At 42.7% G+C, this 60,948-nt stretch overlaps 1 protein-coding gene across 1 annotated transcript; it reads left to right on the plus strand.

The window, feature by feature from the left end:
* Nucleotides 1-3,818: 3,818 nt before the first annotated feature.
* On the plus strand, nt 3,819-50,260 carry SLC27A6 (solute carrier family 27 member 6). Its single transcript, XM_066603161.1, has 11 exons — nt 3,819-4,100; nt 4,190-4,826; nt 13,833-14,042; nt 16,454-16,612; nt 18,206-18,330; nt 29,251-29,445; nt 33,857-33,947; nt 35,585-35,783; nt 41,408-41,505; nt 44,106-44,236; nt 46,779-50,260. Exons 2-11 carry the CDS (start codon nt 4,346-4,348, stop codon nt 46,953-46,955), a joined length of 1,866 nt encoding a protein of 621 aa, XP_066459258.1. The 5' UTR covers nt 3,819-4,100; nt 4,190-4,345; the 3' UTR covers nt 46,956-50,260.
* The last annotated feature ends 10,688 nt before the right edge of the window (nt 50,261-60,948 follow it).

A 60,948-nucleotide genomic window follows, 5' to 3' on the forward strand; every position in this document is an offset into this window, starting at 1 on the left:
AAGAATGCCACATCTATATGTGCTGTCACATGGTTCGCTGGGTCTCCCGACACAGTCTCAAAAGCATGGCAGCAGATACAGGATGCGGGCCGTTAGATGATGAAAACTGGACAGGGCCATAGAAAAGTATCAAGTCAGCATCAGTAGACTGTAAATCAAATACATTATGGCTGTTTTCATAAGGTGTATTGCTACAGTAGTTTCCCAGAATGTCTTTTTTGGTCTTACCATCTGTGTCCCCACTTCTTCGATAAAACTACTTTTCCCTTTCTTTCTTATTTTGTTCATATATCCTAATATCAGATTGATATTCACTAAGGTGAAGTCTAATCATTCTGGAGGTCTGCCCTATGTACCTATGCACTGTACATGGCCAGCCTTACCTATGTGTAACCCACGTGGTTGCACAGGGTGCCTGCTGCCAGCCTGAAGGGGGGGTTCCAAACAGATGTAGGCTGCAGACAATCGGATCCCATAAGTCCACCTGGCTAAATTATCTTCTTCTTCTGTGCGGCAGTGACTCATGGAATCATTCTCCTCCTGACTGTCTCCACCATTCTGATGTTTTAAGGTGCCACTGTCATTCCATTGGTGTCCGTGCAACACTATTGCTTAAGTCTGCTACTGAATTTATGTTATGAGCTTGGTTGTGATATGTCATCTATGCACTAAGGTTGGTTTGTGCTGTATTTATGTGCTGAGCTTGGTTCTGGTGCTTTATTTGTGTATTGAGCTAGGTTCTGGTGCTGTACTTATGGCATTTTATTTAAACACACACACACACACAATACACGGCAGTCCTCCTCCTTTGCTATATAACCAATCTAGTTGATATTTTGCTGCATTTTCATTATGAATGTAGCAAAAATGCCCCGATTTTGCCAAAGCTTACATACAGGGTCATCAGAAACAATGCGATTTTGTGAAAATCATAAATTCACAATTATTGTAAAGTGTTTCTAAGGCCGGTTTCACATCTGCGCCAGAACCTTCGGCCGGAGGTTTCGTCACAGATCTGGCCAGAAATACCAGAAGAAAAACCACTGCATGCAGCGATTTTTCTTCCATTCAAAAGCACTGCAGCCGGGTTGAAGGCGGACGGACCCCATTATAGTCAGTGGAGTCCGTCCAATGATGTTTGGTTCCATCCAGAGACAGAACCGTTTGGCTGCAGGAGTTCCCCTTTCCTGCTTACCGTACGGAGCAGGAAAGGGGAATCCCCGCGTTCAGAGATGGCACTGAACAGCGCCGGACAAACCACATTGATTATTATAGGTCCGCCAGCTTTCCGTCCAGCTGCCCGGAATTTGGACGGAAGAGGAAGCACTGTATGCAGCACTTTTTCTTCCGGCATTTTCAGCCGGATCTGTGACAGAATGTCCGGCTGGAGGCTCCGACACAGATGTGAAACCAACCTTATCCATCTCCCACTGTATAAATCAAAACTCCCCCAAGATGCTCAATCAAATAAATGACTAAATGCAGATGATCTACACAATTGATCTTTGCCACGTGCATCATGCTGCTTGTTGCTTTGTAAGTTTTGTCATGTTTTTTCCATGTCAGGGCTAAAGCAGATGAGCACATGTATAAATATGCTGTCTGCTACAGAGCATATTTGCGCATGAAATAGTCACATTTTTTTAAAATTTCAAGCTATAGCGCAGTAAAAAAAAAAAAGCCAAAAGATAGGGCAAGTCCTAAATTTTCTAATATTGTCGTTGAGAATCTCGCTAGTGAAAACAAAACTATTGAAGTCAATGGTTTCGGTTTGTCACCTGACAAAATCACGTTTCTTTGTTTAAGCCCTAAGGCTGCGTTCACACGGGTGTTTTTTACACGTGAGTTCCATCCGATAGCCATGTGGACAGAACTTGCACTTGTAAGATACTTATTTATTTCAGTCAGTATATTCACATGTGTGTTTTCTCTCTTGAAACAATGGTCCGAGATAGAGAGATCTCTGCATACCCTGTTTTGGGGCGTTTCCTTGCTAAGAATCACCCAATATTTTCACTCAAGTAAGATTTTTACCATTGAAACTATTGAAAGTAATTTTTTCACATGCATGAAAAGCACCCGTGAAAATATCAAGTACATAAATGTAATGTATTTTTAAGAAATAACACATGGAGCTTGCATGCAAACTTGCAAATTTTAAAAGTGCAATATTGGTCCGAGAAATCACAGTTATCCGTGTGAATCCAGGCCTCATGTCCATGGACGGATGGGATTATGCATGCAGGAGCCCGCAGCAGAATCCGACCCTGCCCATGGCTGAGGACACTGCGGGTCTTTCACTTACCCGTCTGGGTCTTCATTTTCTTCACTGCGGATGTGTGCGGAAGCGCTATTCAACGTGCTACCGCCCATGCGCAGTGGAGTTTTTTTTTAACTCCTTCCTTCCCGCGGAATCCGTAGCCTGTCCGCAATTCAGTTCAATGAATAGCATGCGAGAAGCAGAAATCCACTTTCCACGTCTCTCTAAGGGTGGTCTCACATGAGCGGATTTGAATAGCAGATTCCACAATCGCTGTCTGCACATATGATATGCAGCAATACACAGGCATTGAAAGGCATGGACTTTCAAAATTTAGTTGACCATTGCGGGTAGGTATCGCAGATTCCGTGAGTGGAAGAAAAATCACAGTATGCTCTATTTTACCGCGGACTCTGCACGTATGAGATCCATTGATCTCTATGGATGCATTCAATCCGCAGTGCATACACAATTAACATTACGTATGGGCGCAAATTCGCAGAGAGAGATGGATAGAGGTTTCCAGGGGGTTGGGCTACTTTCTGATGTCATGCCCTGCTTGCGATCTTTCTTCTGTCTATATATGTACATCCACATGGAAAAGAGCGCGCATAAACAACAATACGCAATTAGTTTCCGCAATCATTCGCAGGTTTACCACTGCAGATATCCACATGTGCAATCCAATCTGCTCCTGTGAGCCCTGCCTAAGGCTACATTCACACTACTGTGAATCTCGTGTGAGTTTTGTGAGTTGCAAGATACACAAAACTTGCGCAAATATGAATTCCATTCTTCTGAATGCAGTCACGAGCAATGTTTTCCCTCCCAGCAATGCTGCGAGGTAAAAGAAATGCTGCATGTCCTATTTTTTCGCAATCCTCAGAACGCATTTCCCATTGTTTTCAATGAGACATTCAAATGCATTGTATGCCGTGTGATGTGAACGCGATGTGATGTTTTCCATTGAAAACAATCGGAAACACTCGTCGATCCTCCGACACGCGTGAAACAAGTGCCGGAGGATCGTAACTTCAGAGAAGTGATGCAAGGCGTTCTTGCATGAAAAACCGCAGATAAAACGCACGTTGACAAGTACGTGTAATATAGTCTTAGTCCCATGGGACTAAAGTAAGGAAAACTTATTCGAAGTGGCCTCCCCCTGCTACGATAGGGGCAGATCATACAGGGAGTCATCCACCATCCTCTGCAGGAGATTCAGATATCAATCCGTATTTGAGAGTTTCTGGAATGAACTCTGGTCCAACGACGACTTCATGCATGTATAGTAAAGGCATACTTAATCCTTTATCTGTAAGACCTGGTAAGTAACTAGATGTGATGGGAATAATCAGCTTATTTCCTCTTATGAGAGCCTCATCTGTCCTACACTGGGAAGCTGAGGAGCTACTTTGGCTTAGCAGGCTATTGTATGTCACATAGTAGCCTTCCTCTTTGTTGCAGCTCCTCCCCGTCAGGCTTTCTTACAAGCCTACATTGCACACAGAGAGGGGTGTTATCTAAGCTTTGACTTGTAAACAAGAAGGCGGTGGCTTGGGCAGATTTTATACTTCACCGTCCGTTTCCACTCCCTGTTTCGAAGAATTAAGCCCATAATGCTTTCCTCTCAGGCTGAGTGGGAGATTTTTCAGCCTTGCAAACTTGTAGAGCGAAGCATGGAATCAAGAACAAAGTGTGCTTCTTTGTATCAAGTTATGTAAGGAACTCTTTGTGGAGAAGACCTTCAAAGACAGTGAAAGGGAAGAAAGAACATAAGAAGAAGAAATTGCTCTACTATTCTCTTATGTCTGCAGTCCGATATGTGACACTTAGTCACAAGGTAGATGACATCCTGCTTAGAATTATTTCCTCTGGTTACTTTTACAGGAAAGTGAAGGGGTTACTGATGCTCTACTTTCTTTCTTTCAGGTTCCTGAAGGTATGGACAGTTACAATCCATAGTGATATATGGCACCTTCCAGACACAACTGCCTTCCTTTTCGTGCAGTTCTTCATTGATAAATTCTCGTTATTGTGCTCCCGCACTATATTTATATACAATCTGTTCTGCGCACTACTAGTTCTATGGCTCTAAGTTGGATAACAGGACTTGTCACCGGTTTGGCAGCTCTACATTTCTTGCAGAAGAAGTTTTTCCCATACTTCTGGCTTGATCTGAGATATCTGCTGAAAGTAATCCGATATGGCCTTCAGATTGAGATGTATAAAAGGACCGGTCATGTAGTGACTGTTGTTGATCACTTCGTGCAGCAAGCCCAGCGCATTCCTGATAAGGCTTTTATCATGTTCCATGGACAGGTCCACACGTATCGGGAGATGGACAGAAGAAGCAATAGAGTGGCCAATGTTTTTAAGAAACACACAACGCTAAAGAAGGGAGACACCGTGGCTATGCTTATGAACAATGAACCAGACTTTATTAATGTTTGGTTTGGTTTGGTTAAACTTGGATGTCTAGTCGCATTTCTTAACTACAATATCCGGTCCAGATCCTTATTGCATTGCTTTCATAGCTGTGGAGCCAAGATCCTTGTTGTGGGAGCAGGTAACACTGTCAACATGTCATTAGATATTATAGACTAAATTAATATGATATCCATAATATGAGTTTACTACTAAAATACATCACAAAAATACTGAATGCATAGATACTGGTGGAAATATTGTGTAATGGTTATAAAAGTATGTAGAATATATATAGACTTAGTATATAGACTATAGACTTAGTACTCGTGCCTTACTTTGGTGCAAATGAAGCTCACTTCGATTTTAAATTACTTTAAAGGGGTATTCCGGGCAAATACTGTTGATCAGCTATCCTCAGGATAGGTCATCAGCAGTTGATCGGCTGGGGTCTGCCGCTAGGGACCCTGGTCGATCAGCTGATCAGGCGCCCACTGTCAGCACCACAACGCACCGAGTACAGAATGCAAGCAGATCGTTTCAACCTATGTGTAATAGTTAGCGCTGGTGATTGAAGGTGCAACTACCATTGATTTTAATGGCTGCAGTTACAAGCACTGGCCACTATTCGGGGGTTGGAGTAAACTGCTTCTGCTCCGTACAAAATATTGTGGCGCTGACAGAAGGCGCCTGATCAGCTAATTGGACAGGGTCCTGAGTGGCGGATCCTAGCCAATCAACTATTGATGGCCTATCCTGATAGCTCATCAATAGTATTTGCCTGGAAAACCCCTTTAAGTGTGGAACTCTGTGTTCACGCATAGCTAATTTGCTGCGGATTTTCCACAGATAAAAAAAATGTGCAGGAAATCCGAGACATTTGTTATGGATTTTTTTGTGGTTTTGGCACACACATGATGTGGATGTTACCCCTTTAGGCTGCCTGTCCATGGGCCGCCGCCCGGGAGCAGGAGCTGGCAGATGGATCTCCGCTGTCAGCCTATCTGACAGGCTGACCGCGGAGAATCGCGGCAAATCGAAGCACAATGATTTTCTACTCGTGGTCAGGGTGGCTGCGCTCTCCATAGCAACGCTATGAAGAGCGGTCACTGTGTTCCCCGCGGCCGAATTACCACCGTGGGGAATGCAATTAAAACCCGCCCGTGGACAGGTAGCCTTAATTGAATAAAAATCTGCAGCAAATCTACACCAAAATCTGTACCATTTTGGTGAGAATATGCAGCAGATTTTACCTCTTCAGCTAAATTCAAATTAAAAGGGTAGAAATTTCTGTGGATCTGCGCTAAAATGTTCCCCAAATCGTGTGAATTTTTATATGGATTTTAGTGCGGATTTGTTATAGATTTTTTTAGCTGCAGAATATCCTCAGCATGGCTACATATGAACGCACCCTAAGGCCGCGATCAGATGAGTGATTTCTTTTTTTTGTTCGCCTATGTGCGCAAAAAAATTGCGCCTATTAGAACCATTAGTTTCCTATGCAGTGTTCACATGTCTGTTTTTTAGAGTCGCAAAATACTCCCACCTGCAAAAGATAGGAAATGCGTGCTTATAATACGCGCCGGTAAGATACGTGCTGCGTGTAAAGACATTATGTGATGTTCCGTTAATCACCTCAGGGAGTCTTTTCATCATTGAACACTAGGACAGCACTGTCACAGTGTTAAGTGATGATCGGACTCCCCATGGGGATGAAAGAATCCCCTGCCAAAGCTGTCAATGAATGGCGGAGCGCAGCTTCTAATTAGTCACAGCGCTCAACCAATCAGAGGCAGCGCTTTCTGGAGGCTTAGATTCCACCCCCCCCCCCCCCCCCCCCCGCCAAAGGGGTTCCCTTCATGCCATTGCTTTCAATGGAGTGGCAGCAGCGCCGGCCCTATTGAGAGCAATGGGATAGCATCGCAGTCCTCTGCCACAGCTGTCACAGTTGTGGCAAGGGATTCTTTCATCCCCTCCGGAAGTCCCTTCATCATTTCTACAAGCACAGCTGCTCCAGTAGCATGGAGCTTCAGTCGTGCGCATTTTGCACATCCGTGGAGCGCTATTTTTTGCGCACATGGGTGTGCAAAAAGAAATGCCTGTCTGACCAAGGCCTGAGAGGCTATATATTACTAATTAGTTTCCTGAATTGACATGATGAAGCAGGCAGTGAGAAACTGGAGGGAATTTCAAACTCCAGGGAAAGAAAGGATTCTGTGAGTCAATGGACAGAGATTCCTGCTAGGTCTAGGACTACTTGGCAACTTTGGCTGCGACACAAGCAGTGCGGCCAAAGATTGCAGTGTAGCCTTGCAAAATTGCAACATAATGAAAGTGAATGCAGTTACGTTGTGAGTCGCAAATTGCCACAACCTACAAATCACAGTTAGTTTTTGGATTTCTTGTGATCTGTGAGTTAAAGCAACTTGCCAGTCACAATGCTATGACATTCTATGTCCTTATGTTCCGATGTTGCAAGAGAACACTGTAATCTTTGATCCCGTGTATCTATGTTGCAACCAAAGTCACCACAAAGCCTTAACCTTTTCCATTCGCTTTTTCCTGATACTTCTCACTGGTGCCAACAAATTAAATACCAAAGCATTGGGAATGTAATAAAAGCCATATTTATCAATCCACTGGGATATAGATGTAGATATAGATGGTCAACATTTTAGTTTCATTGACACTCATTGGTTCTGCGGTGACCAGTTTGTGTTGAAAATATTATATGTTGAAGCCACAACTCCACGGGAAACTAATAATTGGTTCCAAAGCCACTAAATGTCAACCAAAAGTAATACAAAATGAAGATTAGAGAAAATTACACAAATGCGTAATACCGACAAAGCATGTAAAAGTCAGAAATACTTGATAGAAGCTGTAAATCATGTTCAATGATGAGGACAACAGCTTCTTCGGGGTTCAGCACAGTACATACAGTGTACCAGAAAAATGGCATAGAACGCCCCTCACCTGGTGCCAAAGGAGCGGCTCATCCTGGCACTGGTAAAGAACAGTACAGAACATGTAGTACTGCAATGTACTGTAGAGAGGCGCTACTAGACAGCCACTTCAGTAATACTGGAATTTAACCAGTGAAACGCCCATGCTGGTTGGCTGGATATAGATTTGTTAATCCATTTCTTATGCCTTGGAGCTTACAAGAGATATTGTCTCTGTGTTCTGCTGGAATCCTCAGCTATCGTAAGTTCACATGGACCTTGTCAAAATGACAGAGAGGTCTCTTTGCTATTTAGTTTCCTTAAACAAGGGTTGAGAACTCAGTAAGGAGTGCTAATTCAAATTGCGCTAATTTTCTTTCCAAATGTATCGATTTTGAAAAAAATGATGAACCAACAAGTGGTAAACACATTTAAAGCGCAGATTGTGCCAGCATTGGCCTGAGGTTGCTTAGGCCCATCCAGAGCAAATGATTCTGTGGGACCACCATGATTCACTTTAAGTCCCCAGTAAGTCCTGCTGTTATCATCGCACGCACAGAGCAACTGACAAATGAATTAGTGAAACTACCATAAAATTCAGATACAGTTGCTCATTGTCTAACCTAGTCGTTCTCTCATCACTAGTCCTCATTATATTGTCTGAGCCTGTGTGCACCGGAGGCCAGTTCAGGTTCTGCATGTAGTTTTATGTAACATTAATGGACACTTCAGAAAAAATACATAAATATAGAGGAAATATCAAACTCAATATAATAATTTAGGAGGATATTAGAGGCAAACTTATTATTGAAGAACATAGCAGGAGCTAAACCATATGTGCGACCTATGCTACTGCACAGGGGTCTGGTCGGTACGGTGGCCCATTGCTACTGTAAGTACAGCTTCCTACTATCTGTTAGTTTCATATGTGGTAGAATATTCAGCTGCAGAAAAAAACACCTGCAACAAAATTTGCATGTCTAACATGCAAATTTTAATGCAAATTTACTGTGGAATTGCTGCAAATCCACAGCTATTACACACAAATCTGTGTCAAAATCCACATATTACATATAAGGTTTTTAATGCAGATTTGTCTTCAGGCTAAATACTTTGCCATGTGCGAAAGCAACCTTAGATTGTAATTAACGCTTAATGAATTGTATAGCTTACAGGTATCAGTGGAGAGAGCATTAAAGGGGTTCAATCATTGGGGAAAAAAATCTGTACTCACCTATTCCTCCCCAGGCAGTCTTCTCCTCGACGATCTTCTTCTGCCTCCTCCAGTCTCCCGGGTTACATCACCTCCAGCCAGCCGGATCCTCTTCTTCCTGTGATATAGCATACATTCTCCTTCCTGCAGGTCAGTCTACATTACATCACTAGTAAAGTGGCCTTCACTGCCTAGCAGCGAATACCGAATCCTATTTCGGCCTATTGCTGAGACTGGGAATGCGCCTCTTATCGCAAATATTCATATACTATTGCTGCAAGACAGCGCAAATGCAAAGTTCTGGTAATAGCCCGGTATAGGATTTGGCATTCTCTGCTAGGCAGTGAATACTACGTCCCTAGTGACATAGCATACATTGACCTGCAGGAAGGAGACTGCCGAGAATGGACGCTGAATAACAGGAAGAAGAGGATCCGGCCCGAGGGACTTGAGGAGCCAGGAGGAGATGTGGTAAAAAGACTGCCAGGGGAGGAATAGGTAAGTAAATAATTACTTTTTTCTAATGACAGAACCCCTTTAAAAGTGGAGTGCTCTCTGATAAGCTATTGGAGGGAAGTGGCCCACATATTATGCTTGCAAAGGGCCCTTTTTGCCTATGTCTCTTCTTGCAAGAACAACTGTTGACCGCAGGTTCCTAAGGTCTGATCCACTTGGTACTACGGTAACTCTGTTTTCACACTTGCGTTTGGCATCGGTTTTTATCCTCCGTCATGGGAACAGGAAAACAGAAGGCCAGATCCATCCTACGATGGAAATGAATGGCACCTGACAGGCCTCATTCACGATAATGGGGTCAGTCTGGCTTCTGGCATGTCTTCCTGCATTTCCGTAGACAAAATAGTGCAGCATGCAATGATTTCACACACTATTCCATAAAGCCAATCAACAAGCATTTTTATAGTTACTGTAAATCAACGATCAGTCGAGGAACAATCATTCACTCATTTGTTGGCTGATTATTGTCCCTTCTCCATAGCTCGATGTTTGAACAAACGTTCTTGCTCGATAATTAGGCAGTGTAAAAGAGCCTTAAGACCTAAAACTCAGATCTTCTGTTCTCCTTCAGCTACTCCTTCTACTTTCTGGTCCAAGTTCAAAACTCCACAGCAAAGTACTACTGCATGTGAAAGGATTCATGAGGAGTTTGTATAACAGACAGTACTTGCTGATGTGGCGAATGTAACCCTGCGCCTGCATGTGACAATAGAGGACTATTAGTTAAAGCGACCCTCGGGTCCTGGACAAATAAAGATGGCCGTACTCCTTCTCTGACTTCCTGATGCACATGTACATTAGTATGCACCATTAGTCTAAGACACCCCACACAGCTTAGATTGCCAACATGAGCAGCACTGGCCAATCAGATCAGCATGTGATGTCTTATGCTCCTTTTACACGGAGCGATAAATCGTTCGCACAGAGCTCACTCGTGTAGCCTGTTTATACAGGCAGATAAATTGTTAAATGCATTTGCAAATGCGTTCGCATATGGTTCAGTCATTTAGATTCACTGTACCAGCGAGTGTGAACGACTAAACGATCCCTGTTTACATGCAACGACGTGTGAACGATTATTTTTATGCATTTATAAAATCAACGAGAAGTGAAAAAAATTCTCATTCATCATTCAATTATTGTCTATATTTACACTGAACGATTATCATTCGAATTCGCACAATCCAACAATTTTTTTTAATCATTCCGTGTAAAGGGACCCTTAGACTACCCATCCATACTACTGCACAATGTGCATCTGGTAGTCAACGAAGTGGGGCGGCCATCTTTGTTTCTCCAGGAGTCGAGATCGCTTTAATCGCTGCTGTCATTCCAAAAAGCACAACACAAATACAGGGTATAAATGGTGCAGTATGGAATTTAGATCTATCACATATATAATATATCAATGTAAATATATGAGACACCATTTAGATTCTTTATATATATATATATTTTATGTGGAATAGTTCTCAATTATATACAATTTCTAGCCCGTATTTGAGTTGTGGTATACTGTATGGAGCGCTGGTAATACATTTATTTCACTGGTCTGTATATTGATCCCTGTGGATATAGAATAATACCAGTGACACACAGCGGGGAGCTGCTGTTCCTAATGCTAATTATGCATTTACCTAATCCAGTGAGTGATTTGTGTTCAACTTCCAAAGTATAAAAGAGGATTACTTAAAAACAAAATCTAAAGATATCAATTATAAGGCCTTAGACCTCATTCACACGAGTGTTTTCAGGCAGCTAATATAGCCGCGATAAAAAAATCGCGACCATGTGAAGCTTTGGATTCTAATGCATTCTAGGCTTCAATGGGAGCTGCCGGCAAAGAGAGGGGGAGTTTAGCAGCGGCTAGCGCTGCTAAAACATGTCAGCTAGCTCTATTTAAATAATAGGAGCCATGCAGAGGATTTATTCCAGCTGAGGGAACTCCGGGCTGCGGTGTATATATGCCGCTCTCAGCCGTGTGAATGAATGAGAAAATGTGAATTTCAGGTCTCTTTCCCACAAGCGAACATACGACGACGGCGTTTTTACGTTTTCACGGCTGCTACATATAAGCGCCTAAGTGGGCGTTTTTCCACGATCATGGCCAGCGTTTTCTCGTCCATTCACACGACCGCGAGCGTCGTTTTTAGCCAAACAATACGCAGCACTCTAAAAAACCCTCGCTCTGCCAAAATCCTCAGGATGCCTTCCAGTGCCTATATAGAGGCACCTGTAAGCTTTTTGCAGTGTTGGACGCTGCAAAAATGCCTCCCCCTCCCTTCTTTTTCCCTGCACCCATAGAAGTCTATAGGACCCGCTGATGTATATTGGCCAAAACATAGTTCCAAAACTATGTTTTGGCTAAGCGTATATGCGCTGGCCGTGTATAGGTTCCTTTTTTCACGCTGCCAGCATATTTACGCGCCGTATATTCGCCCATGTGAACAAATGTATTGCGAACCAAAGCTTCACATCCGTAGCGTATATACGCCTGAGCGTGAAAACACGCCGTATATGCGCTCGTGGGAATAAAGCCTTAGGGCGCCTACCCACTGGCGTTGCCGATTTTCGTGCGTGAAAAATGCAGCGTTTTTTTGCGCGTTTTCCGCGCTTTTTTTGCGGCGTTTTCCCCCCCTTTTTGCTGCGTTTTTCGTTAATTTCCATTGACAATCATGGGTGCATTAAGAGAAAAATAAGGAGACATATGCAACTGACAGTTCCTATGTGAAAAATTGCAACGAAACGAAAAAAAAACCCCAAATGGACAAGAACACATTCTATGCTAATTGCTCTTCAGAAAAAACGCAAAACGCAATTTAGCATCGCAGGAAAAAAAATCGCCAGTGGGTAGGCACCCACTAGTTTTTTTTCACTGCAAAATTCGCTGCGTTTTTTTTCCTGCAGGGGTCTATGGGACTTGTAATGTTAAAATCGCGATCGCGCAAAATCGCAATTTACCGTGAAATTGTGATTTTGCGCAATTGCGATTTTAACATTACAAGTCCCATAACCCCTGCAGAAAAAAAAAACGCTGCAAATTTCGCTGTGAAAAAAAACTGTAGTGGATAGTCACCCTTAGCCACAACTTTTTCTCGTACATGCGTTTTTCGGCTGAGATGCTTCCGGCGTAAAGTCGCGATGCTCATGTGAATGAGGACTAAATGACATGGATATATCTTTTCTACCATAGGATTTATGAAAGAAAATCTGCAAAGCTGCTGATTTTAGAAAGCTGGGCACAAGTGTATGTCTAGTGTGTGACCGATCAGAGGGCTTCCTGTTATGTCTCCCTGGCTGTTTAAATTCTGCTGCCAGCCAAAGGGATCCAGCAGTCAGCGAAGGAGTCACATGAGGCCAACGTCACAAAGAACTGTGTCCAACACTGTATCAAAAAAGTTCTGCACATGAGTGTATATGGACAGTAAAGATTCTGTTTTTTAATGGATGTACACTCTAACGGTGCCGTCAGACAAGCAAATTTTTTACACATTATAGGCGCGGAAAAAAAAAACGCACCACACGAAGAAAAAAAAATCCCATGACCGGGCGCATTAGCACTCACATGTCTTATCTTTTGCAGGTGCAAATGTTTTTTGCTTCTAAAAAACGGACATGTGACCGCTTTCATTGGAAAGCATTGAGTCTAATAGATTCGTTTTGAAAACGTACCTATACATGTGTGAAAAATGTGCTTTTCTGACTGAGCCCTAAAAGGGATATGTCACCATAATATATGTATAGTGGTTTATGTAAGGTCAGCATATCACAATGACCGATTCACTGTACGGTGCCAAAATGGAACAGAAATATTGTTGCATTTGGCTAATAGCGCCTAATAACAATTGTATTTAATGTATTCATGAAAGAAGCACGCCCTCATCCCCTTCCTGCCCTGCTCACCATCACAACTGCAGTGAAGAGGGCGGAGGGAGCTTCATGCCCCCATGCGTCTGCGGCAGTCTTTGGTGCCAAATGGCACAATATCAGATTGCACTATTAGGCCTCTTTCACATGAGTGTTATTTGACGCTAAGTAGGCACGTCAAAAAATCGCGTTTTCTATGGATTCCTTCATATAAAGGATTTTTTTGATTTTTTTTCATAGAAGCCTATGGGAGTTGCCAGCAAAGGTAGGGGGAGGGAGTTTAGCAGCAGCTAGTGCAGCTGAACTATGTCAGCTGGCTCTATTGAGCCAGTTAAAGGATTTATGCCGCCCGAAGATATTCTGGGCTGCGGCATATATACGCTGCACACGGACTTGTTAATGAGCGAAAAAACGTGAGATTAAGCCATGACTTGGTCGCGGCTTTCTCTCGTTCACACGTTTTCTGACTGGCTGAAAAACGCACCACCCTTGTGAAAGAGGCCTAATTTTGCAAAGATCATTGGAAGCAATAAATAATTGAAATATTGAGGGCTGTTGTTTATTGGTAAATTTATTGATTGATCTTGTATTTGGTTTATTTTACAAGATATGCTTGAATCACTTGAAGACATCCTGCCAAGTCTACAGGAAGACAACATTTCAGTTTGGATAATGGCTGCAGAAACGACTCTTCCAGGTGTAAATACTGTCCTAGACAAACTGGAGACTGTAACAGATGAACCTGTGCCCCGAAACCTGCGCTTTGTCAGCAGCATAAACGCTGCAACACTGTTCATTTTCACCTCAGGAACTACAGGTATGAACAAGTGGCTTGTTATTGTCACGTTGCGCTCCTGGAACCTGTAGTTCTATGTACTTCCAGGAGCACACTGCTGCAGGTCTGGTTGAGTTGGCTGATGGTGTGGAGTTCTCCAGCCAACCAATCACTACTGGTCTTGTGCGCTTAAATACCAGCCGCTCTTGCTGGAGGGTGCTGGCCATTATTTATTTCTCATTATTGCTTCTTAGAACCCTTGTAATTGTAGTCATACATGCTATTGGAACTTTGTATGTGGTTGGTGTTAGGGCTTGTTCTCCCATGCACTCCCTGAAGATGGTCTGGACACCTGATTCCCCTGTTCACATGTTCTGAAGGCCCCTTCTCCCTTACCTTTCTGTTAGGTGTAGTTCTAGACATCAGATGTCCTTTACTCTGTCAGATGGGTGATGTCTGACACCATAGCCCCAACTCCATCAGATGGGTGATGTCTGACGCTCTAGCCCCTTTATGTCTGTATATGTGGAAGCTTGAACTATGTCCTGTTCTGTGTATATATGCATGCATGATGTTCTGTTTGGTGTTCCCTCTGTCTGTAGGTGTGCAGACACCTGGTGTGTATTATGTCCTATGTTTGGGATCCACTATATTTGTAAGTGTATAGTTGACTGGTGTGTATTATGACCTTGTCTGTTGTTGCTTCCTATTCCTATCTAGGATGAGATGGGTGATCCCAAGGTTCCATTGTGGGGCCATCGTTATTGGGACTATCAGCCTGTTTGTAGGGAGGATTCCCTTATCTGTGGTTTAGTTATCATTTTTGTTTAGGAACTCACAAGATAACGAGGACCCTTGATGTAAGCTTATGTATTTTGGCCAAAATATTATCCAATACCTTGTAGTTATTGCTATTTCCATCTGCCTTGTGGTATTTGTACATTTGGGAAGTATTTGGCCACCTGGTGTGGTTTAGGGTCTGTCCCGGTTTTCCCTTTGTTGCTTGCACATTTGGTTTATTTTTCTTTTTCCCAGTCTCAACACCATGATTACATGGCTGCTATAAACTCTTCTTTTGGGGTCTGTTTTGCCCACTAGAAAATCACTGATGCAAGAATAGCACTACTGGAAAACATGCTTCATTGTTAGAAAAAGCCAGAAATCGCTAGATGGAAGGTAAGGTGAGTAGGGAGCATGAAGAACCACTTCAAAGTTGTAATAAAGAAACCCAATCAAGAAAAGCAATCATGTTGCTGGACTGGCTGGTTTGTGGCCGAGGCTCCTTTGTTTCATTCTTATGGGACATTTGGGCTTCTTTCAACGTTTAGCACCTGCTAAAGCAAATTTTTCACATTCATGACGAATTCACTACATATCTCGCTTAACTAACGATGAATGTTGATGCGTGTCACCTCATACAAGTGAAGAAAATGGATGATCACACGTTGTACTTGAAACATGAACATTGCCATTTTAATAGCCTATCCTTAGCCCCTTACATATTTTAGTGGTTGTGGCTGGTACTGCAGCGCTCTGCATTGCAGTCCCAGTCAAGTTAATGAGATTGAGCTGCAGTACCCGGTATAGCCATTACAAAATATATGGAGCTGTGCTTGGTAAAAAAAATGATGCAACACTTGCTTGAGCCTTGTGGCCTCAATTATGGCCATCAATTGATTGGTGGAGGGGATTGGAGTCAGACTCCTACCAATCTGATATGGATGACTTATCCTAAGGATAGGTCATCAATGTCTCAGAATACCCCTTCAACATTTAAAAGCAATTTTATGAAATATGGGGTTCAGCTTTAGGTTGCATGATGTTGCACTGCTAAATGGACCACAGACTAATACCCTGTTTCCCTGGAAATAAGACATCCCCTCAAAATAAGACCTAGTAGAGGTTTTGCTGAAGTGCTAAATACAAGGCCTCCCCTGAAAGTTAGACCCAGCTCTGTCCCTGCTGTGTGGGTCTGCTGTGATAAGCTCCCCCTGGTGGCCGGAAGCTGCAATACCGTCCCTATTGTATAAGTGGTCCAGTGTGTGGGAGCCAGATACTTTACAGCCCTTATTTTTTGTGGCCCTTTGTGTGAGTCAGGCAACCAGTGTGTCACTTTGATTCTTTAGGGGGTGATTGTTACAGTTTCCAGACAGTGTGTACATGGAAATAATGGTAGTAACAAGAAATTCTTGATAGGTTTCAGTTTGTCTGGTTATGCTGGTTTGTGATGACAACTACTGTACAGTATATAATAAATGTTCATTTTTTTGTTCAACAATAAATGTGAATTATTCTTCATTGAAAAATAAGACATCCCCTGAAAATAAGATCTAGCACATCTTTAGGAGAAAAAAAATAATATAAGACACTGACTTATTTTCGGGGAAACAGGGTAGTTCTTTCTAGTATAAAGTTAGCATTACATGACAGTAACAGTCTTTTATTTTTCACAGGTCTCCCTAAAGCTGCTGTCATTAGCCAGCTACAAGCACTGCGAGGGTGTGCAGGCATATGGGCATTTGGAGGCACTCCGGATGACATTGTATATGTCACTCTACCTTTGTATCATAGTGCCGCTTCTCTTATTGGGATTGGTGGATGTGTTTATCTAGGTAGGCTTGATTTTTATTTTTCACGTCATTACAGTATTTACCCATTATTAACACTAATGTATCTTTGGGAAAGGTTTAGAACGAGGACAGCTATATTTTCCCAATCGACAGAGTTAATAGTGGGGATGTTCCGGAATTTTATTATAATGTAGTGCTTTATTCTTGAAGAATTAGAGGATTTTGCAATATGATGGTTATTAAAGAAGGACCTCCCATCTTATGGTGTCTACATCGCAATGACCCTCTTCCCTGTCTATAAACTGTGCAGTATGCCCGTACATTACACAGCGAACTTCGTTCTGCTACAGTCCTGTCCCATGTGCAATGTGACAGCAATAGACTGCAACAAAAAACCTTTCTGTGCAATATACAGATGTCCATGTACAGACAGGAATGTTGCTGACATACAGTGGTGGTCAGTTCAGTGGATGATTGCAGGAGGCAGTGCATGAAAAAATGCATTTTTATTCTTCAAGAATAGGTGGCCATACTCAACCCAGGAATTGCAACAGAATTGGTCGATTATCTGATGTCAGCACTAACTGCTATGGTGCGGAGTTTGAATGGCCCAAAAAAAACAAAAACAGTTCATGTGCTAATATGATCCGTAGCGAGAAGCACAGTTGCGCAGACGCCCATGTGTTTTTGCCCTTATACAGTACAAGCCATGTGAACGAGATCTAAAAATTCTCATATAAATGGAGTGGAAAAACTCCAGGGAGTAATCCAAAGCATATTTGAAATACACTGTGGGTTCTAAATCTTCAGCATGTCAATTTAGGACAAAAATACACACCTTATACGCAACTACGCTCATTACTACGGAGTGTAGTTGCGCATGAACAGGTTTTGTTCTTTTTCTCGGCGTACTCAAACACCACTGAAAAATAGGTCCTGCCTTATCTTTCCCACATGTAGTTAATATTATGGCCATTAATACTTTATCAACTTCATTTGCATGTAAAAGGACCTCCAAGAGTTGTTTGTAGAGCCCAGCATGTGTTTAAACCACACCCTCACAGCTGGTATAAACATGCAAAAACAAGTGAAATCTATCATTCAAACGAAAAGTGCATGATGCTGTAATGATATTGCTCATTTTCGTCCATTTGTACAAATTTTGAGCAATAATCGTTGCACGTTAAAGTGCCTTTAGACATCCGGCCTCTTCTTTGTATATGATCATAGCGATGACCTATCTTGAAAATAGGTCATTACTTGTAGAAGCCTGCAATACCCTTTAATGACAGTGCAATAGTTTTGTAAGTTCTACACAAGTCTTAACAGATGTATCACTCGTCAGTACACAATGTTATGTTCATGAATGCCTTACAGAGGTGAATTACATAATCTTCACTATCTCCCATATGTAAATGAATTGCAAAAGAAATCTTAAGGCCCTGAAGGTGGAGAAATCATCTCAGAGCCAATTTCTTTATATTGGTTTCTTTGCCTCCAGGTGTAGGTGTTCTCACTAATCTAAATTTAATTGCATGTATTTTACTGTAAAATTCCTTTGTAGAAGTACTTTAGAAATGTAGCCAAAAGTCTCAATTTATCCTGAGTTGTCTATTTTTTATATGTAATGAACAGGTTCAACATGTGTATTGAGGAAAAAGTTTTCAGCGAGCCAATTTTGGGTTGACTGCAAAAAGTATAATGTTACAGTGTTCCAATACATTGGAGAGCTATGCCGTTATTTATGTAAACAGCCTGTGGTAAGTCTGAAATTTTATAATTTCCCCTCTTAGACATATTGCATATTATTCATACAATGCAGCTATATACATACGAGAACTTGAAGGCCTCATTCACATGGAAAAGTCTTGTAAAGAGCCTACAGATGGTCCTCAGGATTCTACATACATAGTAGCATAGTATGCAAGGCTGAAAAGAGACAAATGTCCATCCAATTCACCTGTTTTCACACCCCCCCTCGTTGATCCAGAGGAAGGCAAAAAAAAAACAATGAGGTAGAAGCCAATTTACCCCATTTGATGGAAAAAAAAATCCTTCCCGATTCCATAATGGCAGTCAGAATAATCCTTGGATCAACATTTGACAGTTCCTACCTGACTCCAAGACCCTGATAAACAAGCCTGCTGATTATTTATAGTTCTGTATTACAAAACTATAGGGACTTCATAGACGGCAATATGGTAACTCTGCCAATGTTTTTTGGGAAAATAATTATGTAATACAACACATGGTAGCATTTCAAATGAATATTTTTTTTCAGGTGTTATTTTTCCTATAGAGAGGCCTAAGAAATGAGAGGCACACCTAAAGCTTGCTGCATTACGTAAAAAAAAAAATTGCCATTGACCTAAAAAGAATGCACCCAAAGCGAGGAAAAATGCCACAAAAAACCCAAAGTGTCTGCTGATGACCTTAGACTAAGTTCCTCTTTCATCTGAACCCCCTAGTCCCATCCCTAAGATTTTTCCTGAGCTGTATAAATGTTCTCGAATGCACTACCCCAGACAAATCGGTTAATTCCCAACACCAACAGTTTTAAGTATTTCGTAAAAAACACATCTTTTTAGGGAGGCATGTGACACAGAATGTTAGGGCAGCAAAAATGCAGTCCTAAGCTTTCGCTTACAACCTGAAGGTTGCAAGTTGAATCCTCATGTGGTTCAGGTTCAAGGTTGACTCAGCCTTCCATTCTTCCACCCAGTGTGTTGGGGGGTAAAGACTGGGGAAGGCAATGGCAAACCACCCCACAAAAATGTCTACCAAGTAAAGTCCCTCTAAAGTCAGTCATGACTCGTTGCTTGCACCAGGGGACTTTACCTACCTGAGATATGTCCTAATCTAACTCTTCTCCATTTACCCCACTCCTGTATTCTTCCTTGCAAACCTGGCCTCCTTCACCCCACTGCAACTGCCGAATGGTAAGGGAGGAACATCTTTCCCTTTTTGGCTAGCATGAATTGGAAGATATTCATCTAGTATACAGCTCAAAGGAACCTTCTACTTCCCCACCCATGGTGACCAATTCAAAGAATTCACAAGGCTTTGTACTGTGAGCACTAAGTGCCAGTTGAATTTCTTTTAGACATCATGGTTCATTACACTTTCCTTTTCAGTGTCTTTATCTATCCAGTTACCAGACTACTGATATACTGTTACCCATTCATGTGCTTCCTCAGTGCGTTACCCACTCACCAAGCAGGTGTTAAAGTGTTCTGTCTCTAGGCACTTTGTGTGGATGACAGAACTACGAGCATAAAAATTCTCACACATCTTTCTCAAGTCATTGAATGTGCAGGCAGGGAGAGGTGCAGGGTCATAAGTGAGCAGTCACATGTCTATTGCCTGCGACAAGAGCCATATTGAGTATTGTTGGCCAGAAGCACCTTTTAAATGCCTTGCTGTAAGCAGCAGGGAAGCTATTCCCTGTGCAGGAGTTTGCATTAACTCATGCTCCCATTGGAGTCAATGGAAACTCCTGCGCAAAACGCACCTATGTCCTATCTTTTTTAGGTGCGCACTATTTTGCGCTGCAAATTCTGGGCATACGAACACTTCTATAGGAACCCATTGGTTCATTTACAAGCGTTCATTTTACCCGGACCTAAAACACGCCTGTCTGACCGAGCCCTAAAGGTGAAAAGGCTGTATTTTTGGTTCCCATGATCTTAAAACCGAGAATGTAACAGAAAATGTATGTACATGGTGGAGGCTACTTAAGTTGTTGAAATGATGGAGGTCTAGGTTTATTAGTTCTTGGAATTTCAGTCTGTGGGACACCACATCTACATCTACACACTTTTTGAGCACATTGAAGAACCATATAGTGGGTATAACTGCAAGCATAGTTTAACTTTACTATGGCATCTTAGACTTTGTTCACACTTCGATTTTGCATTATATTCAGTGTATGCACTGGGAAAATGCTTGGAGCATGCAGAAATGTATGCATGGGGCCCCATTGACCTGTGGTATACCAAAAGAGTATAATTTTAGCATACACCATAATTTTTATTTTTTTTTAACTACTTTTACTTTTTTTCTGTATACAGTTAGTCCCCTACTTGCGAACAGGTTCCGTTCCAGGAACCTGTTCACAAGACGATTTGTTCGCAAGTCCGAACAAATGGTTGTATGGAGCGGGATCGCGGGTGTATCCCACTCCATACAACGTCGGGTGCCGGCTGTTCTTACAGCAGGCACCCGGCAGCAGCAGTTCCGACGAGCCGCGCCGCTTGTCAGAACTGTTAACACTTTAAATACCGCTCTGACATCAGTACTTAAAGTGTTAACAGTTCTGACGAGCGGCGCAGCTCATCGTAACTGCTGCCGCCAGGTGCCCGTTGTAAGAAACAGCCTGCACCCGACGTTCAGGGGGCCAGTACAGCGTCCCACGATGAAATCGCGGGACGCTGTGTGGTTGCTAGGCACCCGGGGACCTCCTGAAAGGCCCCAGGGCTGCCTATGCAGAGTGCCCATAGAGCGCACGGCTTGATAGGCGCTCTGCATAGACAGCCCTAGGGCCTTTCAGAAGGCCCCCGGCTGCCTAGCAGCCGCGATCTGACCGGACAGGCTTCTATCAGGCTTGATAGAAGCCTGTCCGGTCCCTGCACAGTATGATGTAATGCCATAGCATGACATCATACTGTGCAGGACAGATAGTTCGTATCTTGTGAAATTCGTAAGTCGAATGTTGTAAGTAGGGGACTATCTGTAGTGGATACTTAGTGCACAAGGCCTGTTGGATGGCAGATTGCATGTGAATATATATTGTACATTCCAATGTTTTACTCTGGTAAAATATTATAGTAGATTAGCTGTCACCTTTAAAATTACTAATTTCATTTTTACCATTTTGTCACTAAGTGATGGAACGTAAAGGCCCATTTTGGACAGGCAGGTTTGATTTGCAGAATTTGTGCAAATCGAGCTGCACATAGGGAAACATGGGTGTCTGCAAAAAAAAAATAAAACATGCGCATTTGATTCGCAGACCTTTTGATCTGGAAAAAAAATCGCAGCATGCTCTATTACAGTGTGAATCCCGCACGAACGGCTTCCATTGAAGTCAATGGAAGTCATCCGATCCGTGGCCCTTCCGCAATTCAGTTTTAAACGGGCTGCGGATTCCACGGGAAAGCAGGAGTTAAAAAAAACACTCCACTGCGTATGTGCGGTGGCACGCCAGCTGGCATTTCCGCACGCATCCGTGGTGAAGAAAATGAAGATCCGGCCAAGTAAGTAGAAGAACGGAATTCGATTCACCTGTGGACTTGAGGCCTTAATCAGTGTCCATTAACCCCTTAAGGACCAGGGTGTTTTTGGTCATGAAGGACCAGACACTTTTTAGGGATTCTACCCATGTGATGGTTTTATTGCCCTATTCTTTTTATCTTCAGCAACCAAAATTATTTTTGCTGTGTTTTTTTGCCCTGTGACATAAAGGACTTTTTTGTATGTTTTTTCACTGACTTTTTATTTTTATTTTCTATTTTTATTAGGGGAAAAAGTTAAAAAAAGATTTTTTTTTAATTTATAGTTTATTCTTAAAATTAATGTGCTGTCACTAAAATAAAGTTTCTGCAATGACCTGCGGTGCTGCTGCAGGCTGTCGCTCCCTCTTCCACGCTGACAGAGCATTGCTTTCTGGATGCGGGGCTTGAATGTCATATTGGACCTCTGGGGGACATTCACATTGTCTTTTTCTTTTTAATTTCACAATTTCCCACTGTAACTGGAACATCCATGAGGGCCCCAGTTACAGGCTAAACATTCCTCTATAGTGACAATAGTCTTAATGAGGGTCTGCTAGGACCCTGCAGCTCTGCTGTGCTACAGGGCACCCAGTAATCACGGGATCACATAGCGGAACTAACACTTTTGCTTTCACTTTTTAGTACATAGCACTCATTGAGCGCTATGTAGCCAGGAAAGAAGTGCCTCCGACATGCGAGCGCTGTCCTACATATCGTTAGAAAAATGTGTTGGCCCTCGTCCGACATGGGAGCTATGCAGGAAAATCTTAATGTTGGAGGGCGGCCTACACTGGATTGGAAAGGGTTAAACCCTACTTCCTAAATCCACCAATATGACTGAAATTGTAGTGTCAGGATTTCAAGTCTTGACTTTTACAATAGAAAGTAACATAATGCATTCTACTGTCATTTTCCTTAGAGCGTAGAAATAGCATTGGTATACTCTCGTTTTTTTCTGCTCCAGAAGCTTGAAGGCACATAAAAACCAGTGCACAGGAGCAGTTACTTGAGTAGCTGCTCATCGAAGCCAATAATATATTAGATTTCATTGGCATACTGAAAAATGGGAGCTATGGCTGGTTGCTAGGAGTAGCTTCTTCACTTTTCCTTGGCGCTAATGTTTCTACATCTCCTCTAATGTAATGGACCGTTGGTACTGTCCTAATAAATGTGCCATTGAATCATATTGCCAGGTTTCCATGTCTCACAGGCTCTTGTAGTTTGGGCTGCAGCATGTAGGTGTTTATGTCACTTCTGCCAGCTGCTATAGCTGAAAGCCCCTCTTTGTTATCAACTGCAAGGAGAATGAAATTCTCCAGTGAATCAAGAACAGGAATGTGGTCCCTCCCGCCCAGAGAACTGTGTGTCTCCAGAGTGTGTTCCGACTGCTATTTCAAAAGGACAGTTGTCTCACTCTGGGTGATGCAGAAACAATGGTGCAAACGTAAATTTATTCATAAAGTGACTTATTCATATGTGACAAACAGTTAGAGTGCTATGAAAAGTCAGAGGAACTCTTCAAGTTTTTAATGCACCTTTCAGATGTTTAATGTGGGTGCCATTGGTGACACCGTAGATATGTCACTAGTCCAGGTCTGTGCAGACGTGTTCTGGCATTCCACTGCAGGGTCCACTAACATCACCAACGGCGCACACATTGAACAACCATAAGCTGTATTACAAACATGAAGAGTTCTTTTATGTTTACAATAAGAATTGGGCCTCATGTCCACGGGCGGATCAGATTCTGCATGTGGGAGCCTGCAGCGGAATCCAACCCTGCCCGTGGCCTTGGACCCTAAGTCTGCCACTTACCCGTCCGGGTCTTCATTTTCTTCCTTGTGGATGTGTTCAGACTAGATCCATAAAACCACAGGAAATAACATAATGGATGTGTTACTGCGCTTGCAGAAGAAGCTGCTAAAATGACAATTTCCTTCTCCGACATCACTTCCTGCTATGCCGCCAATAATTAGAGCTGCCCCCAGAGTATTGATGCAGGGGGTGGGCAGATGAGGAAGTCTGTAAAGCTTCATCCAATAGCAGCAGGGCACTGAGTGATGTCAGAGAAGGGGCCTCATTTTGACATCTTCTCCTAGCAAACATTAACTTAACTTTTAAAGTGTTTTGATAATTTAACTACAATGTGCTACAAAGCTGTAAATTGTGTTACCACGATGCACAAGTTATGTTAACAACTGCTACACCTCTATATATACTCTGTTACAAAGTAACTCTTTTAAAGTGGTCCAAAGAAACATGCTCAGGACCTTCTTTTTGCAAAGTGTTTACACGCTGCAAGGATCCTCGCCTTGGTAAGGCCTCCTGCAGACGGCCAGGTTGGACTCTGCTGCGAGATTTCTCGCAGTGGGATGCGAGCCGTGCCCCTGCAATGACCCGCGGCTCACCTTCTCCAGCATTTTCTCTCTGCTCTGCGATATGCTGGCTGGCACACATGCTAGGAGAAGAGCCGGCGTGCCAGCGGTGACGTTTCTGTGTGAGCCTCTGTCTTTTTGATGCGTTTTGTAATTGTGTTTAAAGTGTACAATTATATACAGTATATACAGGGAGATATATAACTTATCCCAGTGATAGAGAGATAGTGAGAGACAGAGATCGATATATAGATAGTGAGAGAAATAGAGAGATAGTGAGAGAGATAGAGAGATGCCTGGGGAGTCTGCAGCTTGTAATTGGCTGCCAGCTCCCCTGGTAATGACCCTCCCCTCCTTGAGTGCTGTCCCGCAGGCCGCAGCGGTCAGACTGTATCTGACAGATGGGCCTCAGCAATAAAGTAGCATCTACAAGGGGGCCCATGGGCCCCCATTTGCTGAGAGGCCTAGTTGCCATTGCAACCCCTGTGACCCCTCATGGTACGCCAGTGGTAGAATCAATTTGGACATATATAGGTTTCTCAGCAAATAAGTATTTTGAAGAATCGTCAGATACTAGCTTTCACCTTAGTGAAACTGAAGAGGGCTTAGAAACTAGAACTTGTTTCCTTACTGTCTATAAAACAGTTTTTACATCTTAAATGTATTGATGGAGGAAAGCACTCAACTGTATGCAACCACATGTAAATGGTGCATACTGTATAACAGTCCGAGAAGAGGCTTGAACAGATGGACTAATCTAAAACAGGTTGCCATTGCAGAACCATGTCCTTTTACTATATACCTCCATTCATGGACATATATCTACAAGGCAAATTGTACTGCCAAGTAGCTGAGCCTTGAAGACATATTAATTGAATAAACATGTGGAGGCACAGAAACAAATATAGTGGAATTTTTAATCTTGGATTCAAATGTTTACAGTTAATCACATGCAAAAAAACAAGCTAGAATCCCTGAAAGCAGAAAAGTCCAGCATCTTCAAGGATAGCTTAAGGGCTCATGCCCATGGCCGTATGTGTTAAACACTGCGGGTTGCCTGCAGTGTTTTACATGTAATGGGCGGTTTCAGACGGCCATAGGCGCAACTATGCTTACCAGTATGGAGTGCAGTTGTGGCTGAATGAGGGAAATTTCTTCCCCCTCGCTGGCTTTTCAAACTCCATGCAATAGCGCAGGGGTATGGAAAAAAAACGCGGGAAGATAGGTGCTGCCCGATCTTTCCCGCACGTAGTATTCACCATGTGTGGGAAAGATAGGACAAGTCCTATCTTTTCTCAGCCATAGTATTAACGTCCGAGAACCCCCATAGAGAAAATGAAATGCTTTTGAAATCAGTGGTGACATTCTGTCACGTTATGCGGCCGTGATTATCATGGCCGCAAAAGGGGAGGAAACCACGTTTGTCTGAAACTGTCCTACAGCCCATAACGTGCTGCTGGCAGAGACCACTTATGGACTGAGTATGGCACAGCGCATGCCCACGAATCAAATGTCACAGTCATGCACAGTGTGACGTTTGATTCGTGGCCATACACAATGTATTGCGTAAGGACAGAGTATCATATGCACTCCGTAGAATGGGCTGTATATTATATGCAGAGAAATAGAGCATGCTGTGATTTATTTCTCTTGCATATCGATATGTAGTGTCCACATGCTGGTGTGCATGGAACAATGAAAGTCCATTGACACATGCGTGACATGCATTGAAAACACAGTCGTGGACATGAGCCCTAAGGCTAGTTCCACATGGCCAAGAAAATCGCACAAGATTAGTGTGTCGCGAGATGCAACAATCTTGCACAACTATGAACTCCATTCTTATAAATAGGGTTATACACACAAGCAATTTTTTTCCCCCACATCATGGTGTGGGAATAAATTGTGGCATGTCCTATCTTTGGGTGTTCCCCCAGAACACATCGCCCATTCAATGTTTTTAATAGGGTCGGAAAACACATCACATGGCGTTCGATGTGCACGCAAGTGCGCGCGATCTTTTCTAATTGGCTTTCCCATTGGTGTCGGAGGATCGCAACTGTACTGAAGTGATGAGAAGCATTTTTGACACAAAAACGCCTTGCATGCACAGGTACCTCGCACGTTGGCAGGCGCGATATCAGGCTGATATCGAGCACAAAAAATCAACATGGCACAGGTAATACAGCAGGATATTGTCATGTATAAATTAACAACCTGCATAAGGTAGTGAAAATAATAGTATGGGCAAAAGGGGAATTGCCTTGGGGCCAAGGCCTACAGCATTTATGGTCTCCATTATCCCATCATAACTTCCTCCCTGGCAGGTTATCTTATACAGTACTTATGTCCCCGGCATTATTTAAGCGGTTATTATATAGTTGGGGACTTATGTTCTCTTTTTCCAAAAGACTGAGAGTGCTTCCTGCATGGACTATTATGTGTGCTTTGGATAGAGTCCTAGATCAATCTTGACCTGGTCATAAGCCAAGATTAAACTCACTAGATAATTGTCAATCCAAGACAAATAACAGGTTCAGGATCACATTGGGGTCTTTTAAGGGTCAGAGAAAAAAGAATATTTTATATAATTTTGAACTAAAAACAGTGTTGGGGTCTAGTGAAGACTAGCACAGCCCAGGAAACACAGAGACGTGGGCTAATTAGAAATCTGGAAAAAATAATAACTAAGGGAAAAGTTCCAAGAAAGCCAGCATGCTGTAGACAACTGAAGGAGGAACACACTAAACTGCATGGCCATATGTATTATTGCTGAGGCTCTGCAATCACAGTGTTTATTCAGCTTTCATTCCAGAAACTGCATGTGCACCAGTGTACTTCAATGGGAGTTCCTGCAGCGAGACTGTTTTTCCATATGGAATCATTCTGACTGTTCCATATATCTTATAATGTATGGCCCTTTATTGGCTAGCATCCTGTTAGTGGAATGCTGGTTTGTCACGGGCAAGTTTTCCGATTTAAAGGACCACTTCATTAATTATGTGACTAGTCCCCCAGTGTGTGTATGTATGTGTGTATGTATGTATGTGCATATATAATATATCGCTAGTATTACCTTGTTTAGCTATTCCTTTCTGTCTGAAACTTCTTGAGTTATTCTCCTCTGACTGAGATTTACGTAGCTTCATGTTCCTCTCAAAAGTTTTGCAGTCAGCATAATTCCTTTATGCTAGAGCCTACCACACCAGCTCTTTAGAGGGGGACACAAACTCCTATCACAGTTACTGCTGATGATTTGAACCACCTCTCACACTGATAGTTCAGCCTACTCATAATCTATAGCTTAGGTAGGTAAACGTAGGAGGTAATGAAAATTGCACTGTCCTCTCAGCAGGCAGAGATAGTAGTAGTGTCTCTAGCTGATAATCTGATGTTGTGCTGATGCATCATGTGATTGCTAACACAGCACAGAGGAAGAGAAAGCTGGATGAAATCTCAACACCAAGATGATGCCTGATAAGCATCAGACATAAGATTTCACTGTGTGAAAGTGACAGCAACATATAACCAGTCTGTTATTAGTGTGCAACATCATTTTTGAACAAAGTTTGGTGAAGATCCACCTAGCAGACACAATTTATAAGTGGTACTCCAATTGTAAGAAAAAAGGTTGCATCTGTCAGTGAAAATCATCCGGCCATCCACCAATAAGAGTGGAAACAGTGGAGCATGGTCTGTGCAAGTTTCACACAAAGTCCTCAGAAATCCACCATCAGAACAAGCAGAGAATTGGACATCCCACAGCTGACTGTATGAGAGATCTTGCACAAACATATGCAATGTTATCTCAACCGATTGCAATTGTAACCGGTCAACAAAGTGAGGCAACGTTCTTTTTACGGGAGTATGCCAACTCTAATGGAAAGCGATGGTTTCATGGGGTGTTTAGTGATGAAGCTGCCTTTTACCCTTAGGGCATAGTTAACAAACATATGTAAGAATCTGGGGAGGGAAACCCACATGTCTACATGGAGGGTATGCGTGACTCCCCCAACGTGAATGCGTTTGCACTATACCCTGTAAAAAAAATATATGGCCCCTTCTTTTTTCATGAGGAAACAATGGTGATTTCATACCTGGACATTCTACAGATATGGCTTCTACTGTAGCTGGAACAGGAAATCCCAGGTTTCATCTTCCAACAGGACAAGGCACCCTCCCCCCCCCTAATTGCCCCCCCCCCCACCTAATTTTTGCAATTAAGTCCGGCGTAAGCTCAATAGACAACTATGAAACAGATGAATTGGCCATGCAGGTTTTGACGATGGTGAACTTCTTCCTTGGCGTCCACATTCGCTAGACCTTACACCTTCTGATTTTTTTTTCCCTGGGGGAGTGTGAGTCTACATGCTCCCCCTTACCACCATGCATGATCTGCGGCATCACAGAAGTCATTGCATCAGTCAGCCATGATACACTACAGTGTGTATGGCAGGAACTTGTCTAAAGGCTCAATGTGTGTCAAGTGACAAAGGGGGCTCACATTGATGTGATCTGACATGGAAAACATTTTTGATGTTGTGCAAGAAGATTTTTTGAGTTTCTTTTTTTATAGACATTAAATTTATTTATCCGAGTGTCATTAAATGTGAGTTATGAGGGTTTCAAATCTTGAAGATCATTTGTAATAACCCTGTATATGAGCCATTAAATCAATTAAAAATATGCCTGGCATGTCTACCTAATTTCTACTGTAAGGCCACTTTCAAACATGTATATTTTTACTCCAGGCTTGGTCCGTTCTTTGCAGACCATAATACAGACCAAATGAAAACCTAAGTATCTATTTAAATGGCCGTATTTTAAATACACAGCACAATCTATATTTTTTTCATTTTGCTTCTGTATTTGCATTCATTGGCATTCGTTTCTACGGATCTGTATTTGCCCAGTAAAAATAAAACCAGTGAGCGCTAATACAGAAGCAAAAAAAGATCAAATCCTGATGACGTACGGATCCGTAATATCATCATCATTGTCCTTCACTTTGTAATTTCTTATATAAACTCAGAGAGAAGATGAAAAGGATCACAAGGTCCGCATGGCTGTTGGAAATGGCGTACGTAGTGATGTATGGAAAGAATTTATTGGAAGATTTGGAGATATAAAGATGTGTGAGCTATATGGCGCCACGGAGGGTAACATCTGTTTCATGAACCACACTGGAAAAATTGGATCTGTTGGCCGCAGTAATTTCTTTTACAAGGTAAGACAATGAACAGGTAACTTGAGAGACGTTTTTAAGTGAAGCATCGCCCTTGATTTATTTGCACACTGCTTATTTTAGATTTACTTCACCCGTGAAGCCATCCTAACATTACAAAACTCATAAAGTCCATGAATCTATTTGATGGACTTTATGATGGACAGCTCGTATTCATGATAAACAAAAATTGTCCAAGCTCCTTCCTTATTTGCTACCAATCACATTACATGTACAGATAAACCTCCCAAAATGTTTTAAAGGCATTAAAAGGGAATAATGTTTAATTATTCATGGCATTCAAAATATAGGACACATATTGTATGACCCCACCAGGTCATTGATGTTAATTCAGATCACCCATAGTGCTTACACAAGTCAGTTATAAAATGATGAAGTCATATAAACATTTAAATAATTAGGAAAGGTGAATGCTACCCAGATAGCAGTCAGCTAAATGCTTGTATATTTGATAACTAACTAACTTTCCTGGGCTTCTCAGATGAGCTTGCATGTTAATTTAGGTGGGAAAGGGAGACAAACCACTGCCAAACACCTGTGCCAGACGCTGGTCTCCCTAAGGAACAAAATGATTAGCCATATTGAAATTAATCTACGATCCCTTTTCTTAACCAGAAGGGCTACATACAGGGACTCTCTTGCAAATTTTAGCCTATTGTGAGGGCCTTTTCACATGGGTGCATGTAAGTTGCGCCCAGGTTTCTTGGGTGCAACTCGCATCAAGCAGCACATGGACACAAATTTGTGTACTGCACAATACCCACTGGCAATGGACATTGCATGTGATATAGACCTGCTGTGATTTTTCTTTTACTCTGTGTGAGTAGACTAATTGGGTCTATGTGCTGTCTGTGAAATACATGGACTGCACACAGATGCTAAATACTCCTGTGTGAATGGTCCTTAGGATTGGAAACACACAGTGTAGCTGGCAGAATTGTGTGGCCATTGACCGCTGCAGTTGGACATAGTCTGTCTGTGTGTTGCCAGCTACACAGTGTCCTTCCATCCTTATCTATCTAATTAACATGAATACAGTATCACAACTAAGCTCTTACCATAAATACAGTACCAAAACCAAGCTAATGCATAAATACCGTACCAGAAACAAGAACTATATTTCTTCTCTATATGGGCAGATTACGGGCATTTTAGAGATGAGTGTTCCAGCTCTACCATTGGTCTACTTACCCAAGCTCACACTATGATAGGGATTCATGAAGTGAGTGGGCTGAGAGTAGAAGCAGGGGTGTACAAAGAACTTCCAGGGCCCCCTATCAAAAAGAGTTCGCCCCCGCCCTGAAAGAAATTATAGAAATGAAAAAATGTATAATGATCTTTATGTTCTAGATTGACCAGATGTTCGCTACATGAACATAAAATGTTTGGAGAAATGGCTGTTGTGACCCCCACCCCCATTCTTTCCATGCCGCTTCTCTCTCCACCCGCTCCATGCCACTTCTCTCCCCCCCCCTCCATGCGGCTTCTCTTTAAACCCCTCTCCATGCCACTTCTCTCTCCCTCTTCCCTCCTCTTTCTCTCTCTCTCCATGCCACTTCTCTCTTTTCTCCCCGCTCTCTCTCTCTCTATGCCACTTCTCTCTCCCTCTCCCTCCATGCCACTTATTTCTCCCTATCCCCCCTCTCTCTATATGCCGCTTCTGTCTTTCTCCCCCCTCTCTCTTTCTCTCCATGCCACTTCTCTCTCCATCTCTCTCTCTCCATGCCACTTCTCTCTCTCTCTTCCCCCTCTCCCTCCATACCACTTCTCTCTCCCTCTCGCTCCATGCCACTTCTCTCTCCCTTTCCCCTCTCTCTCTCCATGCCGCTTCTGTCTTCCTCTCCCTCCTCTCTCTTTCTCTCCATGCCCCTTCTCTCTCAATCTCCCTTTCTCTCTCTCCATGCCGCTTCTGTCTCCCTCTCCCTCCTCTCTCTTTCTCTCCATGCCACTTCTCTCTCAATCTCCCTTTCTCTCTCTCCATGCCGCTTCTGTCTCCCTCTCCCTCCTCTCTCTTTCTCTCCATGCCACTTCTCTCTCTCTCTCCATGCCACTTCTCTCTCCTTCTTCCTCCTCTCCCTCCATACCACTTCTCTCTCCCTCTCTCCATTCCACTTCTCTCTCCCTTTCCCCTCTCTCTCTATGCCGCTTCTGTCTCCCTCTCTCCCCTCTCCCTCTCTCTTCATGATGCTTCTTTCTCCCTGCATGCTGTTTCTCTCTTCCATCTGCGACTTCTCTTTCCCTCTGCCTTTCTGCAGCTTCTCTCTCCATGCTGCTTCTCTCTCCCTCTTCCTCCATGTCACGTCTCTCTCCCTCTTCATCCATATCATGTCTCTCTCCCTCTTTCTCCATGACGCTTCTCTATCTCTCTTTCTCCATGCCGCTTCTCTCCCCCTCTCTCTCTTTCCATGCCGCTTCTCTCTCCCTCTCCCCCTCTCTCAATGATGCTTCTCTCTACCTCTCCTTCTCTCTCCATGCCGCTTATCTCTCCCTCTCCCTCTCACTCCATACTGCTTCCTTTCCCCTCTCCCTTCATGTCGCTTCTCTCTCCCTCTCTCTCCATGCTGCTTCTCTCTCCATCTCCCTCGATGCCACTTCTCTCCACCCTTTCTCTTCAATATATCTGTGTGTGTGCCTGTGCCTGAGTGTGTCTGTGTGTGTGCCTGTGTTCCTGTGCCTATGTGTGTCTGTGTATGTCTGTCTGTGTGTCTGTTTCTTTCTCCTGCTCTTTTGTCTCACCGGTGCTTCAGCCAGCAGCGACGCTCACTGCCGCAAGACTATGAATGTCGCTTAGCAACGCTTGAATGTCCCTAACAGCACTCGCCACTATACTTAACATGGAAACTTTGACGTAGTCTGACTAGTCACTCAATGTACCCACTTCAAATTTTTTGATTTTACGGCGGTGGTGAGGATCTAAGGAATCAAATGACATCCTCCTCCTAAGGTGAGGCAAAGTGCTCAAAGACTGGTGCAAGAAAAAGCATGAAGGCTTTTTTTACATTAGATGTGGCAGGCTTAGACACAACGGTTCAGCTGTAGTATACCACTAAATAATAGTTATATTATGTGCTCAATGAATACCAGCTCTACACAGAGAAAGTGATTACAGTGCAGTTACCTCTAATAAATACAGTTGACGTCATCCATATTTGGTTTTATTCTCCATCGATCCACTGAGATTTCCTCCAGTCATGATTCACTGCAGCATACTCTCCACATCTTGCTGCTGCTACCTCTAAAGAACTTCTTAGTGTCCCCTATAGTAACAGTGTGCCCACTGCGGTCCTACTAATTGAAAGTGCCTTTTCTGTGGTGCCACTAAGTAATTGTACCCCCCACCCTCCCCTTCCTTCCTCCCGGCCATGTCTAGGAAAAAGAGGACTCTGGACAATCGCAAAGGGGTTGTATAAAGTGAGAAAAACATGTCTGTATGTCTTCTAAAAGCAACGCCACACCTGTCCATGGGTTCTATTTGGTAATGCAGCCGGGCTTCATTCTCTTTTATAGAGCTGAACTTCAATACTAGACAAAAACCATGAACAGGTGTAGCCCAGTTTCTGTAGGAAAGCAGCCAGAGTTTAAGAGGGGACTAGATGCCTCTCTAGAGCACTATGATATTGCAGGATAGAGACATTAAATAACCAGCGGGGTTGTTAATCCGGGTCTTGGAGTCAAGTAGGAATTTTCAAAACGTTGATTCAGGGATTATTCTTACTGCCATTATGGAGTCGGGATGGAGTCCCCCCCCCCCCCCCCAATGGGTTAAATTGGCTTCTGCCTCTTTGTTTCTTTTTTGCCTTCCTCTGGATCAACAAGTGGGAAGGAGGGGGGGGGGGGGTGGAAATAGGCTGAACTAGATAGACATTGTCTCCCTCCAGCCTAACATACTATCTTACTATCTTTTTGAAATCATGGACAAAGCCTTTAAGCATCCTACACACATCGCCAGACAGCTATTCCTTCTATTACAATTCTAAACATGCATGTTAAGCTTGGTCAAGGGGACACACTCTTTCAATGGAGAGAAGGGAATAAGCTGCTGAGATTCCTCTAGCCATGGTTTATCTCCAGTATGAATAAAGGATTGGGCATGTTCAAATTCAATATTCCTAATCCTTTTTAACCTAATGTCTGCCCTTAGTTGAAAGACTGGTGACTCACACATTAGATAGCGGTCTTATCCTGCCAAAATTGGGAGACTCGGCTGACATTTGCCTTTCGTATAGAAACATGATCTGCACTGTATAATTTTTAACTTTATTTTTACTTTGCTTACTGTACATAAGTGGAATATTGTGCAATGATGACCATGAGGTTACTGCACACTGTATTATTATGAATTTACAGTACCTAATTTTGTTTAATACACCATTTTGCTTTATTTTGTTCCCAGCTTATCTTTCCTTTTGAACTCATTAAATATGACATTCAGAAAGATGAACCAATAAAAAACAGAGATGGTTGGTGTGAAAAAGTAAATAAAGGTAAATAATACAAATTTATGTATAGTGATATATTTATAAGGGCTCTAAATGTTTTTAATTAAAGCTGTTTAACCCTCACGTAAAGACCACAAGTAAAGCATCACTATTTTCCAAGCTGAGATAGATATATATATATATATATATATATATATATATTATATATATATATCAGCTTGGAGCATATATATATGTGTGAAAGCCCTCACTGACTGGCTGACTCGCCACTAATTCTCTAACTCCCCGATGTTGTACAAACATGAAATTTGGCGGGAGTATTCTTTAGGTCCTAAATAGGAAAAGTAGAGGGGTCACAACTGAAAATTTTCATGCTAATTGCAAAAGTACTGGCACCCCTATGTAATGTACCTAATCTAATTCATTAACTTCCCAGTGTCACACAAACATGAAATTTGGCATGACCATTCTTTAGGTCCTAAATAGGAAAAGTAATGGGGTCACAGCTTGATTATCCAATGCTCATTGCCTAGGTAAGTGCACCCCTATGTAGTGTAACTTCCCGGTGTCGTTCAAGCATGAAATTTGTTGCAATCATTCTTTAGGTCCTAAATGAGGAGAGTGGGAGGGGTGGCACATTCTGCAGCAGGACATCGGTACATGCAGCCTGAGGAGAATCTAATGCTTCTCTATATGCATACATATTTTATTCCTCAGTTACTCTAAAGTAACCTTGACCTGATAAAATTTTCTGTGCGAACAACACGTAAACACCTGTATCAAATTAACTTGGGTGAACCCGGGTATATCAGCTAGTCATTTTATGTGTAAGGAGACAGTACCGCAATTGACTACCAGTAAATGGACAGTGCTTATGTGATGTTTTGATATTATGCCTGTGTTTAGAGAGGGACTTTAATGTATAGTAAGGGGACAGACGACCAGGATTTATTTTTGTGTCTACCCGTGTAATGTGTAGTTGAAATACTGTGACCAGTTGCTGAGTGCAATAAAGCTGGTAGCCACCAGATTGCTAAAGAAGTTCAGTTGTCAAGTGGAATTATTGAGTGATGCTAATTATTTGGGGCGAAGAAGATGGCAATCCTGTACAGTGACTAGTGTCACACAGTAGAGGGACACATTGTATACCCAGATCATCTATCCTTACATATGTCTCACATATATCTTAACATTATTGTAGACAGGACCAAGAAGTCCAAACTACATACATGTCCCATGCTGTAGCCCAGAGGCGTAGCTTGCAGCTTCTGGGCCCCAATGCAAAATCTGTAACATGGCCCCCAACTATAATGCTTTACTCATACTACGGGGCTTACTATATGGAGAAGGTAGGCCTTATGGGCCCCCTAGGGGTCCTTGGCCCGGAGCAATCGCATCACCTGCATCCACTATAATTACGCCTCTGCTTTAGCCATCATAAATTTGATTAAAATTTCCCTCTGGTTGGGTTGTATATATAATACCTCTAATGTTCATTCTTAGTAGTTGCACTTAAAATGCATATGGAAAGCTCTAAACATGAGCATTGTAATTCATATGATATCCTATCCCAAGCACTATACACTGTATATATGTATGTGTAATATATTTTCTCCATGCATTTACTCATAAACTCGTATTTTTCCTTTCTTTCACCTTCCCCTACTCCCCCCCTTCCCTAGGTGAAACTGGACTATTGATATCCAAGGTTAATCATAATAATCCTTTCTTTGGTTATGCCGGAAATAAAAAACACACAACCAAAAAACTTTTGTGTGATGTATTCAAGAATGGAGATGTTTATTTCAACACTGGAGACTTGATGGCGCAAGATCACAATAATTTTCTTTACTTCCGTGACCGAATTGGAGATACATTTAGGTCAGTAAAAATATGTATTCCTTACTTCATACCCTAGGGCTCCAAAACAAGCTTTGGTGTTTGTCTATGGGGGAAAGAGCAAATTGGATATTAGCAAGAATTCTGATATGATTGGAATTCATTAGATCCTCACCTATCACTTGTAACATTCTACCTACTTGGAGATCACAATTAAGTCGGAATGCTTGGAAATGCTGAGTCCTCCTGAGCTGCTCTTTGCACTTTCTCTCTATTTTGCTTAATGAATGAGGGTCCTGAATGGGGGACAACCTCTCTTGCCTAAGAATTGCCTCATAAAGTATTACAACATCCAGTTGCAATGTGATTTGCATGCTTGTAGCTTTTGCCAGTGCCGAGACGTGTGTTCTACTTTTGCCTAGGACAAAGCTTCCTGTTTTTGATTAAGCTACTTGGTCTGGAATATATTATGTTATGTTCACACTTTCCTTCAAGGGTTCTATCACATATACCTACAAGAATAGCATGCAGTGTTTTCTTGCCGTCAAGAACCCCAGCAGACCCCATCATAAGCTAAATAACACATAGAGATGGATCTGCTGACGTGTCTGGTTTAAAGAATGCAACTTTTTATTTCTAAACTTTCCATTTATTAATAATCAGCAAATGTCAGGTAAACTTTTATAGTCTTTCCCAAAGAACAATAGCAAAGTAATATATTATTATGCAAGAGACATGATTGCTGTAGAACACTTGCATTACGGAGTTAACAAGCAGCAGCGTAAAAGTAAACTGAGGAGCCGCCAACTTTCAGTACATTGTGCTACCGGCCTACCAACACTTGGATGACTAGACTCATTGTGAGGCATAAGATGACACAGGGAGGCTGGGGCGGCTGGGGCCGATTCAGAATGTACAGTATGTTAGACGTCAACAACTATGATTTCAGTGTTTAGGTCAATGAACTTGGAAAGACGGGCGAATTTGCACGCGTTTTCGCACGTGCAAAATTACGCACACAAACTGAAAGTTCCATTACATTCAGCATTTTTGCGCTATATTTTCGCACGTGCAAAAATATATGTGACATGCTCTATTTTTGTGTGTGCATTTGCTCATGCAAGGCACCATAAGAGTCTGAACTGCCCAATTTTGCAGTGTTAATCAATAACACTGGGAACTAATTAGGCTGCTCAGCCTGTTTAATCACGGCACGGGTATGTCCCGCGCCGATGCAAACTGGCCTCGTAGTGTAAAAAAGCACAAGAATATGCGGCTATGGGTGTGATAGCTGTCAAGTGTGCCCATAGCTGTCGAGTGTGCCCATAGCTATCGAGTGTGCCCATAGCTGATGAGTGTGCCCATAGCTGGTGAGTGTGCCCATAGCTGGCGAGTGTGCCCATAGCTGATGAGTGTGTCCATAGCTGGCGAGTGGAGCTCTTAAGGCACTTTTACACAGAATGATTTGCTCAAATGAGTGAAATTGAACAATCGTTTAGTGTAAATGTTGAATGAAGAACAGTAGATCGTTCACTAATCTGTTTAAACACTGATCGTTCAGTTGTTCATACTGACTTAGACATGAATGTGAACGGCTGAACGATTTCTTGTTTGAACGAGCCAGCGATGTATCTGCTGGTGTAAACAGGCTGCCGGAGCGAACTCGGACATCGCTTGCTCGTTCAAATGATAAATCGGCAGCTCTAAACGGACCCTTAGATTAAACACACACAACATTTACTTATACTGTGTTGTTGCCTTTAACATAAATGCAGAAGTATTGCAGTTCTATGCTCCTTTTCACTTATATTATGCCAGCACTAAGCTGCTGTCTTTCCGAATTCTTCTTTTCTCCTTATTTTATATTATCTTGTGACGGCACATTATGTTCATTTTATTTTTATTGCTGATTTGTTATTTTATTGGCCTTGTTTCCCTCCATCTATTAGACTCGGAGTGTTGCCCCATCCTCCACACCAGGTTCCACTATTGTCCATACACATGGTGCAAGGAAAGGGGCTGTAGCATTGTTGTTGACTTCCTGGATGAAGAACCCTCGCAGTCTGACTTGAGCCAGGAATTCTAAGTCCGCCTGCACACGAACTGGTCGGATTCTGCATGCAGGAGCCCGCAGCGGAATCCGCGCTGTGCCCACCTGTATCTGTGCATACCTGTCATTTTGTCAATTGTGGAAGGGCCACGGGTCGAACCAACAGTTTACATGACTTCAATGGAAGCAATCTGCGTGGAATTTGTGCAAAAATAGAGCATTCTGTGGATTTTTTTTTCCGCGAGCGGAAAATCACAGTCACTGTCTGATTGCGAGCATGTGGATGCTCTATTCTTTTAAATTAGTGTGGAATGCATGGGAGACTATCGTGGATTCTGCAATTGAAACCCAGCCATGTGTAGGTGGCCATATACTGTGTGGCGCGAGGTATTTTACTTTCATGGACCTGCCTTCCGTTTTTGCTTGTGCCTGTTAATTATGCATACCTCTGCTGTTCAACAAAGCGGGAGGGTTGTGTTACGTTGTGCTGCTGGGATCTGTAGTACTAGGGTTCCTAGCAGCACAGCTTCACAGGTAGCGGTTAATTGAGCTGGCCTCAGTGTGGTATTCCCCAGCAGCCAATCCCCTTTAGCCTGCAGCCCATATAAACCCAGCTCCTGTCAGTAGTTGTTGCTGGCGTTTACTGTTTGGATGCATCTGTTTTTTTCCCCGCTCAGAGCTGTGTTTGCATGTAGGTCTGTTGTGTCTCTCTGCTTTCCTAAAGACGGTTTGTACACCTGTAGTTTTAGTCTGCAGCACATGCAGCGCCCCTTTTCCCTTCCCCTGACAGGTGCGGGCTCTAAACGTCTTATGTCTCGCTCTGTGTGTCAGTTGGTGAATTCCTGGCACAGTTCCCTAAGTCAGCATGGTGGCTGACTGTCTATCCCCCCCGTATGAGGACACTTTGATTTGCTGTGAAGTTTCATCTGTGTGCATGTGAGCTCTGGGTGGAGTCCATGTGGTTTTCACTATATGTTGTAGTCTGCTGTAAGTCAGTGCGGGTAGAGTCTGTGCCGGTAGAGTCCATCCTGTTGCAGCTTGCGGTGTGACCTGTGTTCTGTGGTCTGTCCTGTTGAAGCTTGCGGTGTGATCTGTGTCCTGTGCCGCTGGACTCCTGGTTAGTGTAGGGACTAGCGGTATAGCCAGGAGCCATGAAGTGGCCCGCTAGCTTCCATGTTTTGATCAAAATGTCAACTAATACCTGGTATTTATATTCAGCTTACCATCTGCTACTAGGGTTTGCATTTTGGCTGTTGTAAGCTGTGTTTTCTGTCTCTGTATATCATCTTGTTTTGTCCACTTGTCACTGTCATGTGGCATGTTTATGTGTCCTGTTCTGGTGGCATGGTTCCTAGGAGCAGCGAGGGCCCAGACCCAAAGACCGCTGGGCCGCCCTTTATCGGGGCGATGTCTCCGCTCAGGTAGGGCCATGTCATCCTCCCTGTAGTTCAGGGCCAGTTGTCTTAAACCTGTGTGTATCCGTATCCTATGGCCACGATTGTGTGGGCCCTGTGCTTAGTTGCCCACACGGTCGTAACAGGTTGTATATAGACTTACAGACTGGTAGATTTGGAAGGAACCTCACGGATCATCTGGTCCAACCTCCAGCTCAGTGCAGGATTCACTAAATCATGCGAGACAGATATTTGTCCAGCCTTTGTTTGAATACTTCCATTGAAGGAGAACTCACCATCTCCTGTGGTAACCTGTTCCACTTATTGATCACCCTCACTGTCAGAAAGTTTTTTCTAATATCTACTTTGTATCTCCTCCCTTTCAGTTTCATCCCATTGCTTCTAGTCTTTCCTTATCCAAATGAGAATAGGGCTGATCCCTCTTCACTGTGACAGCCCTTCAGATATTTGTAGACAGCTATTAGGTCTCCTCTCAGCCTTCTCTTCTGCAAGCTAAACATTCCCAGATCCTTTAACCGTTCCTCATAGGACATGATTTGCAGACTGCTCACCATCTTGGTAACTCTTCTCTGAACTTGCTTCAGTTTGTCTATGTCTTTTTTAAAGTGGGTGCCCAGAACTGGACACAGTATTCCAGATGAGTTCTGACTAAGGAAGAGTAGAGGGGAATAATTAACTCATGTGATCTAGACTCTATGCTTCTCTTAATACATCCCTGAATTGTGTTTGCCTTTTTTGCTGCTGCATCACATTGTTGGCTCATGTTCAGTCTATGATCTATTAATATACCCACATGTTCTGCTTAGCCCAATTCCTCCCATTCTGTATGTGCTTTTTTCATTTTTCTTGCCCAGATGTAGGACTTTGCATTTCTCCTTGTTAAATACCATTCTGTTAGTCGTCGCCCACTGTGCAAGTTTTTCTAGATCTTTTTGAATACTCACTCTTCCCTAGTCTAAGCTATCCCTCCTAGCTTTGTGTCTGCAAATTTGATCAGTTTCCCATCAATTCCCTCCTCCAGATCATTTATAAAAATGTTGAACAACACTGGGCCTAGAACAGAGCCTTGCGGTACTCCACTTGATACATTCTTCCACTTGGATGTGTAGCCATTTATGACCACTCTTTGAGTACAATCACTTAGCCGATCACGTGTAGCGATTAAAACATTTGACATGTCACTATGACATGTGAAAAGTTTTTAGAAAGCGCAGTTACGCTTTTATGTCTCCACAGAGCTATTGTAATGATTTGCATTCCTTGAAGTGTATTCTGTACGTTAACCGTTGTACAATAATTATCACACTGCAACCTATGAGCACAACTAAGTTGTTAAAGGAGTTTTCCAATTTTAAAAGAAATCCCTTTTAAAATATAGCCCAACTAGATATAATAATTTCTTAATATGCTTAGAATCAGAATGCTTAATCTTTCCCCCACAACCATTGTTCGCCCTCTTATGGCACGCCTGCATACTGAAATGTTAACCAAAAATATTGTCAACTATTTCCAAAAGCTGTTTCCAAAGCAGTTGCTTTGTGAATGCAGTTCTCTACTATATTGTACAGGATGTAGCTAAAAAAAATCTGATTTTCTATACATACAGTACTATGCAAATGTTTTAGGCAAATGTGGAAAAAATGCTGTAGAGTAAGAATGGTTTTGAAAAAGAGAAGTGTTAGTAGTTTATTTCTTTCAAATAACAAAATACAAAGAGAATGAAAGGAGGAGAAATCCCAATCAAATCAATATTTAGTGTTACTGCCCTTTGTCTTCACAACAGCATCAGTTCTTCTAGGTACATTTGCACACAATTTTTGAAGGAAATCGGCAGGGCGTTTTTTTAAGCATATTGAAGAACTAACCACAGATATTCTATGGATGAAGGCTTGCTCAAATCCTTCTGTCTCTGTGTAATCCAAAGTAGACTCAATGATGTTGAGAACGGGGATCTGTGGAGGCCATATCATCACTTCCAGGACTCCTTGTTCCTCTTTATGCTGAAGATAATGACATTGGCTGGATGTTTTGGGTCGTCCTGCTGCAGAATAAATTTAGAGTCAGATGTCTTTTATTTTTGGAAGCATTCTTAATTTGCAGCATTATGGGTGAAGACAAAGTTCCTAGGGCAAGAATTATAAAGATACTTGATACAAATATGATGCATGCATTTTTAATATAACTATGGTTCCCCTTTCTAGGTGGAAAGGAGAAAATGTCGCTACAACCGAAGTCTCTGATATGATTGGAATGCTTGACTTCATACAAGAAGCCAATATCTATGGAGTGAGCGTACCAGGTACTAATATAGGTTATATACACTAAAGCCAGTTTATCAGACCCTTATGTATAATTTGATCACAGTATAAGATGAAGGCGGAAATGGGGAGCTAAGCGATATACAGCTTCTGTAATACTATGTTAAAAGCGGATTACATGATGCTACGGCTTGCATAAAGTCTTCGGTCCTGCTTCTACAACTCAGATTCATTGACAGCCTTCCTTTAATCTATGTATAAAGGTAGAGGTGTCAATCACTCTACATGAGTGGAAGAAGCAGGACTCACAGGTTTTCTGAGTCCTGGCAGCAGTTAACAGGGTAGTTCCATCTTGAAATTGATTGCATATTGCAACAGTACTGCAGACCCTTAATTTCAGAATCAATGGGGGTCCCAGAGATCTGAATCCCACTGATTATAAAGTGAAGATAAATCCTAACAATATGCCTTCACTTTATAAATGGGGAATACTACTTTAAAACTTGGTGATATAAGGTGGAAAAGCAATGCCCTCATAAATACAGGGGAGTTATTACTAAGAGACCACTGTATTCTTTAATTGCTCTTATTAGTCAAATGGCAAAAATGTTTTTGTCATTCGGGCTAATAGGAGAGCTGTCCTGTCCCCATACTATGCTGTCCTATAGGAGAGCAGTATATTATGATGACAGGACCTCTTTAAGCTCTTTGGGATTATATACGGCTCATGAACTGTAGCTACATAGTTATCATAGTTAAAGCTTAGTCATAATCATATCAACCGTTCCTTTAGGCTCCTTTCAACTCGGTGTTTACTTTTTCCATTGCCTGGCTCTGTCCCCGGAGCTGAACAAGGGGAAAGTTGAAGTGCTAGATCTGGAGTATGCTGGACACGCATTGCACCAAATGGGTCCCAATCACGATAATGGGTTGCACCTCTCCTTCAGCACCCCGGACAACATTTTCCCAGACAAAATAGTACAAGATGTTGTGCTATTTCCTCCAGGATTTTATGTTGAATTTGCAGATGTGAACATGCTTTCACTTCCTTGAAAATGTACATGATATAGCAGTCTTCCCACAACCACTCTGTGCTTCCTAGTTGCTGCTGACAAGGACATGTGGCTGCTACAGCCAAACAGTGGCCACAGCAGTGACCTTCTCTAGCCAGTGATTGGCTGCAGAAGTCACATGTTCTTGTCAGCAGCAACCAGGAAGTACAGAGAGGTTGTGGAGCAGTTCTAGGTAGTGGGAAAACCCCTTTAAGTTCCCCACATGTTTCTTGAGATTTTCTGTCCCAGACCCTGTACCATTTTGACTGCTGATCTTGAACTATGTCATGTTATATGAATACCTTTATTGTAGCTGTACTGAACACAACAAGGCATATTTATTTAAGCATTTATAATTTTTTTTCTTGCATAAATTTATTGAAAAGACCTCAGACAGTTTTTTCTGTGAAACATATGTTCCAGAAAACGGAAGTGTAGCTTTCTGAGTTCCATGCTAAAACACATTAGTTACCTATACCAGATTACTAGTCAATAGGTACGTGCTTTGTGGTTCATGCTACACTAACATTTCTTAAAGAAGGCAATATACCCCAATATTTAAAAGAGATATTGAGGCCTTGGTGAAAAAAGATTTCAAGACTGTAAGAGACTGCCATATGTCATAGGCATATGCATTCCAAGTGTATAAATACCCTAGTGTAATTACACACTATGTCAGTACTGTAGATATATACAAGGACTGTAGATGAGCAGTATCCAATACAGAAAATCTTAACCCTTTGCAATCCAATTGTGGATTCAGGGTTTCCTAGGGGGCTTTCTCTTTCTGCCATTATACAATGGCACCATCTGCTGACTAGAGCTAGTACTGCGGTATGGGATATGCTGGAGAGGCCCCCAACAACAGAGCGGCTGGCAATATACAGTAAGAATACCCTGCCGGATGTCTTCCGACATTAGAGCTGTACAGCCTTTAATTAGAATGTCTTCAGACGTCAGACAGTGGATTGGAAAGGGTTAAAACTTGTTTTAAAATTAGTGTACATAACACTATGTAACGCATCGGCATTGGGCTCTGGTGCTCCTTTGTTCTGACCTAAGTATTTAGACTTTCAGCATTGCATTTATAGATATAATAGCAGTGCTCGTTTTTTTATGATAAGAGATTGGATATCTAACTTTTGCTCATACTTTCTTCCCTGCATGTATAACCAACTAAAATCTTGTTGAACAAACCTGACTCAATCGCTGAGTTGATATTGTACTTCTAACTGCATCTCATTAGATATAGATTCAGTAAGCTGCATAGACATGTCAAGGTGAGTTCTCCATAGTCATATCCATTGCAATCCAATCCAATTATTGTTTACTGACACTAGCCAATGTCTACATCACCTGTACAGTATATATGTCTGTCTTAATCATTCTAATAATGAGGACACAAGACAGGAGTGGACAAAAATACTGCGTGTGTGTGTGCGTGCATATGGGGTGGTGGGGCTAGTCTTTTGCCTTTTAGTGTTGTTGAGATAGCTTTATTAATTTAATGGTCTCTCACTTTTTAGTGTGCATGAATTAAACTCTGACTACATTCTGAGTTATGTATATGCCTTTTTGTTTTCCTTTAGATCATGAGGGAAAAGTGGGCATGGCATCAATTATTCTAAAGCCTGGCATGTCATTACATTTAAAAAGCATCTATGAGCATGTTGTAAACTATCTACCTGGATATGCATACCCGCGATTTCTGAGGTTGCAGGTACTATTGCTTTAAAATATCATCCATTATTTAAAAAAAAAAAAAAAAAAACATCCCGATACTGCCCTGTAACTGTAAGTATTATGATTTGTCATGGATATTTAGACTGCAAGTATACTAGGACCCTGTATAGGTCAATGGCGACCCTGTCCTGTTTATGAAGAGATGATGCTAAGACAACTGAAATATGTAAAAGTTTGAGGTTCAGTTTAAAAGATACCACTCAAAAGCAGCAATACATTTATCAGCTTGTTACACTACTTTCAAAATAATTTTCTGTTAGCCTCTGTTCACACCTGCACTAAAGGCTCAAATGGCGGTTCTATCAAACAAACCCCTCTGTAAGGTAATGGGGTCCATCATGCCCCATTAGTGTCAATCGTATGAGAAATCCGGCACTGTCTTGGCTACCAGTAAAAAAGCATGAGTCAAGAGGCAGATGTTAACGGAGCCTTATGCCTATTACAAAAGTCAATAAAAGAAGGGGAGTGAAAACCACCATAGGACCCAATCAGACATAGTATTATGTGGTCAATATTTTGCAACGGTATTTGTAAGCTAATCCAGTAATGGGTACAAAATACAGAAGACATGCAAATCATTATACAGTCATATGTCTAGTTTTGTTGGCTTCTACTTTCGCCCGTTTCCACTTTCACTGAGCCTTCAACGCAGAATTTCGCCTCTACTTTCGCTGCCTGCTTCTAGTATCGACGCCGGCCAAAGTGAACTTGCTGCTGATGCTGCCCACGGATGCTCCAATTACAGCCATTCATGGATTTCTCCAATCACAGCTATGCATGGATGAATGGCTGTGATTGGAGCATTCAGCGCTGTCTGTGATTGGCTGAGCGGGCTGTCACTCAGCCAGTCAGAGCAATTTCTTACTGGAGGCAGGGGATTTCAATCTCCATCACTAGCAAGATGCTCTGCTGGCTTGACAAGTGCCCAGCAGCCTGCACGGAGATCCGGAGAGAGGCTCCCAGGACACCGACGGCACCTGCAAGATGAGTATTGATTTTTTTTCTTCTCTCAGGTAGTGTAGTTAGGGCGTTTAGTGCTGCCCAAAACACGGTACCAAGTTGTGCTGTGTTTTCGGCAGTGCTGAAACCGTTACCCATTCATTTCAATTGGTGACGCAGGGCCAAAAACAGCTAAAGATAGAACATGCATCGCTGTCAAAGCGCAGCGTTGGAAACGCTGCCCTTTGACGCTTGTGTGAGCAGCCCCATTGAAATGAATAGGAGTGTTGTATAGCGTTTAGTACTGTGCTGAAAAGGCAGCGCTAAACGCTGTACAAAAATGTGGTTTAGTATGTTTTTTGGAATGTCTAGAATGAATTAATTGCATTTACATTGATTCCTATGGAAATAATTGCCTCAAGTTTCATTGGTTTCAAGTTCAGCCAATTGCTTTCGGACGGATTACCAACGAAGCTAGAGGTTTGACTGTACTTTTCTCTGTAGGCTCCATACCTGGGTTTAGCTTGCAAATACTGACCAGACTATTGCCATCTGACTGGGGTCTGACCACGAATCCCAGTGTCATGCACTGTGATTACATTTTCCTGGGGTGCTCCTTTAGCTTTTGAGTCCAATTTAAGATGTACTAAGTGACACCCTGTAAAATCACAACATCCAATTGACAAATGCATTTATCTTGACTAATAATCTCACACAGCTACCATGTTAGTAGCATGATCCAACAGTACTATGAACTTTCTAAAGTTCTCAACTTTCAAAATGCATATTTGTTGACTTAAGGGGAATGTATCACTTTGTTCATACCGAACCACAGATCTACATGGTGCCCCCATGTAAGTGTTATTCTGAAACCCTTTTTCCGTCCCTGTCAGTCTTTTACGTTGGATAGAAAATGCTGTCCTTGGGGCTTTTCTAGCCACTGTACAAGACTTGAATAAAAAAAGACCATTGAATGGAAGTGTCACTACATTCTATACATCGTTAATTTATCCTGACCAGTCCTGAAATGTGACACATTTTCTTACTTTTCCATCTAGGCGTTGCAAGATTTTTTTTTTCTTTTGCATTCAGTTGTCAACTTTTCACTGCTGTTGAATTATGTTAAATGTTGAACCTAAACAGTGTAAACCTACTTGTACTTTTCTACATGTCCAATCATTGGACTTAAACAGGCAATATGATTCCTTATACATAGAGTAAAGGAAGTTAATGCACAATATTCTGCCGAAACATATGATGAACTTCTGAACTTGCATGCACATGATTTAGGAAAACCTTTGTGACCTCACAGGTCATGTACAGTGTTATCACCATTAAAGAAAGAACTTTATTGGATTAACTTTTAGCTTAAACCTTCAGTATGTAATGAATACAGATTACATTCAAGGCTTGTGTAAATTACATTAGACAGGTGACCTCATCATGCCATAGTGTGCCTGAAATCCTGCTGCTCCTGGAAGCTCACCCACTTGCCAGCATTTCCCATGCTAAGTCATCAGAGGCTGGACACCCAATATTCAATGGAAGACTCATTAATGTATGGTTTCAATTCCTTGTAGGAAAACATGGAAGTCACTGGGACATTCAAGCAACAGAAATTTCGTCTTGTGGAACAAGGATTCGACCCATCCATAATATCAGATCCACTTTACTTCTTAGATGATTCTCAAAAGTCTTATGTGCCAATGACCAAAGACATTTATGATAAAATCACCAGTGGTCTATTGAAATTATAATTTTCCTTGACCAATCCATGCACTACAATTGTATTATTTGCTCCAGAAATACTGAAAATGTGACGTTTTAATCTGCTTCAAATGTTTACTTGATGTCTATAAAGTTAATGGTTCTCGCTAAAATACCAGGTAGGTCTATTGTCCTTACATAGAATTTGTGTACAGTATGTGTAATTAAACATTTTTCAGAGCTATACAATGATACTACTGCTACATTCTTCAGTGTGTGCTGACAATGTCATACTAAATATTCCAGTATCTTCATGTCATGTGAACTTCGTATAATACTGAATAACAGACAATACTAGGTTGTCTACATTTCATTACATATTCCTTACAAGGTTGACCATCAGTGCTTGACCCACTGTGCACTGTGGTAAGTCCTATAGCAAGCTCACCTTTTTGAAATGTTCTGCTCCATTTTGCATTACTGGATTATATTCTGGTCACAGCAGGAAACGTCATCTCTGCCATGCCTAACAGCTGAAAAGTAGTAGTTTCTATAAACTGTAGGCATCATGTTGGTATCATCCAAGCTGTGAGGGCAAAACTGTAGAGGGTGCAGAGGTTGCAATCACACCTGGGTCATGGAGTCTGAAAGCTTCGTCTACCATATATGAATACAGCAGTGCTATAAATTATGTGTGATAGTTGGGGGTTTATAGATTTTAAATGTAGTCCAAGGGTTTTAAGTAACGCCTCTACATTGCTAGACTCGACAAAGGTAAGATATACCCACCCCATAGTATTAAAGGGCTATTAACATGGCAATGGCTGTCAATTGCATACAAACAACTAAAAAAACAATACTTACCTTCTAGATCTAGTGCTGCCACTCGGTTTATTCCCACTAGACTGTTTACCCTACTACAGCGGTGACATCACATGGAGAACATGTGACCACTGTAGCCAATCATTGACCTCAGCAATGAATCATTGTAGGATTTTTAAAAAATATTTAAAGAATTCTGCTACAGGTCTCATGTCACGTGTTCTTCTCAGAAAATATAATGTAAAAAAATGACAGGAAGATTTGGAATTAAAGATGATCTGTTGGCTCCTATGACGTGTTTTTTTTTTTTTTATTAAATACTTAGATGTTCCCATAAAATAAAAATTCTGGAGAATCTTTCTAGAACTCTGCATTGTGCCGTTCTTTAGTTATTCCTCTTTGTAATGTATGAATAAATTGACATCTCAGTGTTACCATTCCCCTTGCTAATAGGAGTGTCCCTTTATAGTTTGAAACTGTCCGCATTCATTGAACAGTGGTCGGTGTGTAGGGACATGCCATATTGACCAAAGGAAAGACTACACCTGTATGTCAAATTATTCTTACATTTCTTGAAGGAACAGTAGAGGAACTACACAACTGGCACTATAAAAGGAGTGACATACTACTACATATTACACAACTCTATTGCCTTGATACAAAGTTAACTTTTAGAACAAAGTTGCTATGGATGTACACCAGGAAGCAGCTATCATTAAAATCAATGGGAGCTACACTTGCAGTTACAAGCACCGGCCACTACACGGGTCAGAGCAGCAGCTTCTGCTCTGTACCAATGTGCTGACAGCAGGTGCCCGATCAGGTGATCGGCCAAGCAGCAGACCCCAGCTGATCAACTACTGATAGTATTTTCCTGGAAAACCTCTTTAAACTATGCTGCCTTTTTCAGTGAATACATAGCACTGTGAATAAAGTACGATTAATTGCACAATTGAATCCTTGGAGTCCCGCTTCCTACTGTATGTAAGGACCTGTGGTAGACATCATACACATCCACAGATCTGGAAGGAGTGCTGTCATCCAACCACTGAAGAGATTGGCTGATGTTTTTGTGGATGTCACCAAGACCATTCACCCATAGTTTTAATTTTTTTCTTTCATCCCTAACATTCTTGTGACCATGTAGCCGTAAATACAGTATTGATCGTTCAGAAATACACAATTTTTTAAGGACTATGCTTTTAAGAAGTTGATCCTACCACTAAAAATCCAAAGTCTTTAACACAACGTAATGATTAACTTCCTGGATCTGAGGTTTGCTAAGCAGCAAATATGTTTCAGGCCATAGCTTAGCAATGTACAGGGAATATCACTCTGGTGATAGTATCCAATGGCAGTAGATAACATAAACCACGCACTGGGTGGGGAAAAGAGAAGGGACCGCTTCAGCTTACTCACCGCCCTGAAGAATCCAAGGAAGCAGGAATGTACCAGTATTGTAGATCTTTATTGGAGCACTTGACGCAGTAGATACATTAATTCCCCTTACTTAGGAGTAAAGCACATACACCATGCACATCTCTTACATTTATAGTGGCATTCTGGTTCAAAAAGCTCCTTCCTAGCTTGGTCCTGCTGAATCAGAATGTCACTATACATGTAAGTGATGAGCATGGTGTAAGTGCCCCACTCCTGAGGAAGAGAATTTGATGTATATACTCCCAAAAGGCCTTCGTGGTCTTAATAAACAGTTGGAATATTGATACATTGATGCCTCCTCTACAAATTCCTGCTTCTTTGGATACTTTGAGCAACCTGGCGTAGTCCCCTCTCCTCCCCACTGAGTGTTTAATACTATCTACTGTCATTGGAAACCATCAATAGAGTGATATTCTAGGGCGTTCTGCCCATTTTCTATTTACTATATGTTCCTGTATGTTTCATATAACTATGTTGCATGAGCCATTGAGAAGCTGCTGACCGTGAGTGGTGAAGGTTTGTTCCTCCAATGGAACGTTTACTGAATGAGGTTCTTCTGTGGTTGATTGGATTTGGTGTGGTACAAATGGTTGCCACACACTGGGTGGGGTACTATACCTTACTGAAAAATGCTCCTTATCTATGGAACTCTTTTTGAACTCCAATTCTAGCTTAGCAATGAGAGTGGGTGACATATACAGATCACTACACTGCAAGTGCAGGTGCCACCAGTGAGGGCATTTATACCCTTGCCAGAGTTATTCTGCACCTCCTGGTATATGGAGGTATTGCTTATACGTCAATAAGGGTTACTTGTTTGTTAGAGCTACAATTATAGAGCTATGTAACATCATTGTACACTTAGAACAATACACTCATCTGACTGTAAAACTGTACATTAAATTGTATTGTTCTAAGTTTAAAATCAACATATCATAAACACCAAAATGGTGAATAAGCAGAAAATAGGATATTTTGGTTTCATTTTAATCTGTCAAATGACCATTTGTAAAATCTGATTTTATTTGATACTGAGGACAGAATTGTCAGAAATACTGTAACTGCTGAATTTAGTAATAAAAGCCTGACAAGAGTTATGGTAATCTGTCTCCTTATTGATGATTTCCCAATAATATGAACTTTCATATTATCATTGGTTACTACTCTTTAAGCTGTAACGTGTAGTCCTCGAGGTATATACATAAGTTCTTGTAATTGGCATTTTATATTAAGACTGCCTGTTATTCAGCCTATATTTACATGAATCATATTTTGGAATTGTTTTATACATCCTTTTGAATAAACTTCAATCCAGGGGATTCCTGGAACAGAAGCTGATAAATTAACTAATACCAGATATTTCTAGGTCTTCCTACAAATGAATAGTCATACAGGCTACAAAAAAGGAAATAACATTTTCCTGGAAGTTACTAACAATTTACTCATGCTGAAACTGGCCAAAATAATGGCAAATTATACACTGGTATGAGTATCAATGCTGCAGAACCAGTGCTGGACTAGGTTGTCCAGGACCCACAGGTAACATTTATTCAGTTATTACCTGATTCCCGTTCACAAATTCCTCACTGTTACATTATCCATGTACTTCAGTAGAAAGGTGATTGCATTTGTGCATAACCCTGTTTCCACTATATTATATAGAGAATGCAGCAAGTAGGAGTTGGTAAACCTCCATTTACCCAATACTAGTAATTAGGCCACACAGCTCTGCTACACAGACACACACCGCTCTACTACATGCGCAAGTCACGAACACAGCATTGCTACATGCATGCGTCACACACACAGCTCCGCTACATGCGTGCGTTACACACACAGCTCTGCTACATGTGTCCATCACACATAACTCAACTACATGTGCATATCACACACAAACACAGCTCTGCTACATTACATGCGCATGTCACAGACACACAGCTCTGCTACATTACATGCGCATGTCACAGACATACAGCTCTGCTACATGTGTGTCACACAGACACAGCTCTGCTACATTAGATGCACATGTAACAGGCACACACAGCTGTACTACATACATTTTGTTGGCCTGTGCTGGTTTAGGATCTGTGATGACATCACCGTCATATGATCCTGGACTCCTCCCACACAGGTGACTGATCACATGATGGTGGCATCATTACAGGTCCTATCAGCAGAAGGCTGCTGTCCAGCTCTGCAGGCTTTTAATAAAGGGAATCAGCAGTGATGACGTCAGCATCCTGTGATCAGCGGCGGAGATCAGAGCCCAAGTGACTGATCACACAAGGGTGACATCATCACAGGTCCAGTGAGCACATGGCTGCTGTCAGGCTCTGCATGTTTTATGCTTTAGGACCTGCGATGACGTCACCATTATGTGATCAGGGGTGGAGCATGAGAAGCACTCACACACACACTCATGGACAAGGGGTCGTTAACACTTTGATATGCAGAACAGGATATGTTATAACAGAGCCCATGAGGTCCGGAGTGAAAAAGCCACAGTGGAATAGACCCTGTCTTTAGAGTCCTTAAATAATAGAAATAAAGCCGGCTGTCCACGGGTGATGCGGTATCCCGCGGCGAAGCTCCACCACGGGAGCCGCTGCTCCGGAGCAGGAGCCGCCGCCGAATCTCCGCCGGTCAGCCCTATCTAATAGATAGGCTGACCGCTGAGAATCGGGGCAATTCGCAGCATGCTGCGAAATGCCCGCTGCGAGCGGAGAATCGCCATGATTCTCCGCTCGTGGACAGGTGCGGGCGCTTTCCAGCCATGCCCCTGACCACTTATAAAATTGTATAGCTCTCTTCTGCCATTTCATCAGATAATTTTTATGTAATATAAAAAGTACTTCTTGGGGCTTTTACCCACTAGTGGTTTTTTTTTCGCTGCAAATTCGCTGCGTTTTTTTTCCAAATGTCAATGGGACTTTCTGTTAAAAATGCAACTTCCATTGAAAAAAAAACGCTAGTGGGTAAAAGCCCTCAATTTCATTGGCTTAGCACAGCAGTTATTGTGCTCTAAGGCTATGTCCACACGGGGCGGATTTGCTGTGTATTGTCTGCACATTTTTTGTGCATTCAATCTGTAATTTCCGTTGGTGAAAAAAATCTGCTGCTACTATTGTGAATTTGTTGCATATTTTGCTATGGATTATTTGTGTATTTTCTGCGCGGAAAATCCGCAGCAAATCTGCCCCATGTGAACATAGCCTAAAACAGCCCCCTGGTACCTCTATAACAGCCGGTAACAGCAATAGGATTAGAAACCTCACTTTGGTATATGCAGTACATTGGATCTGCTTAATATGCTTGCTGTTAAAGTCAACATTTAAAATTAAAACCAGTAGTGTAACCCGTAAAACCCCAAAATAATAAATTCCAGCTGAAGAACACATCAGATTCTTGCATAGAGAAAATGTGGCGATAAATAGGATTGGACATCATCTCCTCCATAATAGAGTACATGTAAATGGAAGGACTTCTTTGTTACCTATTTCCTGTTCACGTACTGGGCCACATTAAATGCACCAGTAATTGGATCTGACTGTGAGACTAGTCTTCTTTTACTGTGCAAGCTTTGAGTAGCCTGTATTCACCTAATGAAGCATGCTATACGGCCCAGCCAGCATACTAATCATGCCCACTGCTGTGCTCCTGCTTCACAACACCACTGTACTCCACAATGAAGCCTTATTGTACAACTAGGGCTGGCTGAAATAATCGAACATGGCGTCTTTCTGCTGGCTTTAAGGAAATTATTTTTTGTATATAAGTACATTTGGTCCATACTATGAGACTGCATTTCAATCTAGTCCAATCCTTGTCTCTTTAATCCCTTAGTGACCACCCATACATGTTTTTAGATCTTGGGTGTCTGTGTAGTGGCCCGAAACACCTATTTCTGGCCCCTCCATGATTGTCATACATGTCATGTCTTCAATGTGGATACACTGTGCAATATCTGTCTAGTCGCATGACGTCTGCACTCTATAAATGTGAGTGATTGAGATGTGTCTGTAAACAGTCTTTCATCATCTTCTATGGTTGAGAGAGGAGTGAGAGTGCCAGCCACATGGGGGTACCTTCAATCCTCATGTGGTGAAGTGATGGAAGAAGAGGAGAAGTATCCTGAAGTCTTCCATGCCAACCGCCCATGAAGAACGAGTGAGGAGTCCGCCATGCAGAGCTGTCTTAAAGTGCTGAGTGTCTGTGGAGTGTTCCTACCCCCATCCTCCACCGAATTGTTTCCCTTCCAGGAGCGGTACCTTACAGATAACTTGGCCTGTAGGACTGGCATCATCCTGTGTCTTCTCCCTGAACTCACATTCTCTGTCTTGCCTGCACTGGTGTGTAAAGCTGTACTCTGCAACGTTTCAAGTAAAGTTCACCAGTTATTGCCCATTCTGAGTGACCGAGTTATCAAGTTTCAACTGTGTGTGTGGACTCTCTTTATTTATCCGCCGGTTACTCAACGGTGTGAAAGGAACGGTGCCATCACACGTGACAAACCTAAAGTCTACCACACTTATACAGGTAACCACTGTCCCAGCGTTGCCTGGAAGAGGCCTAGCGGTACTTGGGCAATGGTTCCATGCTTCCCTCCGGGGAGTGTGGTAGAGCCACTATCACAAATGCCAACTCTACCCTGCCAGCTCCTCAGTGTGGGCCTCATGTCTAGGTGGCTGCTGGGATGCTGCATCTGGGCTTAATTCTACAGTGCCGTGAAAACATGTTGGCCCTGTAGAATGGATAACAGCAATCAAGTAAAAGTTTAAAAAAAAACTTTAAAAAGTTAAAGTTTCATCTCCCCTCATGAATTCGATCTTTGAGAGGAGGTGAAACTTCTTACCTAAGGCCTCCGGCGATGTCCCACAACGCAGTCTTCCTGCACAGACCTTTCCCAGATTCTGCGCATATGCCCGCTGGCAAAATTTTGGATGCATGCACAGAACCTGTGGAGTGCCGGGGAAATTCAAAATCTCCTTGCTCCAGGCTACGAAGGGTAGCCAAGAATATGGAACAGTGCCCGGAGGTCCTGGTGAGCGGTTCTCGGTCATGTGATCGTTGTTATCCTATGGGTAATGGCAATCACATAAAGATTTTTTTAAAGGTTAAAGTTTCTGTTGCAGAAAATGTCTGTTCTAAAAGCCACCGGCTGCTTCTTTCGGTTTGGGCCCCTTTGTGCATACAGAAGACTCACTGGGGAAGAGGGGTCTAGTAATCCTTCACAGAATAGAAACCCCTAAAAAATAACTTTTAATAATAATTCCTTAAAATCCCTGTTCATACACCCTTGCCTAGTACCCTTTATGCCCCCAAACTATTAGTGCTCTGCCTTATGTGGCAAACAATAATAGCATCCCACACAGTGATGATGCCTTCTTAGTGCGCTTCACAGTAATGATGGCCCTTTCAGTGTCCCTGAGGCCTCTTTCACACGGGTGCTGTCACGGCCACAGCGCGGCCGAACATTACATGAACGAGAGGCAGCTAGTATGCTAATCTCCTGCCCCATCCCGCTTTCTCTCTTTGCCAACAGCTGACAAGAGGGAGGGGACTAGAGTTTAGAAAACTAGCTCCTGTCCCCGCCCAGCCTCTGCTAAACTTCCTCCCACATCCCTTTTTTGGCAGCTCCCATTAGCTGCCATAGGAGTTCATGGGACCGGACAGCAGATAGTTCCAGAACTATCTTTTCCGAACAGCATAAAAACGTCTGACCAGAATGCTCACCGTATCTTTGCCGGCCGACCGTTTTTATGCACCGCAAAAACGGACATCTGAACTAATGCATTGGAAACCAATGCCTCAGATGGGTCACGTATATTGGCCGGCTGTGAAAACGGGGCCGATATATGCAATGTGAATGAAGCCTAATACATTAAGGATGTTCCCTTAGTGCCCTGCACATAGTAAAGATGCCCCTATAGTGCCCCTCTCACAGCAGTAATGCTCCCCAGTTCTTCCACACACAGTATAGATGCCCCCTTAGTCCCCCTCACTCAGTAAGGATGCCTGATTAGAGGTGCCCATAGAGAAATAGAGCCCCCAGGAAATGGAGCTGTAGACATCAATCATTAGACAAGGTGAGGACTGAGGAGGACTCAGTGGAGGACAGCTTTGGCCAGAATGAGTTGCAGGTCCGCCTACTGAATAATTTGCAGCTGATTAATTCAAAATATCGCTCGTGTGGAAGAACCCATTGGAAAGAATGGGCTTTACATACATGCGATTTGTAGCACTGTTGCATTGCGAGAAAAACGCGGCATAAAATTGCCTGTGTGAAAGCGGCCACAATGTAAATGCACAGTTGGGAGTACATCAGTGGCAGACTACCTTTAATGACTCCCCACACAGAAATATTGTCCCTAAACATAACAATATGAGTTCTCACCTAGGAACGCTCCTGTGACGAATAGTGCTAATCCCTCTGCAGGTGTCCTCCAGTTTGTGTTGTCTGCAGCGCAGCACAACAGTTGCAATGTCATTACTGCATTGTGCCTGCCTATGCCAGGCCACCAACAGCTGAGGCCACATGGGGAATGGTGAAGGACACAGGTATCTGTGTCATGAGGATGCTGGACAGTTGAAATAGGGACTTGTGACAGGCAAACTTCCCATGACAGCTTGACCGCACCTGAAATCCGGGATTAGACCTGGGATAGTTGGGAGGCATGATTATACGGGGGGTTTACCTTGACTGGCAGCTGTGAGCTAACTTAAAACCTGTATAGTATGTGAAGTTATGCCATGTTTGTAAGGGGCTACCCACAAGGGGTTAACACAGAAATTATGGAATGCCGGGAGGAAACCTTGCCCACCACAGCCTCTATGTATAAAGGATAATGAATAGGGGTGAGCACGCCCTCTTGCATGTCCTAAAAGTCATCAGGGGCTCTTGAAGAGATAAGAAAATGCTTTATAACCACATCACAAGTAGTGAGGGAGAGACAGAAGAGTTATTGTACAGGAGAAGTACTGCTGATCGGACGGTGTGAGGGACAACCAGGCCTGCAGAGCAGAGATCACTGCTGCAAAGCTGGTGTGACATGACGCAGTGCGGAGCGGCTGATACCTTCTGCAATATAGTAAGAGAGACACCAGACAGCTACAAGGGGAATCCTTGGTGAGCGGCCGCAAGCTGCAGGAAGGACAACCGCTGTACATTTCGAGTCATGGAAACTGTGTCTAATTGGATGAAACAACTGGAGATCAGTTACTGAGAGCGGAAGTTTCTGCTCTGACCTCTGCGTATGGCTGTGATTGGTTCATAATGTGCTGCATTGATTGGCTGAGCCGCGGCACTCTGGAACCAATCAGAGCCAGTGCTTGCTGGAGGTGGGATTTATGAGATTTTAACAAGGAAGCGGTGGCTGAAGACTGCAAACAAGTGTGCCAGAGATTCGGGAGAAGTACGGCACAGCGCCTGTTAGGTAATGTATTGTTTGTTTTTTTTAAATGCAGTCAGGGCTTATTTTCGGGGTAGGGTTTATATTTCCAGCCGCCCCCCCTCCCCCCCAAAAAAAATCCCAGTAAAAGAGCACTACAAAGTCGTGTGACCTTATAGCACGACAAAATTGCAATATCGACGCACTGCAAAATGCATAGAAATTGTGGTAACACGGCTGCGATATCGCTGCTATTTTCTCACGGCGATATCGCTGTCACCCATGTGAAGGAGGCCTTAATCCCAGCCGATAGGAAAAATATAACAAAACTTAAGTCCTGCTCCTGCAATCTAGTAGCAGCAGGTCGGGTTCTCAGCTGTCAGTCACAGGCGTTTTTTGACTGCTTTTGCCTTCTTTACAGGCTACATAGCACAATGAGCGCTATATAGTTAAAAGAGAAAGGGGAAGTGTTATTTCTGCTTTATGACCCGATGACCTGCTAGTCCCCCCCACTTCCCCTGCACAGCAGAGCTGCAGGGTCCTAGCACACCTAGACCACCTCTGTTAGTGACTGCTGACACTATAGGGGGATGTGAAAGAAAATGACTCACCGACGGCCGGCGTCAACCAAAACTGTTGCTATATGCGCCTTGTAATCTGAGACTATGCAGATTATATTTCAAAACATCCGAAACAAAATGAGGAACCCGATACTGTACTTCATTCTTAAAGGGGTTGTCCCGCGAAACAAAGTTGGCGTATACACTTCTGTATGGCCATATTAATGCACTTTGTAATGTACATTGTGCATTAATTATGAGCCATACAGAAGTTATTCACTTACCTGTTCCGTTGCTAGCGTCCCCGTCTCCATGGTGCTGTCTAATTTTCAGCGTCTAATCACCCGATTAGACGCGCTTGCGCAGTCCGGTCTTCTCCGTGTTGAATGGGGCTGCTCGTGCTGGAGAGCTGCTCCTCGTAGCTCCGCCCCCTCACGTGTGCCGATTCCAGCCAATCAGGAGGCTGGAATTGGCAATGGACTGCACAGAAGACCTGCGGTCCACTGAGGGTGAAGATCCCGGCGGCCATCTTCGCAAGGTAAGTAAGAAGTCACCGGAGCGCGGGGATTCGGGTAAGTACTATCCGTTTTTTTTTTTCAACACATGCATCGGGTTTGTCTCGTGCCGAACGGGGGAGCTATTGAAAAAAAAAAAAAAAAACCGTTTCGGCGCGGGACAACCCCTTTAAGTAAATATACTTTTAAAAATAAAATTTTAAAAATAAACAACTTTACGTTTAAAAAACATATTTAATAAAACAAAAAAGGGACCAAAACACCCTGGTCCTTAAGTGGTTAAAAATTCTCCATGTAGTTCAGGCTTAATTGACAAGTGGGTGTTACCATTAGATGTTAATCCCCCACTTCTTGCATTGCCATAAATTCTTTTAGTTAGCAGTTTGTAGACCAGATAAGGTTTTCATATCTGAAATGACTGACTATGCCCACTAGGTGGTGCCACACCTTTCCTAAAGTCCATTTGCTTACTGGAGATGTTTTATTCTTTATAAAGCTACTGTAGAATATCAAATTGTACTTCTCAAAGAAAAATAAAAACTTGAACTTCCTGTTAAAGAGGCCCTGCCATAACTACTGACATGTCTGTTTCAATAAATACTTGCATTCCCCATAACATAGCAATTCTAGAGCTTCTTTTATCATAAGTACTCAATATTATATTTATGAATAAATTGACAACTAGGAGTCACCGTTTACAGTCAGAACTGATTGAACAGGGCTAGAGTGTGCAGGGACCCTCCCCAGTAGGAATAGCAGAAGAATGGCAAAATGCAAGTTCTGAGCAAAGGTGCTCCGGAATTCTTATATTGTTAGGTACCATATTTATTAAAATAGACAGGTCATGAGAATTGACAGGTTTAAAGAAAATCTGTCACCAGGTTGAACCCGGGAAAGGTATACATATTGCCCAGTGTGCGCTTTAGGCCTCTTTCACACGGGCGGCAAGAAAATCGCAGTGATATTGTATCTGTGTTCTATGCCATATCGCTGTGTTTTCTCACGACGATATGGCGATTTTGTGTTGCTACAAGTTTGCGCAGTTTTGTAGCACTCTTTTGCCGTGATTTTTAGGGGGGCTTGAAATATAAGCTCTACCCTGAAAATAAGCCCTATCTGCATAAAAAAAAACCCACACAAAACATCACCTAACAACTGTCTGTTTCGCCGCACTTCTCCTCGCAGGTCCCCAGAACTTGTTTGCAGTCTTCTGGATTAGAGGTTTAAAAACCCCGCCTCCAGGAAACGCTGGCTCTGAGTGGTTCATCGAGCACTGTCTCTGATAGACTTAGTCGGGGTGCTTGAGGAGAAGTGCGGCGGAGCTGGCAGCGGCTGTTAGGTGATATATTGTGTTTTTTTAATGCAGATACGGCTTAGTTTAGGGACAAGCAGTAGGACTTCCTACTGTAAAACTTGCTTTGCACCACATTTTCATGCGATGCAACACAAAGGAAGGCTCCATAGGGAGACATGGGCTACAAAACATAGCAAATTGCGGCAATATTTAGCAACCTGCGAACCTTTTTTCTTGCGATTTGTAGCATTGTGAGAAAATCGCGCAAAATTGTCACCCGTGTGAAACCAGCCTTAGGCCGCCTGCACATGAACGGGATGGATTCCAGCTGCAAGATCTTACAGCTGGAATCCAACCCTATGCCCTGGCGGGAACCCCAACGTACCTGTCCGATGTCCATGTGCAGACGGCCTCTGTACTGTGGATGTACCGGCTGTCGTGACGGCACACATGCGCAGTACAATGTGTGACGCACCATCGCTAGACGATAATGCGGATCCTGCGGACCGTGTGCACTGCTCACTGCATCAATGGAAGCTGTCCGTGCGAGGTTTGCAGCAAAATAAAACATGCTGTGGTTCCCCCCCCCCCCCCCCTGCAAGCAGAAAAGCGCCGTTGTTTTCCACTCGTGGACAGGGAAAAGCAATTTCACATAGCATGTCTATGAGCATTATATTCTGTGGGATACGGAGCTCCAGATCCCGCAGCAAAAATCCATATGCGTGCATTGTGCCTTATGCTGAAACACTGCGGCATTTATATTAAAACAAACAAACATACTTTGAAGTTTGACTTGAGAACGGAGCTCGAAGTCACGGAGGCAGGCCGCGCTGCATGGTTCGGGCAGCATGAACGTGGTGAGATATTCCCTTAAGAGAGCTTCTTAATCAATGATTTTATTAAACAGTTTTGAAAATACAAATATGGAAACAGTTTGGAAACAAATAAGTGGTCATATAGAAACCAATGATAACAATCCATAACAATGCAGAGCAGATGACTTCATGATTTGAAGAGTGCTTCTATGTAAAAGTTGGGCCATTCCAAAAACTGTTTATATTAGAAATGTGATGTGATCCTGGCCCCTTGTGGCAACGTCAGAAATTGCACAAATATCTTTGTTCGCTATGTTGTTTTTTTTCCTTTTCTTTAATTGGATGGCCATGGTCATGAGGGGGAACTTGTGCTGCACTAGTGTGCCCTTAGCTGAGGAGTTGTATTGCATGTGGGAAGAAGCTCTGTCTCAGGCTCCCCAAATAGGCCTGCTTCTACCATGTAGTCTCTAGCAGTGGTGCTCCGGAGGCTCCCACTAATGAATCCAGAAGAAAGGTCTGAAATAATGTCAGAGCGATACCCGCTTAGTATCCAGTCTGCATGTCCACTGCAGTACCCTCTGTAGCCTATCGGTTCTACGATAGTTAACCCTTTCCAATCCACTGTCTGACCTGTGAAGACATTATGATTTAAAGGGGTTGTCCCGCGCCGAAACGTTTTTTTTTTTTTCAATAGCCCCCCCGTTCGGCGCGAGACAAACCCGATGCATGTGTTGAAAAAAAAAAACGGATAGTACTTACCCGAATCCCCGCGCTCTGGTGACTTCTTACTTACCTTGCGAAGATGGCCGCCGGGATCTTCACCCTCGGTGGACCGCAGGTCTTCTGTGCGGTCCATTGCCGATTCCAGCCTCCTGATTGGCTGGAATCGGCACACGTGACGGGGCGGAGCTACGAGGAGCGCTCTCCAGCACGAGCAGCCCCATTCAACACGGAGAAGACCGGACTGTGCAAGTGCGTCTAATCGGGCGATTAGACGCTGAAAATTAGACGGCACCATGGAGACGGGGACGCTAGCAACGGAACAGGTAAGTGAATAACTTCTGTATGGCTCATAATTAATGCACAATGTACATTACAAAGTGCATTAATATGGTCATACAGAAGTGTATACCCCAACTTTGTTTCGCGGGACAACCCCTTTAAGGCTTTACAGCTCCGATGCTGGAAGACGTCTGTCGGGGTTCTCTT

Source organism: Eleutherodactylus coqui, chromosome 5 (assembly GCF_035609145.1).
Source record: "Eleutherodactylus coqui strain aEleCoq1 chromosome 5, aEleCoq1.hap1, whole genome shotgun sequence".
Taxonomy (NCBI): Eukaryota; Metazoa; Chordata; class Amphibia; order Anura; family Eleutherodactylidae; genus Eleutherodactylus; species Eleutherodactylus coqui.

Bases quoted from the DNA above. Each gene is read 5' to 3' on its own strand.
- SLC27A6 (XM_066603161.1), top strand. From the start codon at position 4,346: ATGGCTCTAAGTTGGATAACAGGACTTGTCACCGGTTTGGCAGCTCTA. The intron at 14,043-16,453 runs GTATGAACAAGT...TATTTTTCACAG, and splicing joins TTTCACCTCAGGAACTACAG to GTCTCCCTAAAGCTGCTGTC. The intron at 41,506-44,105 runs GTACTAATATAG...GTTTTCCTTTAG, and splicing joins CTATGGAGTGAGCGTACCAG to ATCATGAGGGAAAAGTGGGC.